At 42.9% G+C, this 67699-nt stretch overlaps 7 protein-coding genes across 12 annotated transcripts; 3 read left to right on the top strand and 4 right to left on the bottom strand.

The window, feature by feature from the left end:
• The first annotated feature begins 18546 nt into the window (after window positions 1-18546).
• Window positions 18547-23947, top strand: LOC4349091 (CDPK-related kinase 3). The gene is made up of 11 exons (XM_015757490.3): window positions 18547-19280; window positions 20557-20687; window positions 21389-21430; window positions 21511-21619; window positions 21720-21798; window positions 21984-22280; window positions 22395-22504; window positions 22806-22916; window positions 23057-23119; window positions 23214-23381; window positions 23465-23947. The coding sequence occupies exons 1-11, from the start codon at window positions 18633-18635 to the stop codon at window positions 23603-23605; spliced, it is 1899 nt and encodes a 632-aa protein (XP_015612976.1). The 5' UTR covers window positions 18547-18632; the 3' UTR covers window positions 23606-23947.
• An 8371-nt stretch (window positions 23948-32318) lies between these two features.
• LOC4349090 (auxin-responsive protein SAUR32) lies at window positions 32319-33323 on the top strand. Its single transcript, XM_015757422.3, has one exon. It carries the CDS (start codon window positions 32578-32580, stop codon window positions 32953-32955), a length of 378 nt encoding a protein of 125 aa, XP_015612908.1. The 5' UTR covers window positions 32319-32577; the 3' UTR covers window positions 32956-33323.
• Window positions 33324-38478: 5155 nt separating this feature from the next.
• LOC4349089 (probable methyltransferase PMT18) lies at window positions 38479-44699 on the bottom strand. Of its 5 annotated transcripts, none has more exons than XM_015758883.2 (6): window positions 44456-44699; window positions 40981-41690; window positions 40683-40893; window positions 40268-40565; window positions 39713-40177; window positions 38479-39116 (listed from the first exon to the last, which is right to left on the bottom strand). In XM_015758883.2, exons 2-6 carry the CDS (start codon window positions 41683-41685, stop codon window positions 38891-38893), a joined length of 1905 nt encoding a protein of 634 aa, XP_015614369.1. In that variant the 5' UTR covers window positions 41686-41690; window positions 44456-44699; the 3' UTR covers window positions 38479-38890. The 5 variants fall into 5 exon arrangements, with proteins under 5 accessions (XP_015614369.1, XP_066160870.1, XP_015614367.1 ...); XM_066304773.1 differs by having other exon boundaries at window positions 40981-41687; window positions 44456-44633; XM_015758881.2 differs by lacking the exon at window positions 44456-44699 and adding an exon at window positions 42653-42726.
• A 1208-nt stretch (window positions 44700-45907) lies between these two features.
• Window positions 45908-48213, top strand: LOC4349088 (protein ROOT PRIMORDIUM DEFECTIVE 1). Of its 2 annotated transcripts, none has more exons than XM_015758885.3 (2): window positions 45908-47391; window positions 47799-48213. In XM_015758885.3, exon 1 carries the CDS (start codon window positions 45991-45993, stop codon window positions 47116-47118), a length of 1128 nt encoding a protein of 375 aa, XP_015614371.1. In that variant the 5' UTR covers window positions 45908-45990; the 3' UTR covers window positions 47119-47391; window positions 47799-48213. The 2 variants fall into 2 exon arrangements, with proteins under 2 accessions (XP_015614371.1, XP_015614373.1); XM_015758887.3 differs by having other exon boundaries at window positions 45908-47416.
• An 82-nt stretch (window positions 48214-48295) lies between these two features.
• On the bottom strand, window positions 48296-49445 carry LOC107276435 (uncharacterized). The gene has a single exon (XM_015758472.3). The coding sequence runs from the start codon at window positions 49374-49376 to the stop codon at window positions 48555-48557; it is 822 nt and encodes a 273-aa protein (XP_015613958.1). The 5' UTR covers window positions 49377-49445; the 3' UTR covers window positions 48296-48554.
• A 1717-nt stretch (window positions 49446-51162) lies between these two features.
• On the bottom strand, window positions 51163-52046 carry LOC107276227 (uncharacterized). The gene has a single exon (XM_015758469.3). The coding sequence runs from the start codon at window positions 52011-52013 to the stop codon at window positions 51210-51212; it is 804 nt and encodes a 267-aa protein (XP_015613955.1). The 5' UTR covers window positions 52014-52046; the 3' UTR covers window positions 51163-51209.
• A 1798-nt stretch (window positions 52047-53844) lies between these two features.
• LOC4349087 (actin-2) lies at window positions 53845-57710 on the bottom strand. The gene is made up of 5 exons (NM_001423082.1): window positions 57525-57710; window positions 55755-55828; window positions 55248-55641; window positions 54366-54979; window positions 53845-54270 (listed from the first exon to the last, which is right to left on the bottom strand). The coding sequence occupies exons 2-5, from the start codon at window positions 55812-55814 to the stop codon at window positions 54205-54207; spliced, it is 1134 nt and encodes a 377-aa protein (NP_001410011.1). The 5' UTR covers window positions 55815-55828; window positions 57525-57710; the 3' UTR covers window positions 53845-54204.
• Between the last annotated feature and the right edge of the window lie 9989 nt (window positions 57711-67699).

The following is a 67699-nucleotide window of genomic DNA, read 5'->3' as shown; positions in this document are numbered from 1 at the left end:
ATTCGCTCCGTCATCTAAAAAGCAGAAACAACATGTCCGCGATTCCTCTCTCCCTCTCCCAGGCTAGTACCAATATCTATACACCATGTCAGTTGCTACTAGTTCAGATTTCAGAACCCTCGATGTACACACATACTACTCTACTGCCGCGCCGCGAAATTCCCAGGAGAACTCGCACACACATACTCCTACTCCTACGCAGGTCATCCAGACTGCAAGAAACGAACGAGAGGCATCAGTCATCAGCTGCTGCGCCTGCGTTACTTGCAGCGACCTGCACAACGAGCAGCAGCCAGGGTCGGTACCACCACCACGACATGGGTAGAAACAATTGGGACGACATTGGTAGAAGGGTAAATTGTAACCATACTATTATAATTTTGTAAAATTTAAGATATGACATCCTGACCCACATGTCATTGACTCATGTGGATCCTACATGTCATTGAGATACCGATGACATATCTCAAACTTTGAAAAATTATAATGGCATGGTTCCAAACTTGGTAGAAACACCACGGTTTCACAATTTCCGAACCGGGGTAAAAAAAACCCACTCAATTTTTCGGTAAGTTTAGAAATACCAAAGTGAATTTTAATTTGTTTATAGAATTTGTTTGGGTTTTATCGTGTTTTTTTTTCAGCATATCAACCGATTACGCAAAATCCGATGATACCGCCTGTGAGCGGATTTTGATCCGCTATCTGTTGTATCGTGAACCCTGTTGGAAACATTTGGAGGTGTTCTGCTCCTCTCGCCCCGACGACGTGTCAAAGCTGTTGCTCCTGCCTCTCCTGCCACACACGCAGACGCAGGCAGTGCAGGCCCGAGACTGAGAGGCTGTTTGGTTGCTACCCTGAGCAACATGCCTGAGTATTTTTCATGCCTGAGGATAGGCTGAGCTTGCTTACAAAAGTTACCTGACCAGGTATGGCTTAAATTTAAGATAGTGTTTGGTTAAAGCCCTGAGAACATGCTATCTGAAAAAGTGCTCTCTTTTTTCTAGTAGCTCTCACGCATAGAGCTTAGCTCCAACTGATGGCACCAGATTTTAGTGGAGGAGGAAGCAGACGGCCACCGGATCTGCAAGGTGGAGCAGCCCCTTAGTCGCTGCCGCCGCAGCCATGGATGGATCGATGGGGATTGTTTTCTCCTCCTAACCCTACGGTGGTACAGTGAGGAGGAGAAGTGGTAGAAGAGAGGTGATTCTACTCAGGCATGTTGGGGGAAATGCCATGGCTTGCTCAGGCAACCTTTTTGCTACGCCTGACTCAGGCAAGTTTCGTCAAGCAAGATTCCTCAGGCTAAAATTCTTAGGGTAGCAACCAAACACGTCTCAGACAGATTATAGGCTTGGGCTCAGGCCAGGCTGGTTTGCTCAGGTAGCAACCAAAGAGGCTCTGCCTGCCTGCCTGTGCCTCGCTCTCTCTTCTTTCGCAGTGCATAAAAAGCAATCAAAAACAGGGTAGATGCTGGCCATCAGGCCATATCCCTCCGTCCCAAAAAAAAAATATAAACCCTGATTTTCGTGCCCAACATTTGACCGTCCGTCTTATTTGAAAAAATTATGAAGAAAATTAAAAAGACAAGTCACACATAAAATATTAATCATGTTTTATCATCTAACAACAATGAAAATACGAATTATAAAAAAATTTCATATAAGACGGATAGTCAAAGTTGGACATGGAAACTCAGGGTTTGCCTATTTTTAGGAAGGAGGGAGTATATTACTTGTACTGCTGCATTCTCTGCTCAGAGCCTCAGTAACAAACAGATTACAGATCACTATACTAAGGGCATGTTTAATTGGTGAAATAAAAATTTTTGGATGTCACATCGGACGTTTTACCGGATATCGGAAAGGTTTTTCGGACACGAATAAAAAAACTAATTTCATAACTCGCCTGGAAACCATGAGACGAATCTTTTAAGCCTAATTACTGTCATTAGCACATGTGGGTTACTGTAACCCACATGTGCTAATCATAGGTAATTAGGCTCAAAAGATTCGTCTCGCGATTTACATGTAAACTGTGCAATTAGTTTTTATTTTAATATATATTTAATGCTCCATATATGTGTCCAAAGATTCGATGTGATGTTTTTGGGAAAAGTTTTTGCGAACTAGTAAGGTGGTGTTTGGATCTAGAAACTTAACTTTAGTCCATGTATTTAGACACTAATTTAGAGTATTAAATATAGACTACTTACAATACTAATTATATAAATGAAAGCTAATTCACGAGACAAAATTTTTAAGCCTAATTAATCCATAATTAGATAATGTTTACTGGAGCATCACATAGGCTAATCATGGATTAATTAGGCTCAATAGATTCGTCTCGCGAATTAGTCCAAGATTATGAATGGGTTTTATTAATAGTCTACGTTTAATATTTATAATTAGTGTCCAAATATCCGATGTGATAAAAACTTAAAAGTTTCAGTCCCATTTAAACAGGGTCTAAACAGGGCCTAAACAGATAGTACTGTAGCATTAGGCATTGGTCCTTGATTACTGCATGCTGTTGCTACTGCTTCTCTCCGGTCCAGTCTTTCGCTTGCTGATAAGTTCTGAAGAGATGCCGACATGAGTGGTTGAGGTTTAACGGTTTCAAGCTTATACTCCATATGAGTAACAAGTATATTCTAGTACTGTAACAAAAGAAGTTGTTTAGTACTTTGTATTATAGTACTTTGTTGAATATCCAATGTCGTAGTACGTGTGTTCTGGAGCTGCCTGGTCCTGCAATGCTGTAGCTTACTTCCAAGTCGAGCAGGACAAGCAGATTCCTGGGATGATGGTGCCGGTTGGGCTGCTCCGGGGAAGACACAAGAAATTGTTGGAATTAATGAATGGGCCTTAGCCCACTCGAAGATTAATTCTTTGGAAAATCACAAAAGCCCACCTCATGGGATGGCATGCATGTGGAGTTTAGTACCACCTTGCTTATTCTAGGAGAGGGGGACCTCCTTAAAAGGGAGGATGCCCTCCTAGCCACTTGAAGCATGTGTGGTGGAGAGAAGAGGGGAAACACACGCGCGCGCTCGCTCGCCTGGCCTGGCAGGCGGCGCGCGTGCACGACGTACGCGTCGAATGGTCCGAAAAATTGGCTCCTCACCCTTGCGCAGATGCAGCCTCCTTTTGCAGTTTTGTTTTGCTGCAAATTCGGATTCGTTTTGTTTTGGAAACGTTCCGAAAAATCCGGTGCGTGCAAACGGCGTGGAGTCCGGATAAGTTACGCGCGACTTATCCGGTTCGGTTACGCGCAGTAGAGATCGTGCGGGCGCCCTGATCAAGCGACCCTTCTCTATATAAACCGACCCGCCGTCTTCACGCAATATATGCGAAAATCAATCTAGGGTTTGCCTCCTACTCTGTACTGCACCGTCGCTCGTAGACTACTCCATCCCGCTCGCCGGCGTGCACCAGCGATCGGGAGAGCAGGTCTCCGGAACCTCTGCCTTTGACGTCCTGCACCGGGAGAAGGCGGCAATAAGGTTTTTGGGAAGCGCTTCGCGCGACTGCTCCCTGTTCGTTCGCGACGGCTCGCCTTCCTCTTCGCTCGCGTGTTTCGTGCCTTCGTAGACACCTGCGAAAAGTTTCGACCAAGCAGCCGGTCTTTTCGTCACCTCGGTACGTGTTCAATATGTTGCGCATATTTGATCTGTTCATGTTATTCTGCGTAGTTTACATGTGTAGATCTAATGATGCGTTCATGCTAGTTTTCATCTGTAATGTCATGATTTATTTATGGAATAAATTAAATCCTTATATGCCCATAATCTCAACAATCCAAAAACCTTATTATAGGCACTGTGATTTTACTATGGCTGGTTTTGCCGATGCACTGAGGCCGGATAAATTCACCGGTGTGCATTTTAAGAGATGGCAGATCAGGGTCACTCTGTGGCTGACAGCTATGAAATGCTTCTGGGTGAGTACTGGCAAACCTGAAGGAGTTCTTACTGCTGAACAGCAGAAGCAATTCGAGGAAGCCACTACTCTCTTTGTGGGATGCATTCTTAGCGTTCTTGGCGATCGTCTGGTCGAGGTGTATATGCATATGACCGACGCTAAGGAGTTGTGGGATGCACTGAATACTAAATTCGGTGCTACTGATGCTAGCAATGATCTGTATATCATGGAGCAGTTTCATGACTACAAAATGGCTGACAACCGTTCTGTAGTCGAACAGGCTCATGAGATACAAACCATGGCTAAGGTACTCGAACTCCTTAAGTGTGTCTTACCCGACAAATTTGTGGCCGGGTGCATTATTGCAAAACTTCCTCCATCTTGGAGGAGTTTCGGTACTGCACTCAAACACAAGAGACAGGAATACTCCGTTGAGGGGTTGATTGCGTCTCTTGATGTTGAGGAGAAAGCTCGGGAAAAAGATGCCGCGTCTAAGGGCGATGGTGGGCAGTCCAGTGCCAATGTTGTGCACAAGGCCCAGAACAAGAGCAAGGGGAAATACAAAGCTCAGCAGACCACCAACTTCAAGAAGCAGAAGAAGAACAACAACAATCCTAATCAGGATGAGAGGACTTGCTTTGTGTGTGGCCAAGTTGGTCATCTGGCTAGGAAGTGTCCACAACGCAAGGGGATGAAGGCACCTGCAGGGCAGACTTCTAAGTCTGCTAATGTGACCATTGGCAACACTGGAGATGGAAGCGGGTATGGTAATTTACCTACTGTTTTTTCAGTTAATCAATCTACTAATTGGTGGGTTGATACTGGGGCCAATGTACATGTTTGTGCTGACATCTCATTGTTTTCTTCTTATCAGGTCGCACGGGGTTCCACCGTCCTAATGGGGAATGGGTCACATGCTTCTGTTCATGGTGTTGGCACGGTAGATCTGAAGTTTACTTCGGGAAAGATCGTGCAGCTGAAGAACGTGCAGCATGTCCCTTCTATCGACAGGAATCTTGTTAGTGGCTCCCGTCTGACTAGAGACGGATTTAAGTTGGTTTTTGAGTCTAATAAAGTAGTCGTGTCTAAACATGGATATTTTATTGGTAAAGGTTATGAGTGCGGAGGCCTGTTCCGCTTTTCCCTTTCTGATTTCTGCAATAAGTCTGTGAACCATATTTGTGGCAGTGTGGATGATGAGGCTAATGTTTGGCATTCACGTTTATGTCATATTAATTTTGGCTTGATGTCTCGGCTTTCCAGCATGTGTTTAATTCCTAAGTTTTCCATTGTCAAAGGTTCTAAGTGCCATAGTTGTGTGCAATCGAAGCAACCTCGCAAGCCTCACAAGGCTGCCGAGGAGAGAAACTTGGCACCACTAGAACTCCTACATTCAGATCTTTGTGAAATGAATGGGGTGTTGACGAAGGGTGGAAAACGATATTTCATGACATTGATTGATGATGCTACTAGATTTTGCTATGTGTACTTGTTGAAAACGAAAGACGAGGCTCTAGACTATTTTAAAATTTATAAGGCAGAAGTTGAAAATCAACTTGACAGAAAGATAAAAAGGCTTAGGTCTGATCGTGGTGGAGAGTTTTTCTCGAACGAGTTTGACTTATTCTGTGAGGAACATGGCATCATACATGAGAGGACGCCTCCCTATTCTCCCGAGTCTAATGGGATTGCTGAAAGGAAGAACCGCACACTGACTGACTTGGTGAATGCCATGTTGGACACCGCGGGACTGCCTAAGGCATGGTGGGGGGAGGCATTGTTGACCTCAAATCATGTGTTAAACAGAGTTCCTAACAGAAATAAGGACAAAACACCATATGAGATATGGATTGGTAGAAAACCATCACTTTCTTATTTGCGCACATGGGGGTGCTTGGCGAAAGTCAATGTACCAATAACGAAGAAGCGCAAACTTGGACCTAAGACTGTGGACTGTGTTTTTCTGGGATATGCTCATCATAGCATTGCCTATAGATTTTTAATAGTTAAATCCGAGGTACCGGACATGCATGTTGGTACAATTATGGAGTCTCGTGATGCTACCTTCTTTGAGAGCTTTTTTCCAATGAAGGATACACATAGTGGTTCGAACCAACCCTCTGAAATAATTCCCAGTTCAATCACACCACCAGAACAAACTGAACATACACATGAACTTGTCTCTGAGGAGGATGTCAGTGAAGCTCCTCGAAGGAGTAAGAGACAAAGGACGGCTAAGTCTTTTGGTGATGATTTCACTGTGTACCTCGTGGATGACACTCCTAAGTCAATTTCAGAAGCATATGCATCTCCTGATGCAGACTACTGGAAGGAGGCTGTCCGTAGTGAAATGGATTCCATTATCGCTAACGGGACTTGGGAGGTGACAGAGCGACCCTATGGGTGTAAACCTGTGGGGTGCAAGTGGGTGTTCAAGAAGAAGCTTAGGCCTGACGGTACTATTGAAAAGTACAAGGCTCGGCTTGTTGCTAAGGGCTATACTCAGAAAGAAGGCGAAGATTTCTTTGACACTTACTCACCTGTTGCTAGATTGACCACAATTCGTGTGCTACTTTCCCTAGCAGCCTCACATGGTCTTCTCGTTCATCAAATGGACGTTAAGACAGCTTTTCTTAATGGAGAGCTGGATGAGGAGATCTATATGGATCAACCTGATGGGTTTGTAGTTGAAGGTCAAGAAGGCAAAGTGTGCAAATTGTTGAAGTCTTTGTATGGTCTGAAACAAGCTCCTAAGCAATGGCATGAGAAATTTGACAAAACATTGACATCTGCAGGCTTTGCAGTCAATGAGGCAGATAAATGTGTGTACTATCGCCATGGTGGGGGTGAGGGAGTTATTTTGTGCTTGTATGTTGACGACATACTGATATTTGGGACAAACCTTGAGGTGATAAATGAGGTTAAATCATTCTTGTCTCAAAATTTTGATATGAAAGATTTGGGAGTAGCTGATGTTATCTTAAACATTAAGCTAATTAGAGGTGAGAATGGGATTACTCTCTTGCAGTCCCATTATGTGGAGAAGATCTTGAATCGCTTTGGCTACATTGATAGTAAGCCTTCTCCAACACCTTATGATCCTAGCTTGTTGCTTCGCAAGAACAAGAGAATTGCTAGGAATCAACTGGAATACTCCCAAATCATTGGCTCGTTGATGTACCTGGCTAGTGCAACTAGGCCTGATATCTCCTTTGCTGTGAGCAAGTTGAGCCGATTTACTTCTAATCCGGGAGATGATCACTGGCGTGCGCTTGAGCGAGTAATGCGCTATCTGAAAGGTACTGTGGAATTGGGACTTCACTATACTGGGTATCCTGCGGTACTGGAGGGTTATAGTGATTCTAACTGGATCTCTGATGTGGATGAGATCAAAGCCACTAGTGGATATGTTTTCACACTGGGTGGTGGTGCTGTTTCATGGAGGTCTTGCAAACAGACAATTTTGACGAGGTCAACCATGGAAGCAGAACTAACGGCACTAGATACTGCTACTGTTGAGGCAGAATGGCTGCGTGATCTATTAATGGATCTGCCTGTTGTTGAAAAACCGGTGCCGACTATCCTTATGAACTGTGACAATCAAACGGTAATTGTCAAAGTGAATAGTTCTAAGGATAATATGAAATCGTCTAGACATGTGAAAAGACGATTGAAGTCTGTCAGGAAATTAAGAAACTCCGGAGTTATAACGTTGGATTACATCCAAACAGCGAGAAACCTGGCAGATCCCTTCACGAAGGGACTATCACGAAATGTGATAGACAATGCATCGAAGGAGATGGGTTTGAGACCCATGTGAGTTATACTATGGTGGTAACCCAGTCTATGTGATCGGAGATCCCGTGAATTAGATCCTGGGAAGAACAAACCATTAATAAACTAGAGGAGAGTACCAATATATATACCCTATCCAAGTGAAGATGCATATACTCTTGTGAGCTGCAAGGCAGGTTGGCTATGCCTTAATGAGTTCTGTTGGCTTTAATTAGCAAAGATGTTGTCCTGCAGAGCATTCTTGAAGGAACTCACCTTTGTGAGCTTGACTGTTGGTTGCAGTCTATGAAGATTTTGGGTGAATCTTCTAGGAAGCTTACTAAAGACCTAGGAGTATGACTTATACGCTCCACCCGAGGGGTAGTCTACAGACGGTCTAGTACCAGATAAGACTTTGAGTGAAACTTGCTTGCACAAGACTTGCAATTCAAGGCGTAGTCCATTGTTCAAGTTGTGAGTAAGTGTAGCTTGGAGTTCTAGGTGGATGTTCAACCTTAATTGGTCTCCATCGAACCGCTGGTATATAAACAGTACATTGGAAAAGGCAAATCTCAGTGGGATTTTGAGATTTGGTGGGGGATTGTTGGAATTAATGAATGGGCCTTAGCCCACTCGAAGATTAATTCTTTGGAAAATCACAAAAGCCCACCTCATGGGATGGCATGCATGTGGAGTTTAGTACCACCTTGCTTATTCTAGGAGAGGGGGACCTCCTTAAAAGGGAGGATGCCCTCCTAGCCACTTGAAGCATGTGTGGTGGAGAGAAGAGGGGAAACACACGCGCGCGCTCGCTCGCCTCGCCTGGCCTGGCCTGGCAGGGCAGGCGGCGCGCGTGCACGACGTACGCGTCGAATGGTCCGAAAAATTGGCTCCTCACCCTTGCGCAGATGCAGCCTCCTTTTGCAGTTTTGTTTTGCTGCAAATTCGGATTCGTTTTGTTTTGGAAACGTTCCGAAAAATCCGGTGCGTGCAAACGGCGTGGAGTCCGGATAAGTTACGCGCGACTTATCCGGTTCGGTTACGCGCAGTAGAGATCGTGCGGGCGCCCTGATCAAGCGACCCTTCTCTATATAAACCGACCCGCCGTCTTCACGCAATATATGCGAAAATCAATCTAGGGTTTGCCTCCTACTCTGTACTGCGCCGTCGCTCGTAGACTACTCCATCCCGCTCGCCGGCGTGCACCAGCGATCGGGAGAGCAGGTCTCCGGAACCTCTGCCTTTGACGTCCTGCACCGGGAGAAGGCGGCAATAAGGTTTTTGGGAAGCGCTTCGCGCGACTGCTCCCTGTTCGTTCGCGACGGCTCGCCTTCCTCTTCGCTCGCGTGTTTCGTGCCTTCGTAGACACCTGCGAAAAGTTTCGACCAAGCAGCCGGTCTTTTCGTCACCTCGGTACGTGTTCAATATGTTGCGCATATTTGATCTGTTCATGTTATTCTGCGTAGTTTACATGTGTAGATCTAATGATGCGTTCATGCTAGTTTTCATCTGTAATGTCATGATTTATTTATGGAATAAATTAAATCCTTATATGCCCATAATCTCAACAGAAATTGCCCCATTGATCGTGACCAAAACTAATTATAAATTGTAATGGTTTATTAGTGATAAAAAGATAATTGATGTATTAAACTTATATATATATATATATATATATATATATATATATATATATATATATATATATATATATATATATATATATATATATATATATATATATATATATATATATATATATATATATATATAAGCTCTTAGTAGCTTAAAAGCTAATGTTTTTTTTAAAAAAAGACTACGTTGAAAATACTCAAAAATTAACTTCAAACTAAAATTTAGACAGAGGTTGATAAGGTTGTAGAGTAAACTACGAGGCCCCAATGTCTCCTACCGGTAACGAATGAATTACTGCTGAAATCGCGACTATTTCGTGCCATGAAACAGTCGAGAAAATTAAAAAAAAAAAGGCAGAGACACGTGCAGCTAGACGTATTAAGCTGTGGCAATTGATACGTGCAAACGAGTAGGTGAACCAAACCGGCCAATTCGGCGTATTGGACAGGCTGATGGCCATAAAAGTGGATGCATCGTGCCATCACACACCACCAGAAATATTCAAGACGTTTCGTGTTAATTAGGAGTAATTAGTACTCCAGTGTACTCCTACATACACATAATAAATTGAAGACATTGAGAGCTTTTGCAATCTTGCATAGATTAATCTGTCGATCACGTACGTACGTGTATATATATGCGCATTAAGTCATCGATCGAAATGGACGTGTACGTACACGAGCTGCTAGCTCCATGGATCGTACGTAGACTTCTGTCTCTCTGGATATATACATATGGATATATGATGGATCGTCAAACACACAATGACACAAAGCTAAGGAGAATTTATCAATTATTCCTGCGTGCATGAGTCACGCTGGCCGTAAAACGTACACTTCAAAATAAATGCGGCAATATTATATAGAATTAATACTACTTCATAAAATAATCCCAGTTAATTAACTAAGTCCATGAATGCGGCAATTGTGTCTAATATGGAGTAATTCTATCCAATTCAGCACTGTTGATCCGTTCTGAATAAGGTTAAGAACACTGATGAAATCAGAGTGAGAATTTCTCTCAAAAAAAAATCAGAGTGAGAATCATCTGGCTGTAGCAACATCAAAAGCAATAATTAATGTTCCTAGGCTGCAGGTGATCACGTGCCTAACCATCTAGGTTATCTCGTTAACCGAACATATTAACTTACTCATTGGAACCTACCATTCTGATCCTACGACCAATCAAGATTACCAACATCACTATACTGTCTATGACTGCATCTAACCCAATACTCCCTCCATTTCAAAATATACTACAGGCTTGTGACCAAAGTAGAGAGATCAGATGAACCACAAATCGAACCACAAACCTCTCAGAGCTTCCATTAAGTCTGTGTTCGGGAGGAGGGGTTGGGAACCCCTCCTTCCCGGAACACAAAACGAAGATCGTTTTATTGCATGATTAATTAAGTATTAACTATTTTTTTTAAAAAATGGATTAATATGATTTTTAAAAAACAACTTTCATATAGGAAGTTTATGCATAAATTATACCGTTTAGCAATTTTAAAAGCGTGTGCGCAGAAAATAAGAGAGATGGGTTAGAAAAATGAGGGAAGAACACAGCCTAAATCTAGTAGCAGAGCTAGCTCCCGGGGAGATTAGACGGTCACTCGGGCATCGCCGTTATCATCTTCACTACAGACTACCATAACACCCGGTAAAATAAGTCGATCACCCAAAAAAAATACTATTAGTTAGAGCAATCAAATTCCAAACAATTTTAGCTAATCGCTAGCGATTTGCCGCCCGATCGAGTAGCAACGAGAGCTGAAACCTGAAAAGACGGTAACTGCACTGCGGCTGATCAGGAAGGAGTCCGGTTTTGACTCTGTCGAGGATTCGAGGCTGCGCATCTGCGCTGGATTTTTTTTTTCTGACATTGGTCTTGTTGGATCCTCCGAGCTACTCCCTCCATTTCATAATATAAAGCAGAACTACTTTTTTTTAAGATGTTCCATAATATAAAGCACACATGCATGTAGGTAATTAACTAAGATCCATTCTCTATTAAATTATTACTTTTTTAAATCCTTCACTCTCATGTTCTCTAATTCTATTGGATACATGCATTATATTTATTAGGATGATCTAAACTACAAGATGATAATAATTATTTCTTGGTTTTTGGGTTAGGGGTGGTTATGCCTTATATTTTGGAATGGAATGAGTATTAAATAGCCCTTCAGAATCTTGCTATTTAGGAGTATTAAATGTAGATTATCAACAAAACCGATTCCATAACCTCTAGGCTATTTTGTGAGACGAATCTAATGATGTATATTAATCCATGATTAGCGGCTGATTACTGTAGCATCACTGTAGCAAATCATGGATTAATATACCTCATTAGATTCGTCTCGCAAAATAGCCTAGGGGTTATGAAATGGGTTTTGTCAGTAATCTACGTTTAATACTCCTAAATAGCAAGATTCAGAAGGGCTATTTAATAGCCCTCCGGATCCAAACAGGGCCATTGTGCGGTGTCACTTCGTGTTCCTAGCTACTCCACCTTACCACACTACATTGTAGGTTTTGTTGGGGACCAAGAAAACACGTACTCCCTCCGTCCAAAAAAAAAGACAAACCCTGGTTTCTGTGTCCAACGTTTGACCGTCCGACTTATTTAAAAAAATTATGAAAAAAATTAAAAAGATAAGTCACGCATAAAATATTAATTATGTTTTATCATCTAACAATAATGAAAATACGAATTATAAAAAAATTTCATATAAGACAGACCGTCAAAGTTGTACACGAAAACTCAGGGTTTGTTTTTTTTTTTTTGACGGAGGGAGTACACAAAATATTCCGTAGCTCTATCAGAGTTGAGCTGATCGACAGAAACCACACACGGAACTCGATCGACTCCAAGAAACGTCTCCATTCATTCGGTAGCTTTAGATTTAGGTCCCCCAATCTTAATCGTTGTTAATACTCCGTGTTACGTAAGGAATCGGAGTATATAACATGGCTTAATTGGACCATCAATCGGTTCTTGCAAAACACTAAGTACTTGAAAAGGATGAAAACGCATGGACGGGATGATTTGTCGAGCGCCACACATAGGTGATCTTAACTGTTGATTTGCGATTTCTACTATCAGTAAATATATATATATATATATATATATATATATATATATATATATATATATATTACTAGTTATTATGATGGTAGTATAAATAGATATAATTCATTAAATTAGAAAATATAAATGATCTAGATTATGTCTGCTACTGAAGAAAATATTGTAGAACACCTTTTAATTTGTCGGGTTTTTTCTGAACGAATTAATTTGACAGTTGAGTCTTAAACAAAAGAAAAAGGGAAAAAAAACTCAAGTAGTAGGTGAAATTTAGGAGGTTAACCTCACAATTTTTGAATATGAATTGATTGAGCTACGGATGATAAACCGTAGAATATGAATGGAATAGCTTAAAAATAATTTATGAGTAAAAGGTTTACATTTTTATTATTCGCGATTTAAAATACAACGATTGAAAATCAATGAAAGAACCTCAAATTCAACCTTTAAAATTAAATTTGAAAAAAAAATAAAATTTGGTTACAACAGTAATCCAACAAACAAGGAGATAATGAAGCTTGCCCCCTGACTCTGGCCTGTCTCAAACTCTAAACATCCAAGTCAAGCCTGGTTTAGTTCCAAACTTACAACTTTTTCATCACATTAAAATTTTTCTACACATATAAACTTCCAATTTTTCCATCACATCGTTTCAATTTTAACCAAACATCTAATTTTAGTGTGAGCTAAACACACCCAAGTTGCATGAGTCTCCTCTACAATGGCCGAGTTTAGTTCCAAATTTTTTCTTCAAACTTTTAACTTTTCCATCACATCAAAACTTTTCTACACACAAACTTCTAACTTTTTCAGTCACATCGTTCCAATTTCAATTAAACTTTTAATTTTGGCATGAACTAAAGTTGGGAACTAAACCACAAGCGTCAGTGAGGATCTTTTTCCAGCCAAGCCATGGCCATATCAACCCCGCATGCAGGCAGCCATGCATGCCATGCACGCATCGGCATCACTGTCCAAACGGCAGCTGCACTCTGCAAACCGTTCCTCTCGAGCTCGAAGAAGTTTGGAGTTTCTCCCCTGGAAGGTACTCCCTCCGTTTTATAATAGATGATGTTTTTAACTTTTTATTCGTAACGTTTGACCATTCGTTTTATTTAAAAAATTAGTGTAAATATAAAAAAAGATAAGTCATATGTAAAGTACTTTTGATAATAAAACAAATGATAAATAAAATAAATAATAATTTCAAAACTTTTTGAATAAGACGAATGATCAAGCATTGACAAAAAAAAACTCAAAAAGACAAGTAATATAGGACGGAGTTAGTTGCAGCATCTCGCTCTCACTCTCGTAGTAGTCAGTCTCGTCACGAGGCACGAGCTAGTATACCTGGAATCCCAAAATCCAGCGCCCCAATCTCCCCTCCCTGAACTGTCATGTCACCTCAATTCTAGCGGAATCTCCCCGTGCTGTAGCATGGCAACGCCCGCTGCTATATTGCTATCCGAAGATCTGGCGATTTTTGGCCGGCAATTCGACAAGTTTTTTAGATCGCTGGCCAATATAGTGCAAGGATCTTGGCGAGGCCATTGGCACTGGGCAGGGGGGGCCCGTGGATGCATGTGGCGTTTTCCATCGGTTTTAGGTCGGTTTGGTACTTTGGTTGTGTGTTTGTTTGATTTGTCTTATAGTTTGGTTTGGTACTTTGATTTGATAGTTGCACGACCCTATTGATTCACTTATGTTTATACATGTAAGAAAAAATTTAAATTTTAAAGCTTAATTTTAAAGTTGATTTTGTAGTATCATTAATCATGGTTTATTTTATAGCATTTATTTTTTATCGCTAAGAATAAGTATATAAAAGTTTTGAGTAAATTTCACAAAACTACATATATATTGACCAAAATATCACAAAACTACAGATTTAAAATGATGCATCACAAAACTACATATTTAACACAAAATTTATCACAATACTATAAATTTAAGGTGGAATATCGTAAAACTACAGATTTAATTACAAAGTTATCACAAAACTACAGGTTTAGCATCAATTTAATTGCAAAACATGGTTTTTTAAACTCAATCATAACATTAGTGCTAAGGATTTAAACTTGTCAGGGTTACGGGTAAGGTATACCCTCTACCCTTCGATATACGTCACACATCGATAAGGTATACATACGCGTATACGGACGTTTTCGGCATACGTTAAGGAAATTCATCATGGAGTTCACAGATGGAAGGAGTCCTACTCGGACAAAACCGGGTCATCATTGTATCGTGCCGGGTCTGATGTCTCCGAGTCCTACTTGGAGACCAGTTGACCTGCGATATAAAAGGGACCCCCGGGAGGACCTAAGGCATCGAATCTCATAGCCAGGACAACCACCATAGCCTATGAAGCCGGGGCCTATAGGATTCAAGTCGCCGGGTGATCTAGTCGAATCAACTCGACTACGATCTCGTCGGTATCATCGAGTTCCGCTTTTCCCTTTGTAATCTGTGGTTTCCATCATATAATCCCATAACAACTGGATTATGGCTATTACCTATCAAGGGGCCTGAACCAGTATAATCTTTGTTTTCTGCCTGCTTGATGTCGTATTACGTAGATCCTCGTACCAGCGTACCCCAATACCCTCTATATCCGGTCTACGGGTATCCCCCGTCCATCAAACTCCAAAACATATAGTTTTCTGATAATTTTATTATTAAACCTGTAGTTTTGTGATACATAGTCTTAAACCTGTAGATTTGTGATAATTTTATTGTTAAATTTGTAGTTTTATGATACATCACCTTAAATCTATAGTTTTATGATAATTTGATCAAAATACCTGTAGTTTTGTGAAATTTACTCAAAAGTTTTTTTTGGCTAATAAGCTGTACAAATATGATAAGCGAAACAATGGGGCCATGGTTTGTGTAGATAAAATTGAGTTACAACAAGTAACCCGGAAATGAATTGAACAACCCAAATCAATATTTTATAGGTAAAACTTCTATTTTTTTTACTAGCGGTTTAAAAGATAATATAAAAATAGACTATATGGAATAATTTTAAAATCAACTTAAAATTAAGCATCAAACTTTAAATGTTAGCTACACGGCTGATAAGATAAAAAGCTAATGATAAGAGGCCTTCCTGGGTTTAGGATAAAGGCTGGCGTAGACACAGACAGTAAGCACATGTTGTTTATTCGGAGAAGAAGGATTCTGATCTGCTCGTGGGATTGAATCCTGATCAGGGTTATTTTGATCTCTGACAGAAGCTTTTGTGATTGCGAGTTGTATATTCTGTGCGAGTTTTATATTGGTCACGAATATATCCAGCATCTGGGATCATTTCTTAATTGGAATTATCTTTTCTTAGCTAAAGAGTGTTTTAGACAAAGTGAGATGCATCATGCTGCAGTAGTAGTAAGCTAGGTCAAACAAACAAGTATTGGTTGGTCAACCAAGTACACAGAAGCAAATTTCTTCCTTGCGTTTCATCTTCCCAAGAGCACCAAATTCTCAATTTTGCACAGCAATTCTACTCTACCATTGTTTGAAATTTTCTTCCATGTTATGAAAAAGAAATGATCACGGCGATTGGGTCAATAGCTCAATCAGCCCAGAAAGAAAATAAGAAGAAGAAGAAGAAAATTTCCGTTGTTCTCTGACATTATTCAAGCCAAGATATCCGAAATGGTCAGTTTAATCAATCTTTTTTTTTACTATCCAGTGATGAAAGCATAGAAAGGTGGTAATAACATACTCCCTCCGTCCCAAAAAAAAGACAAACCCTGATTTCCGTGTCCAACGTTTGGCCGTCCGTCTTATTTGAAAAAAAATTAAAAGACAAGTCACGCATAAAGTATTAATCATGTTTTATCATATAACAATAATAAAAATATAAATTATAAAAAAAATTCATATAAGACGGACAGTCAAAGTTGGACACGGAAACCCAGAGTCTGTTTTTTTTTTCTTTGACGGAGGGAGTAAACTTGCAAGTGACGCTAGAACAAGGACCACCACCTGACCTGTCTGCAAGAAAAACAGAGCACTTGGAGCAAGCAAGCATCAATTGTACACAGTCCATTTCAAGAATAAATTAATCAAATATTGCAAAAATAAGAATGGATGCAGCCATTAAATTTTGGTATTAGATAATAATAATGGAAGACAATGCATGGATAGATAGAGAGATATACACGACATGAATCCATATGTATCCAAAATAAAAAGAAATCACCCATAAATTAGTGCTCATTTATTGGACAACATATCCTATGCACACAGGTCCTCACGTGTACACACGTGCACACCAACTAAAAAATGTTACCAAAAAATCTAGAAAAAATCATACACATACTTTCAATTGTATTACACCTAGGGTTAAATCTTAACGTCAAATTCATTATATTTTAGCCGTAACAAAAAAACAAAAAATCTGACAGTGCAATTTTGTCAGAATTTTATCTTTTTTGTTATTCTCTATGTAGAATGAATTTGAAGATGCGACTTTGCACGTAGATGTAATACTATTGAAAGTACATGTATGAATTTTTCTAAAATTTTTTGTGATAATTTTTAGTTGGTGTACACTGTGTGTACATGCGAAGACTTGTGTGCATAGGATACGCTCCCCCATTTATTGATGCATATCTTGGAGATATGCAAGATTGGAAGGGCGTATATTTAGAGCACTACATTTAAGAGTGCCTTCAAATACTAGAATACATTTAAACGTAGTCGTATCTGTTTGTATTTTTGTGTTGAATACATGAGAGAAAAAAAAATCCCGTATTTCGAGGGGGGAAAATTGGGTCACATGGCTTTCCGCGTGGGGGATGCTACTGTTACTTCAGTGAGGGAAGGGAGGGGACACGGACCTAGAGCGCCTATACGCGTAGGGTAATGACAGGTGGGGCCCACGGAGGGTGGGGCCCACATGGCAGTGTCAGGTGTGCCACTGACCACATCCTCCCTACGCCATGGATGATGGATTGCACTATGATATGATGATCACTCGCATAAATCCAGTTGAATCGCACCACCAAAGAGAGCAAGATGATCAATTTGATCGACGGATGTATCATTTGATTTTTCACGCGGTTGAAATTTCACCTCCTCTATCAAAAATGATATGGTTTAATGATGGCTCGTGAATTGTTTTACAATGTTTCAGTGGTAGTTAGTCTTCTTTTTCTAGATAAAAATGAACGACGTAACGGTTTAAACGGTAATGACGATGGTGTACGCTCGTTATCTTCTAGGGCATCGCTTGTATAACGGAATTTGTCGTTTGACGTGCATGAGTTAGATACACAACTAGTATAACGGAAAGTTGGATTATTCGTGCTCGTAAAACCTAAAAAGGTAGAATATGAGTAACGGTATCAACGATCATATTGATATTGAAAATTATATAAATGAGACATATACACCTTTGTTGGGAATCAAAAGAAATCCTACTCACATTAAAAAAACCACGTGCTTTTTAAATTATAGCCGTCTCCCTTACAAGAGTTGCAATGCAAATTACTTGAACCGTTTAATGCTTAGCATCCCATTCTCATCAAAAGTAAAGACACAAAACTCCAATTCCTCGCACCCCGTTCAACACATATCCAATGGTCTCACGTCCATGATTTCAAATAACAAATGTCACCGACCGATCACTACTAGAAGACACACGAGAACATGTGTCGCTAGCCACAACAATAAAGAGAGTTAGAGAGGGGAAATCCCTAAAAGCCCCCCATTAAACTCTTGGAAGCATTCTTCCAAACTCGTCAGCCGTATCTCTCTGTGTACATCTGTACAACGGCTAAATTCAAAACAAAAAAAAAAGAAAAGAAAAGAGCAGAGCGTACAAAAAGACGCCCTACGAAAATACATACACACACAGCTATACACTCATCACACCCTACCCACCCTAAAACCCTCCGCCACTGACCTATGGGCCCCACCGCGGTATCCCTTGTGGGGCCCATCCGTCAGCGAGGTGGCTCCCCCCCTCGCCTCGCCTCCCTCGCGGATGCTCGAGGCGCGTACGTTTCATTCATTCATCACACCACCATTGCTCCCTTCCATTTTCTTTCTTCCCCCATTTCTTCTCTCCTCCTCCTCTCCGCTATAAATCCTAGTGGGGGTGGGGGTGGAGAGCATCTCGACCACCTCGCCGCCGGGGAGCAGCGCCGCCGCGGCCGCCGCATTCGTTGGGGGGAGGGGCGATCGCGGCGGGCGGGGGAGATGGGGCAGTGTTACGCGAGGAACGTGCCGGTGGATGGGGAGGGGGGAGGAGGGGTGGTGACGACGACGACGACGACGACCATCTCGGTGAGCGCGTCGGCGGCGGGGGAGGAGGTGGAGGTGGGGAGAGGGGGAGGAGGGGGAGGAGGGAGGAGGAGCGGGAGGCCGTCGCCGGCGGGGACGCCGAGGAGGAGGGGGGCGACGCCGGCGAGGTCGTCGGTGGCGGGGAGCCCGTGGGCGGGGAGCCCGCTCCCCGAGGGCATCGCACCGTCGCCTGCGCCGTCGGCGACCACGCCGAGGCGGTTCTTCAGGCGGCCGTTCCCGCCGCCGTCGCCGGCGAAGCACATCAAGGCGTCCCTCGCGCGCCGCCTCGGGCAGCGGTCGCCGGCCACGGCCCAGGCGCAGCAGGCCGCGAAGCCGCCCGCCGAGGTCCCGATCCCGGAGCACGGGGGCGGGGGCGGCGCCGCCGCCGGGGAGGTGGAGCGGGAGCTCGACAAGAGCTTCGGCTATGACCGCCACTTCGCCGCCAAGTACGAGCTGGGGAAGGAGGTGGGTCGCGGCCACTTCGGCCACACCTGCCTCGCGCGTGCCCGCAAGGGCGACATGAGAGGCCAACTCCTCGCTGTCAAGGTCATCTCCAAAGCCAAGGTCTGACCATTCGTGATCTCACTCTCCTCTCTCTCTCTCTCTCTCAAAAAAAAAAAAAAGAAGTGCACAATCCATCGAATTTCTTTAGACTTAGCTCGTACATAGAGTCGCCACTTTGCTATGATCCATCGATGAGTTTTATGATGGATCAGGATTGGTGGTTTGGTTTGGCAGCAAGTATTTAGCCACCTGGTAATTCCATCAGCAGACATTGCAACAGCGATTTAATCATTTGCTTGTTAGGATAAGTTGAGCATTGAGATTGGAGTTTGTATTCGTAATCGTGCTGGCATTTCTTGTGGGGGGTAGAAAGTGCATTGTGGATATCTTGTTTTCAGCATTCCTACATTTAATGTTTTGTCTGCTTTTGTGATCTGATCATATATCCATCTGCCATACTGCTACCTGTTTCTTGTTCTCTTGTTCATTATTTAACAAAATGTGGGGTCTTGGTATGTTGTATATACAGTGTTCGATTATGCTAAGAAGTGACTGCGTTCTGTATGATTCCCAGATAGCTTGGCAAATAGTGCATTGTAGCTGGAGTAGTTTCAAAATGTTGGTTCACTGTAAAAGAGTTTAGGGCTACTTAAATCCATAGTGGGGCGCTTTGATATGATTGGAGCTAGAGGATAAGAAAATTTGTGTGGTGAATAAGTATCTTCTATATTTTGGTTCCTTAGTTGAGTAATCTTGATAATAAGATGATTGTCCTTGAAATCACATGTATTACTGAATTAGACACTGTTCAATCTTTATTTCCTGTTTCTTTATGTCAGCCCAACAAATTGCCGCCAAAATCTAGTATACATTGTCATAACAAATGTACGTACACGTATATGTGCACGAGAGCATTGATGTTTCTTGTGCATGTAAACACATTTTGATCGAGCATTATTACTTGCATTGTTATTGACTATTCCATTTCACAACAATTTTATTCACTGCAGAAGACTACTTCCATAAATTACTGAGCCCCAATCATATTTATTGTTTAATGTAGTTCAATTCTTTCGTATTTTGTTCTATTTGCATCTCATGTAATTGCATTCCTTTCTGTAATATATATAGTATGTATCAGCATGTCGGCAATGGTTTCTTTTTACACAAGTACCTAATTTTAATGCTTGAACAAGTATCTAATAGGATGATCAATCAGTTAGCACAAATTTTGTTTGCACTTGGCCAAATAAAATAGAAGTTCTATGGGTTGTCCTATTACATATTCACATTTACCTTTGGAACATGATCTCAATTTTGTGTTCCTTTTTATCAGATGACAACAGCAATATCAATTGAGGATGTGCGTAGAGAGGTGAAAATTCTGAAGGCTTTATCTGGGCATTCGAATCTTGTCAAATTTTATGATGCATGTGAGGATGCCCTTAATGTCTACATAATCATGGAGTACGTTTCTTTTCTTTCCTTAAGATATTGTTGACTTTCCATCCTTACATAGTTGATTGTTTTGATCTTTGTAAAGTTGCTCTCAAATTCTTCTTGAAGTCCACCTTTTCACGCTGAACCAAAAAAAAATGATTATATCTCACCCCGAACTATGAAAACTAGAAATAAAACCCCAACCCTATTCCAGTGATTTTTTTTTTGATTCAGATGGTAGTTTTACTGGCACAAACTCCTAATCTCCTATTAAGTAAGTTTTTTTTTATGCGGACCTAACTAAATAGGACCCATATAAGCAAAACAATCATAACAGGAGTTTACAGTTTACACAAGCGAATGCCACTACAATGTGATAAAAAAATCATTGTCGAATGGGTTCAGATTGTTATTTGTCCAGTTGTGGAAGTTGGTGGGTGAAAAATATGCAGGTTGTGAGTTTGCAGTGAAAATTAGACTTCAAGAACAATTCAAAGGCCAAAATAGACTTTACCGTTTGATCTTTGTTGAACCTGCGGATATTCCCTATGCCATTTTTCTAGCACATAATGTGTACATATGATCAAGAGCATTACAAGTAGAGCTGATGTTTACTTCCATCATCTAAAAGTTCAGCAAAAATGGGCTTGCTGTCTGGTTACAAGTAGCCTATTCTTCCTCGTAAAGTTGCATGGTGATTCATATTTTATTCGTCTGTTATTGACCAGGTTATGTGAAGGTGGGGAGTTATTGGACAGAATTTTGTCCAGGTATTGTATTTTTCTTGAGAAACATTTTCTGCAAACCAAAACAAGTATTTCGCTAATACAGTGTCGCTTGCCCTTTTTAGAGGTGGGAGATACACTGAGGAAGATGCTAAAGTTATCGTTGAACAAATATTAAATGTTGTTTCTTTCTGCCATCTTCAAGGCGTTGTTCACCGTGATTTGAAGCCAGAGGTCTGTCTTCTCTGTTTAGTACATAAACTGAATTGTGTTTATCTTGTTACAAATATTTTTGATATATCCCTTCTAATAATTCTACCCTTGATCCTATCAGAATTTCCTATTCAGCACTAGAGATGACCATTCACCTATGAAGATCATCGACTTTGGACTTTCTGATTTTATACGGCCAGGTATTTCCCCCCAAAAGAATTATGCCCTTCCAAAGAACTTGTGTTTCATCTTATGTTTTTTTTTTACTCTATTATGAATTTGTCCTGACATGGTGAAAATACTGTTTTTTGAAACCAAATAGTGAAAATACTCAAGTGTTTTGATGACACACATATTTATGATTGGTCAATGCCTTCTTTTACAGATGAAAGATTAAATGATATTGTTGGTAGTGCATACTATGTTGCTCCAGAAGTCCTACATAGGTCATATAGCACGGAAGCAGACATGTGGAGTATTGGTGTTATCACTTATATCTTGCTGTGCGGTAGCAGACCATTCTGGGCACGAACTGAATCAGGCATTTTCCGCTCAGTGCTGAGAGCTGATCCTAATTTTGATGATGCACCGTGGTCTTCAATATCTCCTGAAGCCAAAGATTTTGTCAAAAGACTTCTTAACAAGGATTACAGAAAAAGAATGACTGCTGCCCAGGCACTCTGTGAGTAGTCCCAGTGATTTTCCTTAGTTTCTCTACATCAGTTACAGATAACATTTCTTTTTAGTTTCAGAACAATGTTAGTAGTTTTCTTATGTATTATCTGTTTTTCTGTAGCTCACCCCTGGTTGCGAGATGAGTGCCGACCGATCCCTTTGGATATGCTAGTTTTTAAGTTGATTAAGGCATATCTTCGCTCTACACCTTTCAAGCGAGCGGCATTGAAGGTTTTGATTTCATCCTTGTAATTTCTGTAGCATGCAGTGTCACTGCAGTACTTCATCATATACCTCCTCTGATACCAATGCTATGAAACTTCCAGCTTTTTTCTTGATTTTCAGATAGCACAACACACCTGTGGTTGCATGTACATGTAACTATACACCATGTAGTCCCACCTTGCATAAAATAGTTTTCTAGGTTTAATATACTTGATACAGGGAGGTGGAATCTAGTTTCTTGTATGCATAAAATAGTTTTCTAGGTTTAATATACTAATCCTTTTATTTTCCCTTTTCAATGCAACAGGCTCTGTCCAGAGCAATAACAGAAGATGAGCTTATCTACATCAGAGCACAGTACAACTTGCTAGAACCAAGTAGTACAGATGGTCGACTATGCATTGAAAACTTCAGGATGGTAAGTGATCTTATGCTATCAAGTCCTCGCAATCATGATTTTGAGTAGGTTGTTCACGTTCTTTTTTTTTTTGAGCATTTGAATTACTGCCATTGTGACACTGAGACTCAATTACTCTTTTCAACATTTTTACTCTCCAGGCTCTTTTACAAAACTCTACAGATGCTATGAAGGAATCCAGAGCCCTTGATATCTTGAATGCGGTATGAAATGCCCACTCAGCTCACAATTTCATTATCTTCATATAAACATATGCTATATGTCATTCATTTGTATTTACTTTGTATTCGATTTCAGTTGGAGCCACTTGCCTACAGAAGAATGGACTTTGAGGAGTTCCGGGCGGCGACAATCAGTCCTTACCAACTTGAGGCTTTATCACGGTGGGAAGAAATAGCTGGCACTGCGTTTGAGTACTTTGAGCAGGAAGGCAACCGTCCCATCACAATTGAGGAGCTGGCACAGGTATGCAACAGAAATATTCTGAGAATTGACTCAAACATCTGATTTTGTGAGACACTTATCGAATGCCCATTTTCTGCTTACAGGAGATGAATCTTTCTTCCGCGGCGTATTCTATCGTCCGTGACTGGATTAGACCGGCTGATGGCAAGCTTAGCTTTCTAGGTTATACCAAATTTTTGCATGGATTGACGATGCGAAGTAGCAACGCGAGGCGGCACCATTAAATTTTTTGCCTTGTTTGCTTGAATAGCTTCCATTGCTTTCATTCATGGGAGTCGGAGGGATTGCTGCTGTTTTGCCTCTCTTTTTCGTGGCTTAGCTTGTAGAGAATGCTTGTAGAGAAAAAAAGGAAACCGAAAGTGAAAGTTCACAATGGAGTTTTAGAAGAAAGAATGTGTTTTACCTTTACCTGTATGTGTTTTACCTTTTACCTCTTCTCATCTTGGTGGTTCTGATAAAAGCGTTCTTGATCTGGCTACCTGTGGCCTGTGGGCACTGTATAGTTAGCTCACACATGATTTAACTTTCTTCCATGCCATCTATATTTGAGTATTTTGCATGCACTATTTGCACTGGTGCTACCTAGGTGCCTACTGTTTCTCCAAAGAAGCAGCCGCAGGTAAACATCTGATGATGATGTTGACAATGATCATGATAATGATGTCTTAAAATTTACTTTTTGTTTGCTGTGTTCTTTACTCGATTCTAAACTGCTATTGCTTGACTAATCCAATGCAGATGGGGGCAGAAGGCCGCAAATGTCGTAGTGTGTTTTACTTTTGCCGGACAATGGTACGGCGCCACTTTATTGTTCTCAGGACAATTAACAAATGCTTTCAGGTACGAAAGGTACTTAGGAAAAAAAAAACAAAACACAAACAGATCAAGGGGATGAGATATCTTACTCGCTGTCTGGTTGTTATACTGCTCAGCTGTACATTGCAGGAGATATGAGATCTTTGCCTGGGATCAACAGGCAACTGAATTTAGCATAAATTCATGAACAGAAGTTCTTGCCTTATGGGTTGTTTGTTTTCATTTTAGAGCATACGAAGAAGAGTGGTCGAACTGAAAACAGGCACTACCTGCACGTCTGTACTTGAATGAACAGGACTAGTTTTAACTCTTTGCGGGGAAGCACCAGCAGGCTTATTATGCACACGCAATTGCGTTTTTTTATAGGAATTTAGTAAGGTTAGGGGTTTACTATAAGTTACTGTCTCGCTAAGTCTGTGTTCTTAATAGGAATTCAGTTTACTATTAGGAGACACTCGCTGGTTTTGTTGAAACATAGTGTGTGAGCATGTGTTAGGGTACACACCGGTGGATTTGTGTGTATATAGTGGTATGTCTTATGAATAATCGGTAAAAAGATAAAAGTATCAACTTTTTTTTTGCAGAAACAACAAAAAGTAGTACCATCTAGTTCGTTTTGTTCATAGTCTATTTATGGGCTTGGTTGTCAAGTTTCATACAGGGCACATTTATATAAATTTTGTTTTCGTTGCAGTATCCGAGGCTTTCCCTCATTCCCGGTAACCTTGAGATGCTTAACACAACTGGGCTCGCGGCAGATCACAAGAAAAATAAGGAGCCCATGCTGACTATCTGGTAAGGCCAATTTTGTTTTTTTTCACAAAATCGGCTTCTGAGCCCAGCTTACATCAAAATTTGTTGGGCCTCTGTTTGATTTGCTATCATGGCTGTGAACTCAATTCAATAAGCCGAACCACAAACCAAATGGTTGACTAATTTCTGGATTGCCAATTGTTCTGGTTTGGTTGAGTTTGGGCACAAATAAACAAGCCCTGTATCTCTACGTAAAATTAGACATGTTTGGCTTTTAAAAATTATTTTACAAGTTATTCACCTTAAACTTGCTCTACTAGATAGTAAAAATAAAAATAGATTGCACACAAAAGCTAGCTTTGGACCCTCTCATGTATTTCCATGCCTACAGCCTACTAGTCGCAGTCCTTGACCTGCATCTAATTATTCCTAACATCAAAATTACTTGAAATTTGCGTGACCAATCCATTCAAAAACAAATTGAATGACCTAATTATTGGTCTACAGTTGGACTTTTATTTTCCAACCCACATGAGTACCGACTACTGAACTCTTTGAAGAGACATTTGACATTGTCCATTTGTACCTGCCATTTGAGTTTGTTAGACGCTCTCGTCATCAAAATAAGGCTGTGTTTAGTTCACATCAAAATTAAAAGTTTAGTTGAAATTGGAACGATGTGACGGAAAAGTTGGAAGTTTGTGTGTATAGAAAAGTTTTGATGTGATGGAAAAGTTGAAAGTTTAAAGAATTATTTTGGAACTAAAGATACAGTGCAAATGCAAAGCACGAAGAAAGCTCATGCAGAAGATCTGGTCTTACAAATTTGAAAAAGCCAAATGGAGGACGGATGCGAGCCGTGTGCTTCCGTAAGTTTTGACTTTATAATAAATGAAATGACATAGTATCATAATATCAAAACGACCAAATCGTCTACAAATAAACTCTATAGTATATATGCAGTCTGAATGCAACGAACAAATTAAGAAAGAAACCCCCTAAAAGAAAATCGATCCACATGAACTGAGTGCAAAGCATAAGCATCAAGCAACGTGATGGCCTGCATGGTTGATATGGAAAGCGTCTTTTGCGGCCTCTACCGACATTCAGAAGTCAGCACTAACCTCCCCTGCATCCTTTGCTTGGATGCATGAGACCTAACCTAATTGACCTGCAGCATTAACAATCAAGTAGGAGTACTAATCAACTCCTAGTTGGAACGTAGAAGACCTGCTTGGATGCTTGCAGGCTAGCTAGCTGCAGTTAGCAGAGGCGCTACGCTTTGTCTTAGAATTTTCCCTTTAAACAATTTAGATTTTCATACAAATTCTGAAAATTTGATGCTATAAAATGCAGAAAATAAATTAGAAATAAGAAGCTAAAAGAACCTATTTTTTTTAACTCTCACCAACAAGTTACTTTATCGGTTGTTTCTTCTAATCTTAATATTTTCCAAACAGAGCTTTCATCTAAAAAAACAATTTATCTAAAAAAACAGAGCTTTCATCTTCGACTGTTCAGCGCCATTTGCACACTAAATTATCCTCAGAGCAGGTACAATAGCAGACTATTAATCAGCTATAAACATATTTTAATAAGATAAAAGATGAGAAAAAAAAACAGCGGGCTATAGATCTATAGCCAGCTACAGTACGGACTCCAAGACGCAGAGTGTATATGATAGGTATGACCATATATTAACAGTATAGTAAGCAACTATTGTATAAATTGGCTATTACATTGACTATAGATAATTTGAAGCTAGTAGTTGGCTATACTATTAGAGCAGGTACAATAGCTGGCTATAAGCTAGCTATAAACATATTTTAAAAAGATAAAGGAAGAGAGAAGAGCAGCGGGCTACATATTTGTAGCCAATTACAGCACGGACTCCAAGACGTAATGTGTGTATGACATGTATGAACAGATAATTTGGAGCTAGTAGTTAGCTAATACTATTAAACTTGCTCTTACAACTAAGAACAATGCACGCAGTCCATGCAAATTATGTATTCAATCGAGACAGAAGGTGTCTATCTCCAAGCGTCAACGCTGCTGTACGCCGTAGAAGACGGTGTGCAACCTTTAATTTGCCAGCGAAAGCTTGCCATCTTGACCCCAATTAATTAACTATCCAGCGATTCCTCCCCAGCTCGTCCCCATCAACATCCAGATCAGCTCGTCAACCGAGAAAACAAAGAAGAACTGCAAACCAAGCGGTAGTACTAGTACCAGTTTCCAGAAGTACAGGGCATTGGCATACCGTGTCTGAATGGCATTCACCAAAATCTCGGAGGTCGGTAGTTGATACAGCAGGACAATGAAGAGATAAATAAATACAGGGAGTTCTTATCCTATGCTATGCAATGTAAACTCCCACAACTACGGAAGAAGATGCGTTCATATACTCTCAAATTACTTGTTATTTATAGTATTTGTTTAGTATATATGGTTTTTAGTCAAACAATTGTACCTTCAACAATTGATTTTTGAGAAATTTATATAGTTTAACATTGTAAGATTTACATTTTCTTATATTTATCACTGAACATACTTCCATAATATATAATATACTCCATTTAAACTTTAACTACCCATCTTTAAAAAAAACAATAAATACTTGAAAATATGTTATATTACCGAAGTACATGGTGTCATAAATATAACCCAATAAATTTCATCCATCATACTATAATAGTAACTTATTAGGAGTAATTTGTGGTCAAAGTGAGACCGCCGTAGTGAATATCTATAGTTATTCGAGAATAGAGGGGGTAATTCGCATGTTAATATACTATATGAGTTTTTGCTTGTGTTCGTGAAAAAAAAAAGAGTTTTTGCTTAGCTGTTTGGAGGGGCATTGAGCATACAGCTCTAGCTCCTTGTTAGTCTAGTGGCGGTCGGTTCGATGCTAGTCTTTTTATGGTTGTGTGCGAAGGCGATTTTAGTGTGTGGTGAGGACGTTTTTTTGTTCTCTTTTCCTTGGCTATATTGTTTTAGGGTTATAGTCAATTTACTCATGCTTTGTTCACTGAAACTTCGCACTATCTAGGTGCCACTGTTAAAAAAAATATGATTGTAAAATATAGAATTATTTAATTTTTAATAAAAAAAAAGATTGACGTCAGTAATACACAAGGCTAAATCCGGTGGATCTTAATTTTTTAAAAGGGGAAGTACAGAAGGAGAGAGTGACACTCCAAATCTCAAAAGCCCTTTTGTTTGTGAAAAGGAAAAACCTGGATGCATCATGCTCCTGCATGACTGGATGTAGGCTGTGCAGCATCACCAAACTTCTGGGCGCGGCAACCAACCAAACCAACCAACAAACAACAAACAACCATGCGTGCGCGGGCTATCTGGGGTAGGCCCCGCGCCGAGGATATCAAGCCAACCCCGCACAGCACCGCCCGGCACGGACGCGTAGCCCCGTCCATCCGTGTCGCGCGACCTTCACCTGATCCTGCCTCCCTCCCCCTCCCCACCCATCCAGAAGAAAAAACTGACCCGAGATATGAGATATGCATGATCCCGTTCCCAGTTTCTAGGCTTGCTCCACGAAACGTGCCGCCTTCCCTCATTCGCATGTGCATCTCCCCAAACTTTGCTAACTCTTTTCTCGACGGTCCATGCATCGAAATCCTTCGTGAAGCACCATCCACCATCATGATAACCACTAATATTACGTGTATGTAAGAGTGTTTGTAACAAAAATTTAGTGAGATTAGAAATATATATATATCATTAATTTCCGTCTGGTAGAGCATGTGTTAAGGTACACGTATATAAGGTGTGAGTCCGGTGTTATGTGTGTAGTGATGTGTATGCGTGGTGGGAAAGAGAACACAATAATTAAGGATTTGTCACTTATAGTCTATGACACATGATTAAATATCTCTGGAAACTAACGTGCGCCGGTGCGCGTACGCGGTACACCTTTGCCCGTGACTTAGCGATGAAGTCGGGCCAGCTAGAGACTGCGTGTGACATGTGCACCGAGGCGGCCGGCAGCGGAGAGCTAGCTAAGCTAAGCTAGATCGACGAATCGTACCCGAGAAAAGCCGGCTCGGGCGCGCGGCCACCACCGCCGCTAGCTATCTCCTCGCGCGCGCGAGGGGACGGGACGACGAATCGATTCCATCTCCCGTGCGCGCGCGGCGGCCGTCCCGTTTCGTCGGCTGGTGAATGGCCGTGCTTTTCCCATGTGGATGTGGGATTTTTTTTGCGGTGGCGCGCGCGCGCGGTCCAGGTGATGAGGAGATTATTCGACGGCGCGCGCGTGCTGCGGCGTACGACGTACGCACGTGTGTGGGACTGTACGTGAGGTGGTCCAGTGCAACGATATTGCGCGTGTAGCGTGTGCGTGACAGCGTGAGGGGACGTGGAATGGAACGGATCGTCCTACTGTGACTCCTGCGGCTGATCGATCTGTGCGATGGGTGACTGCGACGTCGGCGATGTTTCGGTGCCGATGACGATGGAGTTAGCTGGGAATGGTCGAGCATGGTTTGACTTGACCCCACAAGTCTACTGCAACGCAAAGTATCAATAGGAGGTGTTATGAAACGACTGATAAATAAACGATAAAAAATAATAGATCAATCACAGTAGACACAAGATTTAATGTGAAAAACTCTCTCAAAGCAGGAGAGAAAAAAGACAGGTGCAAACCGGCAAAATATTTTTACTATATCGGAGTGAAGTTATAATGCCGAACGGTGGCTTACAGAAAGTATATATATGAAGGTAAAACCCTCCGCTTTGCTCCGTCCGAAGTTGGCCTTATCGATCGTGCGTACGTGAGACAAGCGTCTAATGCTAGCTAGCTCAGCTGTGGGCAATTGTGATGATCAGGTCAAACCAGTTAATTAAAAGCCTGTATATGTAGCATTTTTCAACTACCCTTTTGTTCTTGTTGGTGAATCTATAGCAAGGATTAGTTTCACTGCAACTTGTACACATGCTGGTTGGTAGCTCAGTTCTATTACTGGTACAGACAGTCAGACGTACTAGACATCATGCATGTCACGTATGGATGAGATTTCTCTCCGCAGGAGCAAGCCACGCCAGTATGAGTATGGCAGCATGCAATGTCTCCACTAACCTTGCCCCCCTGCCACAACTCCAACCCCATCGATCGATGGCCGATCGATTTATCACTCTCTCAGAAACCACTCCTGCTACTCCACGACAGACTTGATGCATGGGTCCTATCAATTCTGTTGAATAGTAAAAGAAGGGGATCACACTGTATAATATTAAACATCTCTGTACCAATTTTGTTATATATTTGTCGACAAATGTTCTCCTAAATATTTGATAGATGTAATTACAGTACAATCGTAGTGTAATTACACTGTAAATTGTATGTAAACTTTCATATGATTTTAAACTGTTAGATTTGTTTCAAGATTTATGCAAGTGAACAAGAAAAAAGTCACTGTGCGTATATATGTGAGAGAATTCATTTCCACAACCTCCGCTTCACCGAAATAGCATGTTACGGAGAGATTTTTGAAAGTTATTTGTAAGTTACATGTAATTAGCAGTGTAATTACATCACGATTGTACTATAATTATATCTGTTAAATTTTTAGGAGAAAATTTATCGATAAATGTATAGGTGATCTATTAGAGTTTCATTCATATATACTTTAACATCTTCGGCAATTTAAATGTGAGCTTGACGTTTGAAAAGGTATCAATCACACACATTCCTCCCCTAACGTTCATTGAAGAAATCGATCGAGCACGAAACAAATAATGACCATAAAACGTGAGGCCGATCGATACCCAGAATGAGGCTAGCTAGAAGCAGCTATGACTATGATACGATCGAGAGACGCTTCAAGACTGACGTGAAGCGACCGGTCGAAAGCGAAGAGAAGAAAGAATCCCCTTCAATTCGTTCGCGGTGGCACGCGCGCCGGCCACACGTTCGCCGAGCCGCACAAACGAGAGATCGAGCATCCTGCGTGCGGTCATGTGGCGCGCCTTCTCTGCGCCCTGCAAAAGATCTCGCGCGCGCGCGGAGAGAATGATCCAGGTAATAACACGACGCCGACGTGCGGCGGCGGCGCGGTCTGGAGGCGGTGTCAGCGCGCGTCACGTCGCGCCGCCGTGCGCGCGCGGGCAGCCGTGGTGAAATCGCTGGCTACCCCAAGACCTGTTCACTTGGATGATAAAAAAAAAACTTACCAAATTTTAGCAATGTTACCAAAATTTTAACATGATTTCTTATATAGTTACCAAAATTTGACAGCAAACTAAATGTAGCTACTTTTTTGATAATTTTACCAAAACTTGGTAAGGTTAAAAATGACATAAAAATAAACAAGCCCTTATTTGAACGACGAATTTGTCTGGGCACCATGCGCAGATTGTATTACGTAGTAAACCTCTGTTTCATATCACGGGTTGTTTGACTCTTTTTACAGTTAAACTTGTTTAAGTTCAACCAAATTTATAGAAAAATACAATAATATTTTCATCACAAAACAAATATATTATCAAAATATATTCAATGTTAGATTTAATAAAACTAATTTTCTATTTTATATGTTGCTAAATTTTTCTACAAATATAGTTAAACTTAACCAAATTCAACTAGGAAAAATAAATAAAATGGCTTATAATATGAAATAGATAGAGTATTTACGTGCGACTTTGTCACTTTGGGTAGATAAAGATATAAAAACTTAATGAAATATGGCTCTCTGGTGAGAAAGCGCAGTACTTAATACACGCAGAGACCAAATCGAATTATGCATCCACTATAAATATAGGAGTTTATCCATGTTTGAATTTGGGGCAATGTCATCCACGATCAGGATAATTAAGAAGACACGGAGGAGAAAATTTCCGGTCAACCAGCGAGGCCTATAGCACGCTTACGTTTAAGCCCATCATAGTTCACCTCATATGTGACCACCACAAGAATATCCTTCATTTCCGTAATCCACCCAAACCGCCTCGAAACAGAACGCAAAAACAAACCCGACCTTGAACTCGAAACAGGCGCACATCCCACACCTACCCATTTGACCGTACCCCAAAACAACCGAGAAATTAGCGGGAGAGATCGACAAGCAAGAAACACACCCGAAACTAACCCAAACACGAACAAAACCCCCAAAGCTAATAAAAAAAGCCATCCTAATCTGAATCACACCGCCCCTAGCCGCAACCCCAACAAAAAAAAAAAATCCCCTTATCCCCAAACGCGACTCGCGCGCGCGCGGTCGCGGCTTGGCTAACGACGCGCGACGCGACGCGGCCACGACGTGGTTTGGTTTGGTGGTTACGGCGCAACGGCCGGTTCAGACCGCGAGATCGGCTATAAAATCCAGCGCGCCCGCGTCGCAACGAGGAGACCCCTCCTCCCCTCGGCAACGTAACACAAGAGAAGAAGAGATCGCCATGTCCAACGTGCCCACCTCCCTCCGCGACTCCTCCCTCACCGTCTTCCGCCTCGCCATCTCCAGCTCCGACCCCTGGCCCTTCTCCCTTTAACCCCATCAAACGCTTCTTCCTCTTCCAAGAAGATCACAAGCTTCTTCGTGTTCTTGTTCTTCTTCGGATCACTCGGTTGGTTTCTTGGTTTCTTGGTTTCTTGGATTGTTGCGAGATGCACGGGAAGCATCAGCATCAGCAGCAGCAGCAGCAGCAGGGGGGGATGGTGGTGGTGGCGCCGAAGGGGTGCGTGACGGTGAGGGTGGGGGCGGAGGGGGAGGAGCAGCGGCGGTTCGCCGTGCCGCTCGCCCACCTCAAGCACCCGCTCTTCGGGGCGCTGCTCGAGGAGGCCGAGCGCGAGTACGGCTTCGCGCAGCGGGGCGCCATCGCCATCCCCTGCCGCGTCGACCGCTTCGTCCACGTCGAGCACCTCATCGTCCAGGACCTCCACGGCGCCGCCGCCTCCCACCTCCTCGACCTCGACTCCTCCTCCCACCACCACACCCAGATCCACCTCCACCTCCCCCGCTTCGCCGGTTGCTTCCGCGCCTGATCCTTCCATCATCTCCATGGATGCATCGCCATGGCGGTGGAGCGGAGCTCCCAGATTGCTCTTCTTCTTCTTCTTCAGGGTTGGTTGGTCGATTAATTACTTAGTTTAGCTAGTTTTTTGGTTTCCTTTTGCTTCGTCCTCCGATCTCTCGGTTTGTTGGGGATGGATTTCGATTGGGTTTGTGGACGGGAGAATCGGAGGACGGATTCGATGCTGATGACGACGAAAAATTGAGATCGATCTCAAAAGTGTAAAGACAGAGTAATTCTTCTTAGTAGCTTTATTCTAGTTTTATTTTTTTTATCTTTTTTCTTTGCTTGTACATCCACTTCTTGAAACACATCAATAATACAGTATACTTTGATCGATATCCTTGTTAATTTAATTTGTACTTTGTTTTTTTTTGCTAATTGTTTAGCCTTTGACAACGCAATTGCCACATCACAAACGCGTGGATTCAACGTTATTTATAATGATAAAATACGTCTTTTTTCGGCAAGCATGTTGCTTTCGCTTGAAGCCTTCGACGGACGGAATTAATTTCGAAGGAAAACTTCACACGAAATGAGTTATAATTAGTAGTATTATTAATCTTTGCGTGCGTTTGGTAAGAAATAATCTTTGTGTGCGTTTGGGAAAGAAATAGTCGCTGTACTGGTTTAAAGACAGAATTAGAAACGTAAGTACTTTCGTTAAAGTTGTACTACAATTACAAACTCAAATTGGCGCTTCATATATTCCGTTCCCCACCTTTCTCATTACTCATTAGCTTATTCCTAAGTAATATTCTATATTCCGTGTAATATTCTTTTTGAAGGAAGGCAAAAGCTTACTTTTATAGTGATATTGATAGAGAAGTAAAAACCTCTCTCTGATAATCTCTCTTGAGTTTTACGGTCCCCGCCTTGATTTAAGTTTGCAAATATTCGGGGGCTAGGAGTATTTACATGGTCTGCATTAAAACAACACTGACCAAAAAAAAAGTTGTGGGAACTACTCTCCGAAGGGGATAATCTGTGAAATTTGAGGGAACTACTCTCCAAAGGGGATAATCTGTGAGTTTTACGGCCACTGCCTTTGTGGTTGTTTTAATGTGTTATTTATGACAATCTAAAAACTTTTTTTTTTTAGAAAGAGAGCAAGAACTCTCCCATTTCATTACTGAAATGAGGTGACAAAAGTCTTGAAAATCTGAAAACTTCTACTATTAAGTTGCAAAAATGAGCTCAATAAATATTTTTCCTTGCTACTCCCTCTGTTCTAAATTATAAGTATTTTTTTTATCCTAACACGGTCTCCAAGATGTTATTTTGACCAACAATATCTATAAAAGTAAGATGATTTAAATAAAAAGAGTTGCATATTACAATAGTTTATTTAATGATAAATCTAGAAACATTAATTTTTACATGATTGATTTTTAATTTTTTATTATTAATAATCAAAGTTAAAAATGTTTGACTTGTTATTATGCTAAAAATACTTATATTTTGGTACAGAGGGAGTAAACACTATACCATGACATCGAATTCAAAGTTAAGAAACCACGGTAAACTACATACTGGTAAAATAGTTTCAACATGCTATATGCCGATAGTACTAAAGCGTAATTACATTCTTACCTTTATTTTTAACTCAACATTGTAATTTTGCGCTCTTTTTTTTTTCGAACAGAAGCTTTTGCACCCATTCAAGTCGTATTGATGGTGTTGAAGACATGTATGACATTTGCAGAGTTGGCCCCTAATTTTGGAGGACTTTCTGATTTTGTCCCTGTTTTGACATTAATGTTACCCCTGTTTTGACAAGGCTTTTCACATAATTCAGTTTCAAAATTTAAGATCAAGGATAAGCTTGGCATAAATTTTGGACCATGTTTTGACATGAATTTTTAACACAGTTAAGAGGACTTTAATGGAATTGAGGAGAACACTAGATTCATTTTTCTTCTTTAAAAAGACAAGGTCAAAATCATAATTAGAGTTGAAAGGGGAAGTAAGAACACAATTGCCAAAAAGAAAATCTTTGATGCAATAGAAGGAAAAAAATGTGATTATTTAACTTTGGATTAGTACATATTAAATCAGTACATCTCATATGGGTTAGCAAATGACGAATCCACTCCACATATGCTCCTCTTCTTCCAAACATGCTACTAATAGACAATTAAAGCACGCACTAAACATGCTACTAATCAGCAACTAATCACGCACTATTTATTCACAAAAGGAAGCCGCCTTGAACCCGTCCAAAATTTCACTGTCAAAACCTGCCATTTTGATTTTGAATGGCTTTCTCACGTTGAGATTAGCGTAAATATGGTGGTGATGAGAGAAGTAGCAGTGGTTGAAGGTTGACGCGCCAATGAAAGCTTGGAGGCGACCAAATTATGGCGGTTAATTAAATCTTCGCAAACACGCCTAGCTACCAAACTCTTCGAGTTGAATCAATTTGCATGGTCAAAATTCCAGCCGGAGCCCCAGTTGTTTGCAGAAAATTCCGGAATTTGGCTGCAATTTGGGTATACTATTCGGTGACAGCACCAACAAGGCAACAAGCAAAACCTTTTCCTGTTCCCACTTGCCTGGTGCCATACGAGACGCTCGTGTTCCTTAGCCAAAGAATACCCAACGTTGCTCTGGATATTTTGGGGATTTTTATGGCGTTCCTTTTAGTGTATTTGTGGATTTCTCTGGTATTTTTTCTATATATTTTTGCGTAAGGTTTTTTGGAACTCAGGAATTTATATGATTTTTAAGGTGTTCAAATCTTGCAAAAAAAAAAAACTATGATCGATGTTGTTTTATTTTTGGAAAACTATGATATTCGCTTGTTCCAAAGGAGGTTATAATATTATGTTTTTTCCCAAAGAAAAAGCAAATATTAGGAAACGACCTAATATCAAATAAATAGAATGGACGAGGCTTCAAACCCAGAACGGCTAACGTACCATCTCGTAAAGCTAGCCGGAAGACCCTTGGAAAAAAAAAACATCTACGAAACAACATGTCACAAATCAACACTTAAAATTAAAAGATTGAAAAATAGTATCAACTAAGAATTCCCGAAAAAAAATCAACTAATAAAGGACCGTATTGAACACATTTAACATGGTTATGTTTTTCTTTCATAGAAATCGGCTTAATACCCACAAAAACCGTGGCACGATAATCTATTTGAGACACCACATTGAATGGTTTCTGCGCATATGCCCAATATATTCGGGGAGTTAGGACAGCTACCATTCAAGCCGTGACTCACGGCGCAAAATTGATTAGCAAACTCGGCTTTGTTTGGTTAGACGTATCCATCAGGGAATAATCAAAAGTCCGGGTCTTCGCATAATGACAACCATTAGCTTTTTTACTTTGCCACCGTAATAAAAACCCTCAATTAGGAAGCCGAGGCTTTGCGTTGAAGTGGAAATGAAGATGAAAGATGCAACTATTCCACTCAGAAATATTCCCTCGTTTTTTAATAGATAATGTTGTTGATTTTTAAACACATGCTCGGCTATTTATTTTATTAAAAAAATATGCAAATGTATAAGATATAAGTCATGTTTAAAACATTTTAAATAATAAAATAACTCGCAACAAAATAAATTATAATTATGTAATGTTTTTAATAAAATAAATTATCAGACATGTGATAAAAAAAGTTAACGGGCTCATCAATTAGAAACGGAGGTACTAGTATTTAAAAAAGAAAAGACGAACTGACATTAGGGCATTAGGCTTAATCAAGTGGAGTACATGCATCTATATGCGCCGAAAGCCTGGGAGCAGAACAAAGCTGCTTTCCAACGACGTTTCCTCTGTTGCTGTCACACTGGAATATCATTCTACTTATCAACTGTGCTCTGCTAAAATTGCTTCTAGAAGAGTAGGAAAAGTTGCTTAACTGTACTTTAGTTGCCATGCTTTGCATAAAGTTTATAGTATGGGTTATCTATTTTGATAATTAAAATTAGCAAAATGAGTACTATCTGGTCTAAGAAATACGATATTTTTAAAAAAGGAAAAATATTTTTAGAGACATGATCAAATAATCCGTGGCAATAATACAATGAGCTATTCCCCTTATTTTAAATTTAGCTGTCTAAGTCAATCATGTCTATATTAATTTGACCATCATTTTTTAAAAATACATATAGTTTTAAAAAATATAAATTATATAATTTCTTAGGTGATTAAAACATAAATCTTACTATCACCTTCCCCAAATGTTTGGCGTTGGTTAGTTAAGTTTTGAACAAACCAATGTCAAATAAAAAAAAAGAAAGAGTATGATGCTAAACTATATAAGTTTTTACAAATCGATGATCAAATATTAAAATATTTGACTTAGAGAAAAACTGAAAACACAAGTAATTTAAAAAGAGTAGCTAAGGACATCCACAATGTAGTAAAAAACTACAGCAAGCATTAAATATTCTCTTGTTACCTAGCAACAAGTATTGTGAGAGTGATGAATAACTACTACTTGGTTATATGGCTACTACCGACAACAAGTAATAAAATGTTATTTGTACAGTGTTGATGAGTATTAATGAATTCTTTTCTTGGAAGAGTCACGACAGCTGAGGATTGGTGAGTTTTTATGGTGGGCTCATGTTATACCCTACCATCAAACAAAAACAATGTGGAGTTCATCTCCTACTACTAGGGTTTAATATTTCGGACCGAAATTTCGGTCATATCGGACCCCCCCCTTACGATATCATTTTGACAGAAATTTTAAATATTTAATTTTTTATGAATGTTAGCAATATTTGTTCAAATTTAACTAAATTTTGTTTAAAATTTTAGAAATCTCGCCATATCGGCATCCTCTTATACAAATACCGAAACCGAAAGATTGAGCTCTGCATGCTACTACTGCCTGTTGTCCGGCCTACATTACTACCGAGCTCGGTAGGAAATGGCCTACATTATAGCCCTAAAACAAATGGGCGTAAACTTTTTATGGGCTTTATTGGGCTGAATGGGTTGAAGAGACCGAGGTCAAAGCGCCACGGTGGACAAAACCAGCGCCACGTAGGACAAAATCGTGTGAAATACTGCCCTAGGACCACTTGTGACCGGTTTTAGTAAAATACTGCCCTAGGACCACTTGTGACCGGTTTTAGTAAGTTAAGGGACCCCCGATATCTGGTTTTACGGTTTGAGGATGTTTTTTTTTATAGTGACAAGTTGAGGGACCTTCGGTGTACTTTTTCCGAAGAGAAATCATAGAGGACTTAATTGAACAGTTGTTCATGGGCTAAGTTAGGGCAAAGACTTGTTCATGGACCAAGTCAGCGCAAACACTTGTTCTGAGGTGCTCGAACTGCATTTGCCAGTAAAAGTGACAGATATGAATGGCCTCACCAATTGCTTTGGACCAATGTATGGGCAAGTCCGATTCAAAACAAGAAGGTACTGTACTGAAGTCTGTAACTGTGCCTCTCATCGTTTTAAGGAGCATCAAGAACTTAATTAACTAATAAACTGATAATTCCAAGAGCTAACACAGATAAACTAGATAAATACCTATCTTAGTTAACCTCAATATAGATTAACAGTGTCTGTTGGATACTTGGACGCCATCATATTACAAGCTAAAAAACCTATCCTCTGCTGTCTGCTCCATGCGTGAAACTGGGGCAGGAACCTATGCAAGATTTGCATTTCTTCCCCTTGCTAACAAACTCATGTATCATCCAACCATGCCCAATCTCACCCCAAAAACCATCCATAACTTTTCCTTTGATATAGAAAGAATTAGCGAAAGGAGGAAGAAAACAAGTGACCAGATGATATCTTCTGTTATGTTACACCGAAATGGCAAAACTCCGATGCCATCATCACAGCTCTGAAAACAATCGGGGGTTCAGACTTCTTCAGTCTTCAGAGAGGTAGCCGAGCCTGTGTTCTGTGCTGTGTGCAGTGTGCTAGTGCTGCTCTGATTCATCAGCAGTCCAGTATGTCTTGACCGCCACAAGGACCTTCTCCGGGTTGAAGGGCCCGTCCTCATGGTCCAAGATGCGGCTCTCCCACCGCATCCGCTTCGCTATCGCCTGGACCTTGGTGAGGACGTCGACCGTGTCGCGGATGATCGCCGTGCCCTCGGGCCTCAGGATCCTGTCCATCTCCAAGAGGATGTTGGTTATGTCACACCTGCAATGTTGAAGAAATGTGCATCAGTAAGCAGGCTATAAACCAATAATGTGATTTGCAGTTTTGCACATTCAGATTGCCCCACTAATTCAGACATTATTGCTGGCATGGGATCATGTGTCAGCGAAAGCATGAGCACCGGTAGAAATATCAGAGATGCGTTTTCAAAATTGTATAAAGGCTAGCGGTTTCACAGGCATAATGAACAGTGCTGTACAGGCCATACAAGTCATGGCAATGATCTAACCAGTACCAAAGGACTATGATGCCAGTAGTCTTCATTTACTACTTGCTCATTTTCTCCATCTTTTGGTGTATAATTGAAATTCAGCTAATATGGAGTACTCAGTACTCACAGCTGTGTAGCTTAAGCTATACTCGTTCTATCTGGATTCACCTAGAAAATGATGCAGAATGAACACTTGAAATATCTTCTGAGGGTAAAACTAGACCAGTAGATTCTTTAATGGCTAAGCTAAAATCAACATACTTGGGAGGGTGTCCAGTGTAATGCACAACCAAATGGTGGCAGCTTGAACATGGTTAAGCAGAACTAAGAGCTAGCAGAAATGATATGTAGTATAAAAGTTTCTCACCTGTCCTGATAGATGCTAAACAAATTGTCAGCATGCAACAGGTCGTAGGTTCTGGGATACGTCGAGAAAGCTTCACACCAGTCCTGGTACGTGCCAATGAATCCTCGCTCATAAATTGCTCCAAGCGTGTCCCGGTCTGAATTTACGGGAACGACGTTCATCACCCACACAGGGTACTTCACTAAAGAAGCAGCAAATCCGCCCAAGTTTGCGTTCATGTCCATGACATTTCTGTATCTCCCATCGGCTATGGGTAGGGTGCGCTTGTAGTACGCCACCCTCTTTTCCCACAACTTCTTGTCCTCCTCAAATTTACTCGCATCTATCCCTGGAATCATACCCCTCTTCACCCTTGGAGGGACCGCGAATGCCCTCTGTGGCCATCTCTCCAAAGCTCCACCTGCGATCTCACCCTGGTTGCTTACTTCAGGCAATGGAGTAACACATGCTTCCATCTGCTTGTACCTGTTCACATGAAGGGGTAAAAGAAACTAATTCAGTGGCAGACATCTAAATGAATTATCAGATAGTCTTGTTGGTGCAGCGATTCCATACCAGGCAGCATCAGGATTGTCACTCTTGCATATATGGGGTGTCTTATACTTCTTCTTGATGTTGGCACATTCAAGGTGGTTCTTAGGCTTTTGCCAGATGGAGAGATCCCCCTTCTCAACCACCTTGTTCCAGCAAAGGCTCCTCGCGACATCCTCAATATTGTCTTGCTCTTCCTTGAGGTCTTCCTTAGTCCTCTCCCACCCCTTGTAGTGTGTCTTCCAATTGATCGGAGGACCCGAGAGAATCCAGTATCCCCCGGGCCTTAGAATTCTGTCGACTTCAGCTAGGTATATTCCATCTAACAAAAAATTCAGAACATCCAACTCAATTAGTGAACAATATTTGGACCTAAGGATAGCTTGAAAACTTGGGGCAAGATACATTGAAACCAATTCAAATGTATTGAAGTGCTCACCAAACTCATGCCAAGGAATCAAGCAGCGTGAACAATGTGCCATATCAAATGACCTAGATGGGTAAGGCAGCCGTTGCTTTCCCATCACGCCGATGATGGCCGGCACACCCCGCTCCAGCGCGAATTGCACCTGAGCTTCATGGGTGTCCCTCGGTGCAAACGACATTGCAAGGATGTTCCTCTTCAGCAAGTAAGCACCCCAGCTAGCAACCTGCAAAGAAGATGCAAAAGCATGAGCACATTGCCACGACATCAAGAAACCTGAAGCTAGATGTTTCTTCTGATCTTCTCCCCTTACCCCGCAACCTGTGTCGATCGCCGTCCTGATCTTCCCGTCCGTCAACGAGATGAGCTTGCCAATGTCGTCAATGTAGGCGTCGGCGCCTCGCGGGAACATGGTGCCGCCACCGGGGAACCGGAACCTCTGGCCGTCCACCTGGATCCAGTTCTGCACGGCCTTCTCGATGCTGAGCTCCTTGTGGGGGATGTTGTTGAACCAGGCGAAGTCCCTGCTCTGCGGCCACTTGAACGGCGTCCTGTACTTGGGCGGTGCCGGGATGAGGCACCGGATCTCCTCGTCCTTGCCGGGGCAATGCCGCTCCCGGTACACCAGCATCGCGCGCTCGAACCGCCGGCCGCGCTTCCTGTCTTCGCACGGCGTGTACTCGCTGAAGTTGAGCGGGCACGCCGGGAACGGCTGCACCGCCGCCTCGGCGCCCGTGTCGTCGAGGCTGAGCTGGTGGTGCGCCTCGAAGTCGAGTGACTCCTGCGAGGCCGACCCGAACGACGGCACGGCGGAGGACTGCCCCGCCGCCGCCGGGTCGCAGCCAACCTTGGTGATCGCCGAGCTCGCCGCCGGCTTGGGCACTGTGGTGTTCTGCCACGCACCGAGGACGTAGAAGGCGACGCAGAGCGCGCTCACCACGAGGATGTAGGTGAGCCGCTGCTTCTTGGATTCTTGCAGCTGCTGAGCTTTGGGGGAGGCAGGATACTCTTTAGCCATGGCTGCTGCAAGTTTCAAGAACTCGTCAGCTAGGAGCTTAATTTAGCTGAAATCTAAGCTTTGTTGGATGCAGAAAAAGGCATGAAATTGAAGAACTTGAGCTACAATTGCCTGATCTGAGCTGAAAACGAAAAGCTGAATTGATATGCAAGGCTCTAAAGTTGCCTAATGGATGAATTGGAGTTGTATTACTGGAGTATGGTACAAATTTAACACTATCTTAAAAATTCCCCATGGCATGTACTGCAGCACACTAATTGTGGCACCAACCTTAGTACTACTAGTGAAGATCACATGGCAATAAATTTCGGATTACAAATTTGAATATGGAGTCAAATACAACAGATCATTGTAAAACTCTGGGATCTACCGAGCAAAATTGTTTAATCTGACTACTGACAACACCAGGAAACATACACCTGACTGTTTGTCTTAAATTTATTAAGCTGCAGCAGTTGAAACAATTCAAGACTATGAAAACAGACGAACAGATAGCATTCAAGAAAGCAGGAGGGGACGCAAAATACCACTAATAACTGTAGATCATGAAATGATTCTTAGGAAGAAAAAAAAAACACTATGCTTCACTCAAGAGGAGGAAACTACACAGAAGCATAGGCTCATGCTTCTTGCTGAAGGCTTATGCTTCACCAAAATCAGTACAAGCAAGATTTATGCTTCCAGCTGAAGGCAAAGAAAGTTGCTACTAGGATAAAGGGCAAAGAGGCTAAAGAAGATAAATATTCTAGGCAAAAGGCAAAGCGGAAGCAGCAAGATGGTGGCAGCTAAGCACCACAGGCCACAGAGATCCAGAAAATCTCACAGAAATGGCAGGGGCAACCCACATGAATGCCACACCACCCAGCGGTAGCTAGCACCTCCATTCCCCAATGGATCCACACACACCGACACCACTCCAATCCAAGAAACAATACGAGCAAGAAACCAAGCTGAAAAAACTACGGACCTGTAGTAAAGAAGCCAGCTCAGGAAGAAAGATGAAGCAGAGACCCCTCCTCTTCTCTTCCTCCTCCAGAGGCTGAGAGGGAGAGGAGAGGAGCAGCAGCTCTGCCTATTTATGCGAGCTCTTGCACTAGCAATGGTGAATTGGTGAGTGAGTGAGGCAGCCACTGAGCCAGTGGAGTGAAGTGGTGTGATGCCAAACACGGTGTCACATGTCAGCAGCGGCTTCCTTCCTCTTCCCAGCTAACCCAACCCCCCTTTCATAAATAAAGGAGAGGAGGATGTGCGTGTGAAAGGGGGCCATATGCCGCCATGGTGGCCATACTACACCCGCAGGGGCAGAAAGATCACGCCGACACGGGGATTAAAATAGGGTGGAATTGGGCAGGAAAAGAGGGGGGTGCCCCACTACCAACACCAAAGCTAGGGTTCTTGGAGACCTCTGTTTCTTGGCTCACGTGGTAATGGCACATTGGTACAGTGGCAGTGGACCAAAATGTCCAGATGACCAATGGAAAACTAAATTCAGAATATCTCCTTATTTCTGCATGTCACTTAAAAAGTTATAAAAAAATTGAAAAAAATTAGTAGGATAGATCAATATGTTATATGTCACTTCACAAACATGCAAATTCAAATTCAACTTATACAAGTAGAAACAAAAATAACAAATTTGACTATAAATAGAACGTGTAATTCATGGTCAAATTTGTTATTTTTGTTTCGAATTATATAAGTCGAATTTTAACTCGCATGTTTGTGAAAAGATATATCATATATTGATCTATCTTAACAATTTTTTTAAAAAAAATTAATATTTTTTTAAACGACATGTACAAAACGAGGGAATGTCCTCTGGAGGACCAATATCCACTTCCGATGGTGACCCAGTAGTGGATTTCTTGGTTTCCTGCGAGGAAGAAGAGCCCCGGTCTCCGGTCCTTGCAATTAGGCCTCTTGCACTGAGTGTGGCTGTGGCTACTGGCTGGTATTTTGCTGACGGGTTATCTATGTTCTTTAATAAGCTAAAATGATTTATTAGAAAATAAAAACTAATTTATAGGTAAACTATTGTATGTGTGTCATTAGTGACTTAAAAACCAATATGAAAAAACTAATCTTGAAAATATCTTAAAATTAACTTCTAAATTAAGTTTGAAAATTTAAATTATAGCTTTGACTTTAGTTTAGGCCAACCGATGGAGCCTGAATGTTCTAGCGCTATTGTTTTCCGAACCGTCTTGGACATCTGAGAAACTCACCTTCAGTGGTTGGATTATTTTTAGCTCTTGGGGAGGGAAACATGGACCAATCATCTTCCATTTCTGTGCTAAGCTTCGGTTTCAAGGTGTAACAGTTGGGACTTGGGAGTTTGTGACGCTAAAAGGAAAATCACTTCCACTATGCAGAAAGATCAAAATTCAAAAGTGCTTTGCTTTGGTTCTTGTACTTTATTTTTTTTGCTTTTTCTTCGACAATTCACTTCTCAAAGCATTGCACCAACAGTAAAAATTCTTTTAGGTATTAAAAAAAACTGTCTAGGTCATACAAAACTATAGCATGACTATTCTAACAAAGAGAAGGGGGAATTCTAGCAATCGATTTTACGATAAAAAATGAGCAATTGCAACCATATATTAATCATTTCTACCAGAATAGGGATAGTTCGTCTACTTTAGAAGCACAATTTAAAAATATGAAGAAACGACCACAAGATACATAAACCATACATCTCCAGGATACAGAACAACAATGCCACAGGAATCATCAACAAAAGGAATGCAAGAACTAGAGAATTGGAATTTACCTTCAGAATGCAGAGATCCTAGATCCTCCCTGTGACCTCAGCAATTGCGCTCTGCCGACCTCACAGCCAAATTGTGAATTTCTATCATTAATCTGGGCAGCTTTGCCCGGCCATGATGGTGGTTGTTTGCAGTAGAAGCAGGGGGGTAAAAAACCCAAAAAAGCGCAACTTTTTAGCTATTCCCTTTTTTTATCTCCTCACACCAACTTCCTGACGCTTTTACCCTTTGGCTGCCTTGCAAAATCTGCATGCTTGGAGTGGACAGGATTTGGTCAATGGCGAAACGACAACGCACACAGTGGTTTTTTTTGGAGAGAGATTGTCGGCCCTCCATTTGCTTCCCTGCATTTTCATCGTTTTTCAGCTTTTTCTTTTGAACTTAAAAATGAATCTTGACAGTGGATGGAAAAAAGGATGCTTGTTTCATGATGCAGTATGATGCAGGAGGTGATGGAGTAGTGTCGGTGCAATGAAATGCATGGACCACAAGCAACATAATACGGAATCTCTATGCCTTTGTCACACTTGTTCTGCATGATGATATTTTGCATTTGATTTTTTTTTAGGATAAAGAGATATTTCTGCAAGTGATTTTACTACCAAATACTAACAGTTTCTAGTTCATGTCTCCGCTATACCAACAGTTTCATTACAGAAGATTAAATTAAAGTTAAAAACTAAAAAAGACGTGAACATTAAGGAAGAACTTAATATCAAATAATAAGAAAGGGGTGAGACTTCGAACCCAGTTCGTCTAACCTACCACATTGTGGAGCTAGCCGGAAGACCCCTGGGTGTTTCTTAATTAAAGTTAAAAACTATGCCAAACACATCAGTTTTTTTACGGATTTGAGAGGATTTTTAAGAAATAATTGAAAGGGGTCAAGGAATTTACGATCATCCAGATATGGCTTGAAAATATTGAGAAGAAAAGACTACTTCGTACTATATGATGATCTTGCAGCTGGACCAAAAGCATTTGTGGACGATACAAATTTTTGGATCAAAAGGACAACGAAACAAACAAAAAATAATAGTAAAACAGAAGATTTGCACGCAACCGGAAGAATCTCAACAAAAGGAATGACATCTTCCTCCTTTCTACCGAATCCCGCATCGAGGTACCTAGGGTTTCATCAAATCCATCAACTAGACCCTCTCCCTCCCCTTCGTGCGATCGCCACAAAGAAAAAACGCAAGCGAAATTGCTAGTGATTCCAGCCATGGATCCACTCACCTCGAGGATCAAAGTAGAGCTCGAAGTCAATCCGCGCAACCAGGGAGGGGGGAGAGAGAGAGAGAGAGAGACTCGCCTCCGATGATCTCCCAGTTCGTTGCAACTCGAACGCTTTTGAATTTTGGAGAAGCAGATGAGAAGAGAAAAGCTCGGTGCCGCCATTAATGGGCTCTCCGTACAAAAAGAAATCCAAATCCGAATTCTCCAAGCCCATTAGGCCCAGTAGTAGTAAGCCCACGAAGCGAGGGCTTCTCGCGGCTTCGCTTGAGGCGGAGAGGCGCCGCCGCCGGCCGCCGCGATGTCGCTGCCGGCGCGGCTGCTGCTCGCGCGGGGGAAGACCACGGCGGCGCAGCACGTGGCGGCGCGGCACCTGGACCACACCTTCGAGAAGCTCGCGGCGGCGCACCTGCCGCTCGTCGCGGCGGCGCCGCTGGTGGACGCCCTGCGCGCGTCGCCCGCCGAGCCTCTCGCGCTCCCGGGCCTCGCCCGCCGCCTCCCGCTCCGCCTCCACCGGCGGGGCGCGCTCCACTTCCTCCGCCTCTTCCCGCGGGTGTTCGACCTCCGCGCCCCGCTCCCGCTCTCCCTCTCGCTCACCGCGCCCGCCGCCGAGCTCCTCGCCGTCGCCGCATCCCCCGCGGCGGCGGCTCATGCCCTCCACCGCCTCCTCGCGATGTCCGCCTCCCGCTCCCTCCCACTCCGCGCCGTCTTCCGCGTCTGGCGCGAGCTCGCTCTCCCCGACGACTTCGAGGTCTCCGTCGTCGCCGACCACCCCAACCTGTTCCACCTCGCTCCCAACCCCGCCGAGCCCAACACCCACATCCTACACCTCGTCGCCGATCCGGCGACCGAGGAGTTCACTCCGGCGGTCGACAAGACACGGCCGGAGAAACACGCCTTCAAGCTGCAGTTCCCGCCGGGATTCAGGCTGACCAAGGAATACCGTAAGAAGGTGAAGGAGTGGCAGCAGCTACCATACATCTCACCATACGAGGTATCAATTCAGAAGGGTGTGGGAAGCAAGAGGGTGTCTAAGATGGCGAGGAAGAAGATGGAGAAGAGGGCGGTGGGGATCGCGCACGAGTTCCTCAGCCTGACCGTGGAGAAAATGGTGGAGGTGGAGAAATTCAGCCAGTTCAGGAAATGGTTCGGGATCGAGGTCAATGTCCGGGACGTGTTCTTGGATCACCCGGGGATATTTTACCTCTCGGCGAAGGGGAAGCGGCACACGGTGTTCTTGCGTGAGGCGTATGATCGTGGCAAGCTCATTGAGCCGAATGATGTGTCGGAGGCGAGGAGGAAGCTTGTTGAGCTCATGCTCCTCCGTCGTCGTGGGCTTGGGAATGCCAATTCAAATGCTAACATGGCTTCACGTGCCTGTGCTGGTGCTAAAGAAGACACAAGTGATTTCCAGGAGGAAGAGATTTGATAGTTATGTCCAAGAAGCTGGAGGAGAAAGTATGCTGCGGATTTCATGGACAATCTTTCGTCTACCATAACCTGTTCAACAGGTGCTTGGACTACCTTGAGTGGTGAAGATGTTGGTGATGCATAATCATGGGCAGTAAATTTCGCGTGGCATCCATTAACCAGATGAGGGATATGGATTTTTTTCAGGGATTTATGCTCATTGTTTGGCATTATCTGTTGATGCAATGTGCTGGACTGAGTATAGTTCTGGTTGATGCTCAAAACTGGAAAGGTGTGACTCTGAACTTCACTGATTGGTAGGTCAGAATTGTTGTTGAAATGTAGCGGCAATTACATGTCCGATAATGTTTTTTTTTCCCAGTATGGCAATTTGCTTCTGCATGTGGAATAGTATCACCAAGTATTTACCATACCAGAATATTTTAGTCGGAACACATCCTTTTATCTTTCACTAGTTTATTTTCATAATGAAATGTGCTTCATATAGTTCATCTGTTCTTGTTAGCTCAAGATTTTTCATGCCCCTAAACCAGTCACATACTTTACTAGCCTTGTTTACAGCATTGGGTACACGAAGATGGCATTTGGCATTTTTTTTTCTTCTTCTTGATTTTCTAGCTTTATAAGTTCCTACCAAAATTTCTACAGAAGCTAACATGACAAATTGTCATTTAACAGGTCTACAATTACGCCAGAGCAAAAGCAGTGTGATGAAAGATCTTGGCTGAAGTTTGAAATTGAATATCCCTTGTTTCACTGGAGATGATGTGAACCGAAGATGATTCATATAAACTAGAGAATACAAAATTGCCTTTCTTGCTACTGATTGTGAACTGCGGAAGGCCACTGGGATGTGATTCACAATACCACGGGACCTATGATCAAAATTGCAGTCATCTCCGACTAGAGAATCCTGTAGTTTTTATCGACAAACTAATATGCATCAGTTGTCATTACAGCAGCTCTTCATCATATACAGTTTAACTTTTGAGTGTACTTTTGTCGCTGTGATCATGCCCTTGTAACAGTTATCCCATATGTCTGGATGTCTTCCTTTTCCAGTCAGTAAAGATGTACATTTAGTTTGACTGAACCAGGGTCCACAATACCGACGAAAACTGATCAAAATATAAACCACTCAATTTCTCAGTCATGTTAAAAAAATAAACTGAATCTTTGTTTGACAAAATTTATCTGGATTTCATCGGTATTTGTCGGTTTATCAACGTTTTTCCGCTTGTGGGCAATTTTTCATCCGGGTATCGGAATTGCGAACCCTGTGCAGAACCAATTCAGTATCTAACATTAAATCTGCCCAGGTGAAACTAACTTAAATATATCACAGTGATTATACACATTCCTACTTCTTCTAATATCCTACCTTAAATCCTACCTAGCTGTATACACACACAAGTCACCAACATAGCTGCAGAATTACAAGGGATTATGGATGTTTAGGAGTGAAACTCTTGTCTGCAGCAACCTCCTGAACACCTTCTCGCTGCCACTCTCCATCTCACCAATGCATTCTTCCAGCTCCTCCAGTTTCTCCAATGCCGGCGACGCCGCCTTCTTGGCCGCCCGAGTCACGCCAAGCCACGCCCACTTGTGCGATGCCGCTGTCTGCACCATGGCCGGCACGTCCCGCGACATTGCCGCGCACCGGAGGAGGATCGCCTCCGACGCCGCCGCGGTCACCGCGGCCGCCTCCGCCACGATGCCGACCACCTCGCCGTCGGCGTCGTTCGCTGTCCTCGACGCCGCCGCCGGCGTGCGCCGCACCGCGTGTCGCATCGCGGCGGCGAGGCGGCACAGCTCCCTCTCCGTCCGCCGGTGCGCTCGGAGCGCCGTGGCGACCGTCGCGCCGTCGCCACGCCGCGCGCCGGCGCGCAGCTCCGCCGCGCTCTGCCTGAGCGCGAGCACCGCCGACTCGAACGTGCCGTAGGCGTCGGCGAGCGCCAGGAACCCGTCGAGCGCGCGCTCGCATGCGGCGCCGCCGCCGGCGCGGTGGATGGCCGCCGCGGCCTGCGGCAGCCCAAGAAGCTCGCCGAGCACCGCCAGCACGTCCTCCACGAGCGCGAGCCCGTCGCACCTCCCGTCGCCGTCAACACCGGACAACCTCGCCGCGGCGGCGGACCATGACCTGAGCGCGCTGATGCCGCCGTCGAGCCGCGCCACGACCGGGTGCGAGTGCTCCCTCGGCAAGCTGGCCGACCTCGCCGCCGCCGGCCTGATCGTCAATTGCATTCCAATCATCGAGCTCACCGCTGCTGCTGCCACTGATCAGGTCGCTTCTTCAATCTTGATCGGTCGAATGAATCCTTCGTGTTCGTGAGGAAGACGGCGTGCGGGGTTTTATACGGGAGGCGGGGGGCAGGTGATGGTTTGCACACACTTGCACGTTGAAAAATAGAGAAATCGTTGGCTTTTTCGTGTGTTGGCTAAGGTCATTTGGCTTGGGCAGCTCGGCTTGCCCACTTTGGAGTTGGTGGTGCGGTGCACGGCGCCACGGCGAGCTGCTGTTTTTCTCTCCTCCGGCATGAGCGCAAAACTGCTAATCTAATCTGCTGCTAGTGCTTAGTACTATACTGGTGTCAGCATGAGCTTTACTGGGAACAGCTGTGACTGCCTAAATGGCTTGAAAAAAATGGCACATGGATAGGAGCAGAGTTTACGAAACCGACGGCACCGCGCTTACCGCCGAGATACGGTAATTGGTAAGGCCACGATGAATTCACCAAATTCAAATAAATTTTAAAAATAATTAGATTTTTTTTATGAATTTTGTACGTTCCTCTTGGGTAAACCGTAACCGTGCTTATCGTTGGGGTGCCGTAACACCAGCCCCGAAGGTAGGGAAAAACCTGGATAGGAGTACAAGGTGTAGGTGAGCTGGTACATCACTCTAGCAGAGTCAGCTCCACACTTATATTTGAATTTTTTTGGGAGTGACAGATGGTATTATACTACTACTACTACTATACTCCATGTTGTTGAATTATTTTGTATTGTATGAATTTAAAAAATTCCATCTCCATGTCAGCTGTGCGCTGCGCTGCACTGAACTTCCTCCCCTCCGGTTTGTCAGGTCCGCTGTTTTCTTCACCTGCCAAAACCTCCCAGGTTTCAGAGAAGAGCCACAAAGCCTGTTCCTGGTTGGAGCTTATCTTAAGCTCAACTACTAAAGGCAAGGACTCTTTAGCCTAATCTAATCATCTCCAAAGATTAAAAGAAACCACTTGATTTTGTCTAGTATTCTAGAAAAGGCAGATAAAATATCAATCTGACCCAATACTGGCACCATAGCCTTGGTAGTGGTTGTTCAGTGCACCTGTTCCTGTGTCATCTCTCGGTGCCAACAATTGCGACGGCACGAGAGCAAGAAGAAGACGACGACGACATCGCTGAAGCCACTAATCCTGTCCTGTGATGTGCACACGCCCAAAGATGGTGGCGCCAATAGCCAATAGGCGCACGCACAATGCTTCGACCCGTCGCGTCCTTCTCCGACGAGAAGCAAAGCCACTGCCATGCCATGATCAGGCTCGAACAAGGTTTGGTTGGATCGATCGCTGGGTTGGATGAATGCGATGTCAGGCACGGCATCGCGACAAATCCACCCTCTGTTGCGGTTGATTCGCACTGCCGTTAAGTCAGGTGACTTTAGAGTGACATATGAGTTCTCTTTTCTATGCACCCATATATCAGTGATTATAAAAGTTATTTGACTTAAATCAAAAGATCTCAATCCAAGTCGAAGTCGATAAGTAAGAAGATTTCAATCCAAAGCTGTTTTTTTATATAGAACCCTGAGCTTCTCAAAACAGGTGTAACTTTTTAGCATGTTTTGTCAGACGATAAGAAATCGTTTCGGATTGACTAGCCAATTGTAGATTGTTCGTGCGTTGTAATTGGAAACTGGAATGTAAGTCAAATAGACAATGTGGAAACTGCTCGTGGAACCAGCCATTGTGGACTCGAATAGAAATGGATGTGCAAAGGGGTTAAATATCGAAGAATGTATGAAAATGAAGATGTGGTATTGGCACGGCAAAATTCAGAATTTTCTCTGTTTCTTTATCTGAGAAATTACAAGGGATTATGAATGTTAAGAAGAGAAACTCTTGTTTGCAGCAGCCGCCTGAACACCTTCTCGCTCCCGCTCTCCAGCTCGCCAATGCATTCCTCCAGCCTCTCCAATGCCGCCGCCGTCGCCGTCGCCGGCGACACCTTCTTGGACGCCGGTACGACGTGCAGGTGCAGCCTCGCCAGCCAGTTTTTGGATAGCGGCGAGCTGGCCATCGACGACGACATGTCCGGCGACATCGCGGCGCACCCCAGGAAGACCGCCTCCGACGCCGCCGCGATGGCCGCGGCCGCATCCGCCACCGCGTCGCCCACGCCGTCGCCCGTGGTGGCGTCCGCCGCCGGCGTCCTCGACGCCGCCTGGCGCATCGCCCCCGCGAGGCGGCACAGCTCCTTCTCCGTCCGCCTGCGCGCGCGCAGCGCCGCGGCGACCGCGGCGCCGTCGCCGCGCCGGGCGCCGCACCGCGCCCCCGCCACGCTCTCCCTCAGCGCGAGCAGCGCCGACTCGAACGTGCCGTACGCGTCGGCGAGCACGAGGAAAGCGTCGTCGCGCGCCGCCGCCGCCGCCTCGCCACCGTGGAGCGCCGCGACGGCCACCGGCAGCTCGAGGACCTCGCCGAGCGCGGCGAGCACGGCCTCCACGAGCGCGAGACCCGAGCTCCCCTCGCCGCCGGAGCGGGACGTCGCCGTCCACGACATGAGCTCCCGCACACCGCCGTCGAGCCGCGCGAGTTCCGGGTAGTGGCACGGGTGGCTCGCCGTGCGGGCGTGCGCCGCCTTCCTCCCAGGGCTAAGTGTCAAGTGCATCGCTGCGTAGTCGTCGTCTTCGTGATCAGTAGTAAAACGAAGCGACGGCGACGAGGAGTTTATATTATACGCGACGGGAGGCGGACGCGCGGGTGGTTGCGAGTTGCGGCTAAAAAAAATCGCGGGATTTCACATGACAGCGTGGGTGTTTTTTTGCAGTTGGCACACGGCGCCGCGCGCGCTGCTGTTTCTGGCATTGTCGACCGAAAACTCGGCGTTCGACTGGTGGTATCGCGGAGTTGACACCAATATTCAGTGGGAACAGCTCAGAAGCTCACTGCCTATAGGCTAAATTATAGTATAATTTTTCGGGTGAAAAAGTAGGTGCGGCGTTGACAGGATTGTCACGATATTAATACGATGAATCGATGATAAAAGTAAGGCACAGGTACAGGTGATCTATCAGCGTCGCTCGAGTCGTCGGTTTTTGAAGTTGTTCGTGCGGCCAAAACCAGAAACCACAGCGTGCACAAAGGGTGGAAGGCTAAGCGAATCATTTTATCCGGGATAAATAAATTAATGGGAAAACGAAGCCATCTGCTGCTTTTCTGGTCGGATCGGAGGTGACCCGTGCAGCCCTGCCGCCGTGCTGCGGATGCGGGTGTCATCCGGGGAAGCGATTTTGGCCGGCGAGTCCGGTCGTTTTTGGCAAATCCAAGGGTCGGTGACACAGTTGGGTACACGACCACTCTCCCATCCATGATCCGTCTCTGCATCTCGCAGCTCATCGCGACGCGAAATCACCGGCATCTGCTCCCCTATTGGCTGTTTCCACCGGCCAGCGCCGAACGTTTTTGCACACGAAGAATGTGCTCGTGTGAAGTAACTTCCCACCTGACGTGATCACTGACGTGGTTGGCACGTGAATGGTGAGGCCTACGTAGCCATCCCCAACCCAAAAACTATCAAGTAGTTTCTATACTTGCCATGTCATATAAACACTCTGTGTAGAAACTATGTATACAATGGATGCTGTCTTTAACTTAAATTCTCATCAAATCACCCCTCTTCTCTCTCCTTTTATTCACATATCATCTTGTTTTTATTCTTGGTACTTTATGTAGAGATGGTTTTTTACATGAAAAATAGTTTTTTTTTTATCTTTTTACCTCTCTCTTTATTAACTTTCTTGCCATATAGGATTTTTACTTATGTGACGATGTATTTAATGCTATAGAAACTAGATAACATGGAGGATTAAGGATGGCCTAACCGCCTAAGGGACCAAGTCCCTCTAAGGTCCTATTCGTTTCCACTGCTAGCAGTGGATGAAATTTTGGATTTTCGTGGCACGCTTTTCAAACTGTTAAACGTTGTGTTTCGTGCGAAAAATTTCTATATGAAAGTTGTTATAAAATATCAGATTAATCCATTTTTCAAGTTTGTAATAATTAAAACTCAATTAATCACATGTTATTACCACATCGTTTTACGTGAAATACTTAATTTTCATATTCTAACATTACGTTAAAAGATCTTGATCGTATTACTTTAGCCTATAAACAATCATGTTCTAATTGTGAAAATAAATTCTCTAACCTGGATTAGAAGCCATTGGAAGCCGATATTTGTTTTCCTTTTATTCCTCTGTTCCTTCTTCTTATTCACCTGCACGGGAACGGTTTGCGCTACGAAGCATCCCAGCATTACGCAGGATGAAAACACAAGCAGCGCACCCATTATGTAATCCTTTCGAGAACTGATGTAAATCATATTTATCTTAGAATCTTCAGCTCTCCCAATAATACAAATACCGACAATTTGAGAATATGTAATTATATAACCCTGAAAATGAACAAAAAGCTACAATTTGGGAATCCTAGCATTTTCATATTTTCACTAGCTAGCTACTTCTTAAAATCTCGACCTCCCCAAACAGGGGCATAGTATCTTCAAGTAGTACAAGCTCATGACAAAGAGGATGAACATTGCAAGGTTGCAGACTAGCAGTTGCGGTACTAGAAAAGTTCAAGAATCTCAAATCAATTTATGAAATCAAACTACACACATAATGTTCTTGACTCCCCACGTACTTACGGAATAATTATATTGGCATACACAAAAACCGGAGCTAATCAGAGTAGATACACCCATAGACAAGCCATCAGACCCAACAATTTTTTTGTCCATGAAACAGCCAGCTAATGCTAATAGACAAGGGGTTCTCATGAAAGATACAGCTAGGCCACATCTAGAAGCACTTCCTGTGGACGATAGCTGGGCCAGATTCTTCATACTCAGCCCTTGAGATCCACATCTGCACAAAAAAAAGGAAAGAAACATATGTCAAGAACCTTCTCGAACAATCTAGAAAGTGTATCAAGAATTAACTGTTGGATGATTTTGCATTACCTGCTGGAAGGTGCTCAGAGATGCAAGGATTGATCCTCCAATCCAGACACTGTACTTCCTCTCTGGCGGAGCGACAACCTTGATCTTCATGCTGCTTGGCGCGAGCGCGGTGATCTCCTTGCTCATGCGGTCCGCGATGCCAGGGAACATGGTGGATCCACCACTGAGAACAATGTTACCATACAGGTCCTTTCTGATATCAACATCGCACTTCATGATGGAGTTGTATGTCGTCTCGTGGATGCCTGGAGCTTCCATGCCGATGAGAGAAGGCTGGAACATGACCTCTGGGCATCTGAAGCGCTCCGCGCCAATGGTGATCACCTGTCCATCGGGCAGCTCATAGCTCTTCTCAACTGATGAGCTGCTCTTTGCAGTCTCAAGCTCCTGCTCGTAGTCAAGAGCGACGTATGCAAGCTTTTCCTTGATGTCACGGACAATTTCCCGCTCGGCAGAGGTGGTGAATGAGTAACCCCTCTCAGTCAGGATCTTCATGAGGGAATCAGTCAGATCCCTACCAGCAAGATCAAGACGGAGAATGGCATGCGGAAGGGCATAACCTTCGTAGATTGGGACTGTGTGACTGACACCATCTCCAGAATCCAAGACAATACCTATTGACAAAAAATATCAAGAAACAAATTACGAGAGAACATAATGACAGTTTTTGTGTATTGTAACATCTGTAAAACAAGGCAGTAACTTAAATTTTATTTGGTTTGAATGGTTCAATTTAAGTTTACTTTAGACAATATATTGCTAATTTTGGTTGTGAGCATAGCATTTGATTTGAACATCACCCGGTTTGTTCCTGCTCTATTGAGATTCCAGAGTAGCAAAACAGAATTTACAAATGAAAATGCTTATTCTTTGTTCACTTACCAGTAGTACGTCCACTAGCATAGAGGGAAAGCACGGCTTGAATAGCGACATACATGGCTGGAACGCTGAATGTCTCAAACATAATTTGTGTCATCTTCTCCCTGTTGGCCTTAGGGTTAAGTGGAGCCTCCGTAAGAAGAATTGGATGCTCTTCTGGTGCTACACGAAGCTCATTGTAGAATGTGTGGTGCCAAATTTTCTCCATGTCATCCCAGTTGCTTACAATTCCATGCTCAATGGGGTATTTCAAGGTTAGGATACCCCTCTTGGATTGGGCCTCATCACCGACATAAGCATCTTTTTGTCCCATCCCAACCATAACGCCTGTATGTCGCGGACGGCCAACAATACTCGGGAAAACAGCACGGGGAGCATCATCTCCAGCAAACCCAGCCTATGAAAAATGAAAACAGTTAATACTTGATGAGCTTCTCAATTGTAACAATAATTACCATCAGGTAGAAATTTTGTTCAACAATGCGATGCCAAGTCATCACTTTTTATTACCTTGACCATTCCGGTTCCATTGTCACAGACAAGGGGCTGAATGTCCTCTGCGTCAGCCATTTATTTTAACTGATCTGCATAACACAAAATAAATCATTCAAAACAGTGTTTACAAAGACTATAGATTAATACAGAAAAATGTAACTTGAACTAAACATTCATCCTACAAAAACACGAGTCTTCATCAAACATGAATGACAAAATACATGTCTTTAAGATATCACATTCAAAGCTATTAATTGACTAACTAGTATTGCAAATTGTGAAAGAGGGAGGATTATTCAAACAAAAAGGAAGGCGCAGATAGGAAGAAGTATAACACTTTAGTTGTATATAGGAAACTCCCAAAATGAATGGTCCATGATGCGTAAATTATAACTAGATCAAGTGACTTGTAGTTAAGAAATTCAAATCAATCAACCGAGGCTGGTCTGAATCACCAACCCTCCAAAGGAATGGTGCTCTCTCCTAAGAGCATACAATGCAATGTGTATTTGAATCGATTTAGACCAATCTTCAGGGAGAAAAAAGGGACATGCTTCAGTGGATGAAATGAATGCAACATGATCTGCTCATATCCTGGATTGTCTGATTGGTTGATCTGAAGCATTATTTTTTTTCTGATCAGACAGCCGTCATCAAGATGTGAAGCATCTTAGAATAGTGGTCCATAAGCATACATTTTTTAGTACAAAATTTAAACTCCATGATTTCTGAAACTAGGCAGTTTTCAGTTAAGCAACTTGCTTCTTTAATTCAGATTTTAGAAGCCATGTCACATAATGAAATCGTTGGTATGCTTGTGTTTTTGTGTGAACTATGAAATGTTTTGTTGAGGAGAAAAAAGTCTCAAAAGAAAGTCGATCGGTACAGTACTGAAAACTGTTTTTTTCCCACGCCAACAAGAAAGCAACCGTGGAAATGAAAAGAAAGGAATCAGCTTTTTCACAAGTCCCCACCTACGGAATGACCAATCAAGACAGTTTCTTGAGTACCGCAAACAAACCGGCTATGAGCATGCGAAAGTCTGTCAGTTGATCTACAATTCAGAGAAACTATACCCCCAACTTCACGCCTTAGGCCTTGTTTAGTTCGCGAAAAGAAAATTTTTTGGTGTCACATCCGACGTTTAACCGGATGTCGGAAGGGGTTTTCGGACACGAATAAAAAAAAGTAATTTCATAGCTCGCCTAGAAACTGAGAGACGAATTTATTAAGCCTAATTAATCCATCATTAGCACATGTGGGTTACTGTAGCACTTATGGCTAATCATGAACTAATTAGGCTCAAAAGATTGGTCTCACGATTTCCATGCAAACTGTGCAATTAGTTTTTTTAATCTATATTTAATGCTCCATTCATGTGTCTAAAGATTCCATGTGACATTTTTGGGAAAAAATTTTGGGAACTACAAGACCTTAGCACAACACAACATAAACACGAAGAGATCTACTGCAAGACTACTCGTCACCTCAGCACAAACAAGATCGGATACATCCATCAACTAAAGCAATGGATCGGATCAGCATTCACCAAGAACAACAAACAACCAGTATACGCGCATCCCTGAACTCCTACAGTCCAACGGATCCAACATTTGACAACACACAAGCAAAAGCAACCAGCCACACCTACTTCAGCAACTCAGTTCAGTAGTTCACCCATCTAACAGAACTAGAACACATCTCCGATTGCAAGAAACATCAAGCATTAAAACAGAAAGCAAGCAGGGTCCGGGAGGGCCTGGACATGGAGAGGCAGTTGCTCACCTAAAGAAGAGGAGAGAACCGAACCGGGGATGGCGGCGGCAGCAAGAAGGAGGCGAATGGCGTGGGAGGGAGGAGGGGGAGGGCGAGATATAGGAGAGGTGGTGGCAATGGCGATGGTGGTGGGAAATTGGGGGAATGAGATGTAAAGAGGCGCCGGCCTCACTGGAAAGTTGAGAGCTTGAGGCTGTCTCTGCGCTGCGGCCGTGCCAACGCGGAATAATTTGCTGCACTGCACACCTGGGCCAACCTAGAAAATCTGCCTTTTTTATGTTTACTCCTACGTGCACATCACTATGTACCCAATACTTTCTTATTCTATTAAAAAATGATATTTTATCATTTTGCTTTTAGAAATAAATAGTAGTGGTTGATTTTTTTTTTTACAGGGATGGAATGGAACCCTCACTGCTATGGAAGGTGGACATACACACTAGTAGAGAGACGAATCTAAAACGAAAATATCGAGGAGACTGATATGTTAAAGTCATAACTAACTTAAGCATATTGAAACTATGTTTGTCGATCTACTGTCAATCAAATTTCTAATTCACACTACCAAAACATAATGTTAATAAAAGAATGTGCAACATGCATTTTTTTTATTTTGTTGTACACGCAATTAATAGTTCGGTTAGCTATAACCAAATGCAGCTAGTATAGCTTTTTCAGCCAACAATCCCTCGCTCATTTATTGTTATAATGCATCACTATATCATGCCAACATAGGGTACTTGGTAGAACATGTTTGGCTGGCTAGAGCTGAGGCCGAAGCCCCAACAAGCTCTAAAAATAGACATATCACTAAACGTAAACTCAAGGAATCAAATTAGTTGATGTAGGCATGGAGGATCCCTAATAGAGAGTAGTTTAAGACAAGAAATAACTTAGAAAGGAGAGCTTTAAGAGGCAACGGCAACACAACAGCCGTTACCGATGCCTAAACTAGAATGGTTCTTTTCAACGCAGCTCTTGATTAAACACACATACTAAACTGATATACAATGTAACCTTGTGGACGCGTAGCGATTTCTCTTTTTCTTTTTCCCATGCGTGTGTCAAGGAGGAGGGCCATCGATCAACTGTTTGTACAAACTTTGCAATCTATTCTTCGTACTACCATCGCATCTTCCTTTTTTCCCCTTGTTGTCGTATGCCTTGAGCTGTCGCTGCTTTCGGTTGCTACCTGGAGTATGAAGGCCCTGTTTAGATGTGACTAAAACTTTTAAATCCCTATCACATCGGATGTTTGAAAATTAATTATAAATATTAAACGTAGACTATTAATAAAACCCATCCATAATCTTGGACTAATTTGCGAGACGAATCTAATGAGCCTAATTAATCCATAATTAGCCTATGTGATGCTATAGTAAACATTCTCTAATTATAGATTAATTAGGCTTAAAAAATTTGTCTCGTGAATTAGCTTTTATTTATGTAATTAGTTTTGTAAGTAGTCTATATTTAATACTCTAAATTAGTGTCTAAAGACAGGGACTAAAGTTAAGTCCCTGGATCTAAACACCACCGAAGTTTGGCACAGCTCTAGCTCTAGCTCCATCATTTCTGGAGTTGGAGCTCAACAAAACAGTTTCAGCTCCACCAAAACTATAAGTGAAGCTGGGTAAGCTCTCTCATAAAATGAATTAGAGTTGTAGAGTTGGGTTTAGGCAGCTCTATAACTTTATTATAGACCCAACTCTTAAAGTGAAATTTAGGAGTTGGAGCTGTACCAAATATGCCCGAAGAAAAAACGAGCACATGAATCAAGCTACGAAAGATGAGGTGGTGGACGGTGGCGCTGGGGCCCTGCAAAGGAATAGGCAAAACAAAAGCGATTGGGTGGGGGGCACCACGGCAGCCTTTTCATAACTTTATTATTGCTTCGTTTTACAGCTGCTTTACGGCTACGCCTCCCTTCCATCCGGCCAACGTTTTTCTCCCTCCGTCTTGAAACATAAAGAATTTTAGATAAATGTTACCCATATAGTATTACGAATCTCTATGATATTAGGTGTATTTAGTTCTTCTGGTGTAAAGTTTTTAAAGTATACGGACACACATTTAAAGTATTAAACATAGACTAATAACAAAACAAATTACAGATTCTGCTTGTAAACTGTGAGACAAATTTATTAAGCATAATTAATTACTGTAGCATCACATTGTCAAATCATGGCGTAATTAGGCTCAAAAGATTCGTCTCGCAATTTACATGCAAACTGCACAATTGGTTTTTTTCGTCCACATTTAATGTTTCATGCATGTGTCCAAACATTTGATGTGATGTTTTTGGCCAATTTTTTTTAGGAATCTAAACAAGGCCTTTGGCTTTCTATCCAAATTCATAGTATTATGATGTGTCACATTCATCTAAATTCTTTTATATTTTGGGGAAGGAGGGAGTAGTACCCAGGGTTCACAATTCCGATGAAAATCGGTCGAATTCCGTGAAATTTTGAGGTTTCGACGAGGCTCGAAAGTAGAAGCCGTATGAGATTTCGATGAGTTTCATCTAAATTCAAATTTAAATTGATAAAAAAATAAAAATCAAATAAAATCTTATAAATAGTATGATATTCATAGAACTTATTGGGTTATAAATTTTTGAAAAAAAAATTGATGTATCGTGTGTATTTACTGAAATTTACGAGAGGAAAGTAAAGAATAATGAACTAAAAAATGAAAACAATTTCAGTTTACCTCTTTTTCTTTTTCTAGTTACCGGTTGAAATTTCAAAGATTTCGCTCGGAATTTCACCAAAGCTGGCTGGTTTTCGCAAGCTTATCGATAAACTCAATGAATTTGTATTCAAAATTTGGTTTATGAAATTTGTTCAAAATCTACCGGCTTTCCACCGGATTTCACGAAAACCGCCATTCCGCCAGAGCCCGAAACGGAATACCATCTCGGAATCGTAAACCCTGGTAGTACCACCACACTTTGCTCCTTGGAGGGCGTCAATCCTCTCATCTTTCTGCATCCTTTACATTTTAATCTTTTTTTAAAAATTTTGTTTTACAAATATGTTCTTGCAAAAACTTATTTTAGAAACAGACTTTTTTTCTCGACGCTTGCAATGACCCTAGTGTCGGAATTTCAACGTCTTGGTGCCAATGATGCTAGCACCTACACGCTCGCTCCCTGTAAAAGTTAAGTCACTGATATAAAGGGGGTCGGCGACCATGACACTGGTGCTGAGAAAAGGGTATGTTTCTAAAATAAATTTTTATAGATGTGAATTCGTAAAATAAGTTTTTTAAAAGGTGCTAAACATAAAAAGAAAATCCAGTCGTCCTTCATCAGTACAGGAGTACAGCAATCATTTTTTTTTCCTGAAGTCTGATTTCACGCTGCGATCACTTGGGTTGGTTGTTGACAGTGGCTTTGCTCATGGTGCGTCTTTTTTATGTGGCTTTTGCTCACCTCACCTGATTCACTTGCTGAAGTTTGTATGAGCTTTGCTCACTTGGTACGTTTGCTGTAAGTCTGAATGGTGAGATCAGCAATGAGATTGACACCGTCGAATCAACGAATTTTTTTATTTAAATATTTACATAAATAATTTTCTATTTGAAAAATTTATAAAACTAGTCACCCATTGTCGTCTGGAGCTGCCAAAGGACAATTTTGCCGACTTGGTAGACGGCCGTTAGCTCTCCCATAACGGCCGGCCATCAAGGACGCCAAAATTGTCTAGGCCGGCCCCTTGCCGCCCTCTAGAACGGTGGTTTCTTACCGTGCGGGGTTGCCTACTGCAAAAGGGTGACGAGGGTGTCTTGGCATTCTTACGGTCGGCCTCCTTGCCGTTCTTTGGGAGGGCAATTTTCTACAGTGCGGGGTGCCGCCGGATTAAAAGGTAGTAGGGGTGGAATTTTTTCAGGCAGCCCACTTGTCGCCCTTTGAGAGGGCTATTTTCTACTGTCTGAGGGGCTGCATGCAATAATGTCAGGCCGCCCTCGCCGCCTTTTCGCAGGCGGCCCCTGTTCAGTAAAAAAATCACCCTCCTAGAGGACAACAAGGGGGCCGCCTGCAAATTTTCAGCGTCCTTGGTGGCCGGCCATTATGGAAGGGCTAATGACTGTCTGCCACGTCGACAAAATGGCCCTTTGGGAGTGCGATGAGGTATTAATTTTGTAAATTTTTTAATTAGAAAATTATTATTTAAATATTTTAATAAAAAAATTCCGAATCAACCGTCATGCACCACCAACCAGCAGCCCAATGCACCGACCGCCCATCTCTAAGCCCATTTGACCGCGATGGCGTGGCCCATGCCGGCCAGCCCAAATTTCGCCATTTCTAAGCCCATTTGACCTCAGAATTCGGAAGCCTTCGGGCCAATGGCCATGCTAACTCGATTGGTACATCATGTTTCTGGTCAGGAATAAGTTCATCTGTGGTCCCTTAACTTGTCAACGAATCCGATTATTGTCCCTCAACCGGAAAACCAGATACAACGGGTCCCTCAACTATCAAAACCAGTACAGATTAGGTCCCTCGGCGGTTTGGATGGTGGTTTTGACTGACGTGACACCTACGTGGCTAATTTGACTCGGTCTTCATATGGTGTGGCAGTGACATGGCGCTTACGTGACAATTCGATTTGGAAAATAATAAAAAATATAGGCCCCACATGCCAGTTTCATGAAAAAATAATTTAAAAATGGTGGGGCCGATGTGGGCCCCACATATCATTCTCACCACTCCTCTTCTTCCTCCTCTATCCCAAACTCCCCTGTATTCATCTCTTTCCCCCTCTTCTCTGTCCTCTCTTCTCCATGCATGCATGAGGAGACGCGGCGCGCGGCGGCCAGGCAAGGAGGGGCGGCACGCAGCGGCTGGGCGAGGAGGAATGCGGCCTGCGGCGGCTGGGCGAGGGGGGGGGGGTGCAGCCGGGCAAGGAGAGAGGCGGGGCGCGGCGGCCGGGAATGAGGGATGCGGGGCGCGGCAACCGGGCGAGGAAGGATGCGGCGCGCGGGACGCAGCGCCGCCACCATGGCGCGATGGATATCCGACGAACCGTGCGCTCCTCCTCCTCCCCCGGGGCATCAGTTTCGTCACATCCTTCGAGACAGTCGCGGTGACGTCTCACTGCATTGCCTGTCGTATCGTCTTCTCTCTAGCCTCTCTTCGGTCCAACCAGCGACGAGAAATGCAGAGACTCCAGTGGTGCTGTGAGGATTTTCGCGGCTTCCGGTCTCCAGCGAGGTCGCCCTGGCCGCAGCGGTGCGTGCCCTCCACCCTTAGTTTCGTTTTATACCCACCACAGCGGTGCGCCACCTCCCTCCTCGCCCGGCCGCCGCGCGCCGCCTCTCCTCACGCACGCATGGAGAACAGATGAGAGAGGAGAGGGGTAGAGAGATGAATAAAGGGGAGTTGAGGAGAGAGGAGGAAGAAGAGGAGTGGTGAGAATGATATGTGGGGCCTACGTGGACCCTACCATTTTAAAATTATTTTTTCATGAAACTGACATTTGAGGCCCACATTTTTTTTATTATTTTCCAAATCAATTTGCCACATAAGTGCCACGTCACTGCCACGTCATATGAAGACCGAGTCAAATTAGCCACGTAGGCGCCATGTCAGCAAAAACCGCCATCCAAACCGCCGAGGGACCTAATCTGCGCCGGTTTTGACAGTTGAGGGACATGTTGTATCTGGCTTTCTGGTTAAGGGACGAAAATCGGATTCGTTGATAAGTTAAGGGACCTCGGATGAACTTATTCCTTCTGGTCATCACGATGATCGCCGGAGAAAAGCTCCAGCGCCACCGTTGAGGCTTCTTGGTGGACCCCACATCGCCGTTGCCGGGGAAGGCAGCGGTTGCGAGACCCATAACTTCCTTCACCACCTGTCACGAACTCGCCACAACCACTGAACGTCTCGCCTAGTGAAGATTGGTTCAGGAATTAGAGATATGATCATCAGATTTAGGGATTTGTGGAGAAAAAGGCAAGAGAAGCATAGGAGTACGAAGGGGATTTGATCTCTATTCTTCCTTCCCCACCAACACAACCGCGTTTAATTTGCAGGTACAGCAATCCAAGACAGTAGTACATTGGGTCTGTTTAGGGGAGCTTTAGATTCTGAGAAGCAGCTATTTGATAGTCAGCTTTTAAGAATCTGGAAAAGCTCTGAAACCCAGCTTCTCCAGCTTCTGGCTTCTTATTTCATTTTTCAGAATCTGTAACTACAGATTCTCAGAAGCTGTGAACTGTTTGGGGCAGCTTCTAGCAGAAGCAGCTTTTGAGAAAAGCTGCAGCTGGGAGAAGCTCCCCCAAACAGGGCCATTGTCCCACCTCGTGGATCACACAAATTGGGTGCTTCAATCCACTGCATCTCAACTATACTCCCATCAGAGCCCAAATTTTCAGAAATACAAAAAAAAAAAAACTAAGAACCGTAGCTAGCTATTGTATTTCTCTGTGTACATAGGAGATAGTACTGAACTACTGATGTATGATGCGCAAGATCACAAACTTTTACAACACCCAAGGATGGTGCCCCATACTATCAATTACTTAGGATATGGAGGCCACCACAAAATTTCATTGAGATCAAGCTGGCTGGCAACAATTTTGGAGATAAAGGGTGCCATGCAGTGTTTCCAACATGTGCAAGTGTACAAGATAAAGAGAGAAATGAATAGGGTGGCGCACGATCTTGCTAGAATAGCAATGAGTACTAGGTCTAATGCTGAGTGGAGGCTATGCGCCCCAGCACAAATCCTAGACTTGTTAAACCAAGATTGTAACCATTTATTCAGTCATTAATAAAGCTCTCTCTTTAATGTAAAAAAAATACTTAGGATATGGAGGCCACCACAAAACTCAAAATCTTGGCATCACCTCCAATTCCTCCATACTGCTGAATTTCTGTGGAAAAAATGAAGTTTGTGTCCGGTACATCATACTCTCTACATCTATTTTTGATAGTCATATTTTCAAATCTGAAAAATTTACTTTTGATAGACATATTTCAATCCAACCATCTATTCTCTTAATGAATTTCTCGGATTTAATAGTGACTCTCTATTCTTCTTCACAAGATTAGCTACATGGGTATCGAGAAATGTAAATATTAATGAATCGCTTGTTTACGAGGAATAACTAGTAGTTTGTTTAAATGAATGATAAGTAGAATTACTTATCCTTGGTCATTGTGCCAAAATAAAATATTACTATCAAAAGTAGTTGGAGTTGGAGGGAGTATGTTACAGTGAAAACAGCTCATCATTTTCAGGGGATAAAAAAAAAGTAAAGTGTATTGGCGGTCCTTAAATTTGTAGGGTTGTGTCATATAGGTCCCTAAACTCTTAAAATACATATTTAGGTCTCAGAACTTGTCAAAGTGTATCATCTATATCTCAAATTGACACATCCCCTCTAGGATCCTACGTGGCACTGATGTGGCAATGCCACATGGACGTGACGTGTCCTTTACTTTTTTTTTCTTCTTTTCTTTTTCTTTTTCGTTTTCTTCTTATTCTTTTTTTTCCTTTTTTTCTGCACAGGTCACGAGAAGAAAGGGAAAAAAGAGAAGGAAAAATGAAAATAATTAAATGGGTCCCATTTATCAATCAAAATAATGCCATATCATATCCGTGTGGCATGCCACATCAACGCCACGTAGGATTCTAAAGGGGTTTTGGCGATTTGGGATCTAGATGACACACTATGACAAGTTCTAAGACTTGGATATTTATTTTGAGAGTTTAGGGATCTAGATGACATACCCCTACAAGTTTAAGAACCGCCCGTACACTTTACTTAAAAAAAACTCAAACTTCACTTCAGACTAAAGAAAAACCCAACTTACTACCAATAATGCATCGCCATTGATACAAACTGCATAAATTCCTACCCCCAAAGGCCCATCCAATCATTGGACCTGGAAGCAAAGCATCAGCAATGGGATTTCGCTGCTTCTGCTCGAAAGCTCAAGCTCAGCTCATCCTACTGCTACCACTACTAGTGCTAGCTTCAGCCTCGTCATCTGCAGCCAAGCAGCAGCCTCACACCGCCTGCAGCAACACTTCACCAGCGACGGGGCAGCCGCCATGCTCCGGCCACCGTGGTCAAGTCCCTGCGCCGCCAATCTTGGGACTTCTTGGTCGTAGGCGAGCAATCAGAGCTCCGCCTCCGCCGCAGCCACATCCAATAACGTCGCCTACCTCTCCATTCCCGGGGCGGCCAGTCCCGCCACCGCCGCCATCGCCGTGCTTGTAGCCGTCGACTCTGTCGTTGCAGGTTCAGTAGAATTCAGAACTTTCAATCAGCAAGAAAGTTCCATGGATTTACTCTGTTTCAGCGCACTTCAGCTCTCGGCCCCTCCCAGGCTCTCACCATTGTAAAGTACGTTCTGCTCGTTTCTGTCAAGACTCAAGACCCTTTTTTTCTGCTCATTTCGAACGAGTTAGAAGATCACAAGGTTTGTAGTGGATCTTTCGTTTTTTTTCTATTTTTCCGGAAGATGTTTTGTAATTTTAATCTTTACTCCTGAGTACAGTCTGATTATCAATCATAATGCGTTTGTCCACAAATGTTCTATTCTGGTCGAGATTCATTCATGAAATTACTGTTCAAGATTATGGAAAAATATGTCCACCGATACACAGCTGGAAGAATGAAAGTTGGCGTTTTGATTTTTACAGTGTACGAAACTACTGCACTTTGCAAACCCAGAAGAACAAAGAAGTTGAAAGAAAGAGGGAAAATAAATTACAAGTTCTTTAAGACCACCAATGAAATCTTTGATCTAACAACATAATTCTCTCCTACATTTAACACCAACTACAACTATGAAAAAGCTCGCTACTTCACAAAGGGCCTTCTAGGACAAAACCAAGAAGACGGCGCCCAATTTGTCCCTCCATTCTGAAGCCTTCTTGGGTAAGGGATCACTTCCAATGCACGCACCTGATCCCAAATCGAACACAAATGCCCAATGCTGTAATCCGTGATCCTCATGTTCATTGTTGCCGCGGCGCGCCAAGTAGTAGACATGATTCCCCTTGATCGTAGGAAACTCCATTGCAGAGAATGCGAAACATTCGCCATGCCCCAAGAGGAGAGCATGATCACCAAGCCTCGTCCCTCTCTTTTCCGGGAATACGCAAGGAGCGCATCATTTGTATTAAGAAGAAATAAAGTTTATGTAAAATGCAGGCTCGTCACTCTCTCATGGATCTCAAAATGTTACGGGCAGTACATCAAAATTTGTCCACTTGCCATCTTGGAATTCACATGTCACATTGGATTGCGAATTTCTCATACCACCGCAAAACTCAAAATCTCGACCGTATCTCCAATTCCTCCATACCGTACGTCGAATTTCTAGAGACACGTCTTTGTCTGGTACTACACGTGTTACAATGATTAGCTCGGCATTCCAGTTTATTTGTTGATAAAAAGAAAACTCAAATTTCAGTTCAGGCTTCAGAAAAAACCCAACTCCTCACCAATGCATAGGCTGCATAAATTCCTGAGACAATGAGAGCTTCGGCATTTGTCAGGAATGGGATTTCACTGCTGCTTTGTGGCTCAAGCTCTTGTGATCTTGCTAGTGCTAGTTTCAGACTCGGCAACTGCTGGCAAGCAGCAAGTGCAGCAACCTCGTCCTCATGCCGCCTCCAGCAACACTTCGCCGGCGCCGCCGGAGCGGCCTCCGTGCTCCGGCCACCGCTGTCAAGTCCCGCCGGCGCCGCCGCGGTTGGGGCTTGTCTACAGCGACCGTAGGGCGCCTCCATGCGCACGCCGATGTCCGCCTACGCCGATTCCGAATCCGAATCCGAACCACCACCCGGCGTACGCATACCTATGGGCTATGGCCACATCCGCTGCGTCGTCCATTCCCGATTAGCCTTGCGCCGCAACCGCCGCCGCCGCCGCCGCCACAGCTCTTGTAGTCGCCGTTGCAGGTTTGGCCGGGCCAAATCCAGGATCTTCAATCAGCAAGGAAGCTAGCTGACGGATTTGCTGCTGGTTCATGCATGCACTTCGGTTATTGCTAATTGCTAAATTTTGCTTTCAGCTGATTTTTTTTCAGACTTTTTGGGGCTTTTTTTTTTGTTTTAGAAAAAACGTGTTCTAAGATCACCAGGTGTGCCGTGTGCAATCCCTCAAAAATGTTTTCTTTAGACGGACAACGGTGGCAACTTTGGTGTCATTGC

Source organism: Oryza sativa, chromosome 10 (genome assembly GCF_034140825.1).
Source record: "Oryza sativa Japonica Group chromosome 10, ASM3414082v1".
Taxonomy (NCBI): domain Eukaryota; kingdom Viridiplantae; phylum Streptophyta; class Magnoliopsida; order Poales; family Poaceae; genus Oryza; species Oryza sativa.
Note: the sequence above shows the minus strand (reverse complement) of the source record. Positions and strands in the feature narration are given on the sequence as shown.

Bases quoted from the DNA above. Each gene is read 5' to 3' on its own strand.
- LOC4349090 (XM_015757422.3), top strand. From the start codon at position 32,578: ATGCACGGGAAGCATCAGCATCAGCAGCAGCAGCAGCAGCAGGGGGGG.
- LOC4349087 (NM_001423082.1), bottom strand. From the start codon at position 55,814: ATGGCTGACGCAGAGGACATTCAGCCCCTTGTCTGTGACAATGGAACC. The intron at 55,642-55,754 runs GTAATAAAAAGT...CATTTTTCATAG, and splicing joins ATGGAACCGGAATGGTCAAG to GCTGGGTTTGCTGGAGATGA. The intron at 54,271-54,365 runs GTAATGCAAAAT...TTTTTTGTGCAG, and splicing joins CTCTGAGCACCTTCCAGCAG to ATGTGGATCTCAAGGGCTGA.
- LOC4349088 (XM_015758885.3), top strand. From the start codon at position 45,991: ATGTCGCTGCCGGCGCGGCTGCTGCTCGCGCGGGGGAAGACCACGGCG.
- LOC4349091 (XM_015757490.3), top strand. From the start codon at position 18,633: ATGGGGCAGTGTTACGCGAGGAACGTGCCGGTGGATGGGGAGGGGGGA. The intron at 19,281-20,556 runs GTCTGACCATTC...CCTTTTTATCAG, and splicing joins AGGTCATCTCCAAAGCCAAG to ATGACAACAGCAATATCAAT. The intron at 21,799-21,983 runs GTATTTCCCCCC...CTTCTTTTACAG, and splicing joins TTCTGATTTTATACGGCCAG to ATGAAAGATTAAATGATATT.
- LOC107276227 (XM_015758469.3), bottom strand. From the start codon at position 52,013: ATGCACTTGACACTTAGCCCTGGGAGGAAGGCGGCGCACGCCCGCACG.
- LOC4349089 (XM_015758883.2), bottom strand. From the start codon at position 41,685: ATGGCTAAAGAGTATCCTGCCTCCCCCAAAGCTCAGCAGCTGCAAGAA. The intron at 40,894-40,980 runs GTAAGGGGAGAA...TCTTCTTTGCAG, and splicing joins CGATCGACACAGGTTGCGGG to GTTGCTAGCTGGGGTGCTTA. The intron at 39,117-39,712 runs GTGAGAAACTTT...TCAACATTGCAG, and splicing joins TTTAGCATCTATCAGGACAG to GTGTGACATAACCAACATCC.
- LOC107276435 (XM_015758472.3), bottom strand. From the start codon at position 49,376: ATGATTGGAATGCAATTGACGATCAGGCCGGCGGCGGCGAGGTCGGCC.